This window comes from Battus philenor, unplaced genomic scaffold (genome assembly GCF_028537555.1).
Source record: "Battus philenor isolate CCGP_79_NKW_IND1 unplaced genomic scaffold, ilBatPhil1.0.hap1 SCAF_18, whole genome shotgun sequence".
NCBI classification, from domain to species: Eukaryota; Metazoa; Arthropoda; class Insecta; order Lepidoptera; family Papilionidae; genus Battus; species Battus philenor.
In genome coordinates this window covers 11,009,840-11,081,928 of record NW_027181680.1, presented here as the reverse complement: position 1 = coordinate 11,081,928, position 72,089 = coordinate 11,009,840, and positions in this window count along the sequence as shown.

Below are 72,089 nucleotides of genomic sequence, written 5' to 3'. Positions count from 1 at the left end.
TATGTGCACAAAGCGAGTTCTATAAAATGTGACACGGTTTCTTTTTGGACATTATGCCCATGCGCCGGTGATGTCACCTTTATTGTCCGTGTACAATGTTGCTAACTTACGATTACAAATTTGTTTGGCTTCATATCGCAAGGGTTTGCGAATAGAATGGAGCTGTCTTCTAAATATCTTCACTCGATTCGATTTTGGTATGTGTGTTCTTATGTTTTTATAATTAACATTTATACGGTATAAAAATATGTATTTAAGTCTACGAAAAAAGCATACAATACATACAACAAAATTATGAAACATTTAAGTTACATTTATTTTTATACATAGTTGTTTTAAATATATTACTGTGATCAAAAGATAAGCTGAATTCTTATAAGTCAATTTCAATTCCTTCAAAGTAATCCCCACCTGATAAAACGCACTTGCCAATGCTTGTTCCTGTCCTCGAAATAGTCGGAATAGTCTTTTTCCGATTTATCCTTCAAGGCCTTATTTTATTCGGTTTTTATCTCATTTTAATATTTTAATTTTTCTTCGGTACTTAACTTTTTTTATTGAAGTGTAATCAATTCTATATATTAGATAAAGTGATATAGAGATACCAGACAAAAAGTTATTCTAAAATAAATTTCAGAGTATCTTAACTATGTATAAAATTATATGTGAACACTTACACACTGAAGTTAAAAAAGTATGACATATCTAGAAAATGTCTTTTCAAGTAAAAACGTGCTCCTTTAAAGGTTTTTTGTAAAATATATTAAAAAGCCTTAACATAAAAGCAATTTTAGACATTGATATATCATCGTCGTCGTTTTAACCCATAGAAGCGTACTGTAAGGCATAGTTCTCCCCCAAAGATATCTATGAGGGATATACCATAATCTCCTTGTTCCTTGGTAGCCGGACTGGCGATCACAGTGTGGTATTATGGTATGCAGAGGACGCTGCTGTCCATACTTTAGTAAATGAATTGTGAGCAGTGGTAATCCTATATAATTAATGCATAAAGTGTGAAGAATTGGAACCGAGCAACTGCTATAATTATAGAGTCTAACTTGATACGAGAGGAGAGTCTCGAGTTGGCTTTTTTAAACGGTTTTATTTAGTTCGACCCGTACGGAATTTATTTGGATCAAAATTAGAAATTAAAATTTAAGCACCTTCCCGTTGTCAGATTGATCTGAAATTTGGTAAACACATTTAATTTAAATGACAATACAATATAATAAAATCAATAACATTATAAATTTAAGATGGCCGCCAATACAAAATGGCGAATTACGTATTTTTCCTTAACCCCCTCAATATGGGTATCAAATGAAAGGGCTACACTAGTAAAACACAATGATTATGTCAAAATTTTAAATTCAAGATGGACGCCGTTCCAATATGGCGGACTAGGTACATATTTTTCCACAACCACCACAATATGGTTATCAAAAAACCGTTTAACTTAAAAAAAAATAAATATATTTATTACAAGTTACAACAAATTAATTACCCTATGTAGAATATTTTAAATACGATCATCATACAGTCTAAAATCATACCGTCATTTTGCTAGAATAATTAAAACTTTTATAAGAAATGTTGATAGGCATACTCCACTAGATTCAGTTTAAGATGTGAAAGAACTACATGTTCAATTCAACGGACAAAGCTGGCCGATGCCCCTTATCATTCCGAATGTCATTGCGAGACATAATTGACCATAAATAATTTGGATTACACATGTTTATTTAAACCCCTGCTTTAAAAGGTGACAGGCAAAAGACAATAGTAGTTTTTTTAACAAAAGATTGTTGTATAGGAATACATCTAATATTCGTTGATTTAAAATATAAATAGGTTGTGCTTTTAGATCACTTTTTTACTTCAACATATTAATATCAGTGTAGTATTCTCGGATAGCATACTTTATGATGTTTTTTTTCAATTATAATTTTGTAATATTAATTTTAAGTTTCTCAAGAGGCAGATCTGAAATCGTTTGTGAAATTTTGCTTGTGCCATAAATCCTAGCTTTTATTTTTATGGCTAACATATTTTATAATAATAATATATAACAGAATTATATACGATGTTAATGTGTGGAATTGTACCGCCGCTCTCGCAGAATAAATTGATAAGTTTGAAAATGCAAGTTTTCAGGAGAGACGAAAAACTAAATATTGGTTATATCTCATAAAATTTTGGCTACATAAGAGAAAATATTTATAAGAACATAACTGTATTTATTACAGAACGCCGAATAAGAGTAAAGTTTTAACTTGTATCGTATAATCTTTTTATCTTTGTTTGTACTTTACCTTGTTTATTTAGAGAAAAAGGTAAATTTACCTATCTCCAACATTTTTAGCCAAAATTATGGAAAAAATTATCAAGGTGCAATGGATGATGTAGATTGCAAATATTTAAAAATCCGAACATTACGAAAGTCATAACATCGATTGTCGTTTTATTCGGTGGAGGCGACGAAACGTTGTTGATGCTCATTCAAGAAGCCAATTATTGTCGTTGTAAAACTATATTTGTAAAGAGCAACTGTTGAGTTTCTAGCTGGCTCTTCTTAACGGACTATCTTCCGAGCTGGCTGGCTAGGTAGCTTCCTGTAAAACAGACAATGCTGACATTTTATGTTGCATGACATTTCGAAAGTGCCTGTAAGAGCCTTTTTTAAAAAAGATTTTTTTATTCTGATTTTTATGTTATGTTGTCATTAACTTTGCTGTGAGTATATGTTTAAAATACATCGGAATGCATTGTAACTTCCCAAAAAAATTACTTTAAAAATTGGTTCAGTCATTACATTATAAATAACAGAACTGTACTGTAACTACACTGCTGTACTATAACATTTTATAAATCGCAATTTACGGTTTATGAAATGTGATGCGTTGTTTAAATATATCTCTACTCCAGTTTGAAGCCGATATTTGTAATCTATTGAACTAACAAACCGTGTTGACTTGTATCGAATACAAAACTAATGTTTTGAAGTTGGAAGTTGACTTAAAAATTCTATTAATACATTAATTTTGTTACAAGAAGAACATGTAATTGGTCGTCGGGTTAGTGACCTTTGCGATTTCGCTGTTTTTTATAATTAAATTCGACGAATATATTCTTTATATTGCTATTATAATTTCATGGAACACATTCAATAGAAAGTCACAGAGTACTGGACGTATGGATCAACGTACAAACGAATGCCTCCCCTCTCTTTACTCCGTCGTCCTATTCATTCATTAGGGCTGCGATATCGGGAATAATTAAAAAAATATATACAATCCATATGAAACTAAATTTTGCTATGTGTACTACATAGAGATTGTGATTTTAGATGCTATGACTAATATACTAGACAATTTTCTATATAAACCAGCTGCATTTACAGATTTTGTACTGAAAAAAAAATTAATGTAACAAATTCAAGAATAATTACTTTTTTTAGTGAATGAAATTGAAATAAATAGATAGATTTGGTGATTTATAATAAATGATAGATACAAGTGTTAAAACAAGAATCAATTTGCAGCACATTAACTTTCAAACTCGGGAAGTTCGATGCGAACAGTCAAACGCACAAGGTTTCCAATATTTTCTCAAATTTTTCAAGTACAGCCTCGGTTTTCAATTTTCTGTAACAACCTTCTACGTAGTATTAGGAAACTTATTAAAATATTCTAATTAGACAAGTACCAGATTTATTTTTAAATATATGTATATGTGGCAACTTTATTATAATTGTTATAATGTAAATAAAATAGTATTTTATCATAGATTCACTATCTCTTTTAATTCTCTGAGATAATAAACAGAAAATAAATCAGTTTTAACTGCGATAATATAGAATATGTACCTCGACAAATATAAAGAAGACATTATATGTGATATCGACTTGGTTCTTAATACATTTATTTTTAAATGAGTACATAAAATTTCATACACACAAAAGTGAAGTCTGTTTCGAAATTCGATTTTGGTAAATTGTTACTAATTACCAATTAAAATTCAAACTTGATAAACTGTAATAAATAATGAAAAGGAAATTACCTTTCTCTGACAGTACTAAGGTTTTACCTTTTTAAGTACTGCGTGCATTATTATATTGTATTTAACAGAAACTTCTTTAAGACAATCTGTAACAATAAAGTTCCTATCAATGGTAAAAAAAGAAATAATATTTTTTTTTACTACAATTGTAAAATGGCCCTGATATAATATATAAAAATATTTAATAGGATAATATCGAAAAATATTAGTAGAACAAGTGATTTTTCTCAACCGGTTTTCTCAATAAAAATGTTCGTTATCTTTTATTATAATTGTTTTATTGGCAGCCCTATCTTAAATAACGCCCCCAGTTACCGCGGCGACACCGCGCCAGTCACCCTTTACTTAATAGTGATGTCCATTCACTATCGATACATTTAATTACTTTACAAATTTATTAATTAACTAAATATTTACACCACCCAGCGGTTAGGACTGATACTTGCGTTTGTAGGTCGCTGGTTCCGTTCCCTGATATGATTAAAAATTATAAAGCCCACAATATATGTCCGTGTAGATATCTTTGGCGGAGCCCTAGGCCTCGCAGTGGAAGTCTAAAGATTTTAACGACGATAAAAAATAAGATTAAAAGTAGATATAGTTTACTGTGTTGTTATTGCTTTAGCTACTTTAGCTTCTGTTATTAATCAACTTATATTAATGATCCTATTCAAAATTTCATTATTTATCTCTCAATAAATATTACTTTAAGCTAAGATAATCACTAATCTAACTAAACTTTGAACGAACCTAGAAAAACTTCAATACTTCTATCTTTTTCATATGATTTCGATACTTAAATCCTACAACTATCACAGAAAAGATTTTTTCAGACGATTTTTTGTTGTTATAAGCTCTTCCCAAATCTTGTACATTTAAAAAAAATGCCTGTACAAGAGACATCTAATATATTTTCTACAAAATTGATCTCTTCTGGTTTTCATCTTATGAAAAATGATAAATAAATTTATATTATAAATTTCTAAAATTTTTCGTTTGCTGGTTTGCGAATATGTTGTTAGACGAATGTTAAACCTTGTTAAACTAAGAACTAATCGATTAACTGTATTCTACACGTTTAATTGTAATATGATTATATCTTTAGTAAATATAAAAAAAAATTACAATTCCTTTAAAGTTCATCGAAATTTGAATAAAGAACATACTCGAACTATCAAAAACAATAGACGTGTATTCTTCAATTAAATTTTCAAATACGTCAGCTATGTAAGTGCTGGTTGGTGATTTAAAAAAACTTGAAAAAAAAATCTTTTTCTCATTCTATTTGGCGCCGTAACTTATCATTACCTAACAATCGCCCCACCGATTACCAACATAATGACAGAAAACATGACGTACGATACATTTAACTGCCAACCTAATATTACGAAGGTATGCTAATAATTGCGACGTATGTCAACAATGAAAACCCCTTTTTTAAACTGAAATGCGCAATTAATGCCATTACAGGAAATATCTCCACGTCAAATACCGTGTTAATATCCGCTACTATTTTTTACTTTTTATGATTATTACGAGTACATACTTGCGATTTATATAATTCATATTTCTCCCGCCATTTTATATTGTCTGAACTAATTTATCAGTACAATCTACCTATATTGCTAAATTAGCCAAGAGTACCTATGTAAAATACATCATTTCGTAATTTCTTGTAAACTTATTTACGAAAAGAATATAGATTATAATCTAAATTTAATTTAAAAAATGTGTATGTATATCTTTATCTATATCGTCGTTTCAGTCCATGCCCACTGTAAGGCAGATTAACCCAAAAATATCTATCAAGAGATATACAATAATCGCCACACTTGGCAGACGAATTGACGATCGTAGTTTGATATCATGATAAGCAGAGGACGCTGCTGCCCATCCTCTGGAAACTTATTTGTGAACAATAGCAATCCTGCATAAATAAAGCATAAAATATAAATTTTATTAGATTGTTTACCGGAAATCAAACATGTGAACAAAGATTTCTCAGTTCTCTACCAATAGGTTAACACTGCTCATGTATATATTGTTAATTTATGCTATTATTCAGATAGGGTCATATAAAGTGACCATTTGTGTAATCCATGTACATAATTTAAGAATATCATAGTACTTCTATAGTAATATCTTTCATCTCTAAGCTTGGAGGGTTTCTCGAGGTATATGTATATGTAATACTATGTAGATTACGTATTAGCCCCTGGTTCCTTATTTATATATTTGTCGTATACATAATATCTTACTAACTTAAATCTAAAAAAAATTTTTAGTACCTTCTGTATATTTTCTGATAACAATATTAAAAGTCTTATTCTATAGTATAAATAAATAACAATACTTTTGTGTTTTATGTCATTTTCACTCACAAATTTATATTATTCAAAATAGATTAAGATTACTTAATCTATTTATGATAATGCTAAACTTCGATAGCATTGTTTTGCGTTAATATGCTTCCACTAATATACGATGTATATATTGACAAACTTTTTCTTAAATAAATTATTTATCATATTCATTATTATGCAATTTTACTACGCATTAGTCAATTACAAAAAAATTGTTATTCATTTCTATTTGTTCTTGGCTAATATTTATTTTATCAGACAGAAAACGTTTTTAATTAGTTGTTTATTTAGTTCAATCCCGCGGACAGCGTTTGGGTACAAATTCTTCTATCCTTAAAGAGATTAAATAACGAACCCGATTATACATAGTGTGCTTGCTTAGAATCTTCGTGTTGTTCGACCACATTGAAGGGGGAGCTCGAAAAATCTTGATAAACTTAGAGAAAGAGAGAGCTAAAGACGGTCACTCGCTGGTATGAAGCAGTTACAAAAGTGTGTAACACTCTCGAGGACAATTCAATAACACTTGCAAAAAACCGAATATCCTATAGAAAAATGGTAGCAGAGATTGACATGTTTTACCACGATCCTCAATTATAAGGAAACGACTAAAAAGCATTAGTTCAATACCTAAATTTTAGGATCTTTGTTATATATCACTAGCCGGAAGACACTGCGAGGATACTCTCTCCGATAGATGGACCGAAGATATACTTTAGGTCGCGGAAAGTCGCTGAATTCGAGAAACGCTATACCGGTGTTCGTAGCAATCTTGAAAGGTCTATACTTTACAGTGAGCGTCTATTCGCTTATTTGATGATGATGATGGTGGTGATATGTTTGTTCAAGTACATAGTATGTTAATGTGAATTGAATTTTTTCCACGTACTTATTTAACGTGAAAGTACCGACCGTCGTTCAAAGGTGAAGTCGAAACTAACATTTATCATTTCCGAACACAAAATAAACTTTATTTGCCTTTTTAAAAGTTTCTTTTCAGCCAGTGCATCCGTGGAAAAAAATAGGGAAAAATTTCAAATTACGAAGAAAGTTTCCTGAATAATTAATAAACTGTTTCACATCACTGGCCGAGTGTTGCGATGAGTCATATAGTAGCCGTTACTTTATAAAATATGCTAATATAGACCTTATTTAAACAGATTAAGGTTATATTTCCTCTGACTAAGAAAGTTTTTGTTGCGCAATGTTTTCTACGTACAGCACCTTACATACGGAGTAATTTTCTAGTTAAGTTTGAATTTCTTTGTTATTTTTTTAACATTTATCGCGGTAACCGTTCAGTTGAATTCTTTTATTACTCACCACCACCTTATCGAACAATCTTATCGCTATTACAAAATTTTATTTTTAATGTGGTAGAGACCAAAGAGTTGTTACTTAGAATAATTACAAATTGACGTAATTATTCTGATTCACTTGGCTTTTGTTATCGCAAATTTGATTTTCAAGGAAGAACAAAATTTTATTATTTCCTTCTCAACGCGCCGGTAATATCAAAGTGTGCAATTATTATAATTAGTACTATCTCCAACTAGGATGGCTAGCATTCGCGAAGCTCCGAAACATCTTCTCGTCGAAAATACCGTTACATCTGAAGATGAAGGTTTTTGATCAGTGTGTTACCAGTGATGACATACGGATTTGTAACGAGACTGCAGGTCATCCTGAGTGAAATTTGTAGGGCTATGCTCGAAGTTTCTTTGCAAAGTTGAATCAAAAATGAGACGATCCATAAAAGAAATAAAATCACGGACTTAGTTCGAAGAATTACTCATCTGAAGTGGTTGTCATTGTTCATGCAGTCAACGGCCGTTAGGGATGGAAGGTTCAGGAATATCGACCACGAGCCGGTTGACACGGCTTACGTAATCCACCACTAGATGGACCAAAGACATAATTAAGGTCGCAGGTAATCTTTTCGTGAGTCCTATGCCTTACAATGCGTCCATCGCATGGTTGCACAGACTTATTAAGACTAGGGGCCACTCGTGCAAATCATGAACTGATGGCGGGCCGGCCGCCAGAAGCATAGGTAATTAATTTTTTTTGGTTTTATTCTGAAATAGAATTAAATATTTTTCGAATGTACCAGAGTATTATTTTTGCTGTCGGCGGGCCACCAGTATTCGACCGGCGGGCCGCGGTCTGTGCATCCATGGTCTATCGGCTGAAAATAAAAAGAAAATCCGACAGACATTAGCCTGTTTTAAATATGAATATTCCATTTTAATATCAAAATGAACTTTAAAACGCGCGAAGTTTAAAATAAACCGTCAAACCCGTAAAACTTAAATAAGGTATTCAGTAAACTTATTGTAAAAAGATAAAAGACATATTTTATTTTCTCAAGTAATGGCGTAACCATAGATAAGATGTATAAATATACACATATAAATATATTCACATATACAATTATATTGAAAATAAATGTAAAAGCTCTAAGGGGTGAATGTATTGTTGTTATCGTTTGTCAGCAAAAAGCTTTATAGTTTTTACAGATATATTGAATCGCCTTGTATAAAGTTATCACACTGAAATATGTTACATCCATTTATACTTTCTATTGTAATGCAACAGGCCAATAGCTTCAGGTAGTACAAAATCTGGTAGATAGATAGTGAACAATAATTAATTTTAATATGTAATAATCCGAATTAAAAAAAAATAATACTGTATTTTACGTTTGAAACCATTGATTTTTGAATAGGGTATACTGTACATTAATTGATAGAAAATTAGATATACATTCATTAATTATTTAAGGCTTTTACAGCCATTTATAATCATCCTATAAATAAATAAATAAATGTATATATATATATATATTTATATATATATATATATATATATATATATATATATATATATATATATATATATATACGAGTGTTCCAAACGCACTTTGATCTCTCAGTCCACAACCAACAGACTGGTTTTAGTGATAATTTTTGCAGTATCCTTATTAATAGAGCAATTTATTCAAAATATTCATTACCAATTTAAATTTCTCTGCACTTAACAAAAAGTTTTTGTTTAATGAACTTGTAACAATCATTTAACAACGCATCGTATAAATGGCTGCTACGGACATAAAATTTAAAATATTCTTGCGCATTCGAACTCAAATTCGAACAATGATTTAAATTTGGAAGCCGCCATCAATGCCATCATCGTCTTTGCATTTAAGCTAATTTTCCATCACCCGTTAAACACGTATGAACTTTTTAAATTTATTTCGTGATAATTCAGATACACGCTCTTTAAAAAAATCATACGATGTTGCCCACAAAAAAGTTACAATTTTTTTATACTTCATCGCGTGTCTTGTTGTGATTTTCGAAATGCATTTACCACTCGGATTCAGAAGTGCCTGTAACAGTCACGGCTTGATCAAAGGCTTTTTATTATCAAATAAAGCATATATCATCATGTTAATGACCTATTTGTAAGGTTATTTTACATTTAAAAATTAAACATTAGCAAGAATCATCGACCAGGAAAACATGAAATCATGTTACATGTGAATACTTTAGCTAGTATTAACTTAATGTTCATGATATTTCATTTGTATCCGCATACGTGACGTAGAAAACAGCAATTACAGAGGCACGTCCACCTTCTGACTTGGAGAAGATAAATGATTTTAATTGAAATACCGAGTTCGCGTCCGTTGGACAACACGTCAAGACATTCCCATTCCCCTATACCTATGCTATCCTAGTACATTTCTTACACAGAAGAAAAGAAAAACAAATAATTTGATTGTGTATGTGTAGTTAGTTATGTGATATTTATAGGTTACATACGGAATTATGGATGTAAAAAGGCTTTAAAGGGATGTATGTATAGCTCATTTTTTATCAAGTAATCTGTAGTACACCTTCTCCTTAAATCGATAATATTGATACAATAAATAATATAATGATAATATTGTAAAGAAATGATATTCAAAATTCAGATTTATTTATTACACTCTTTTACACCATAGACAATAAATAGGAAAAAACTAAGATGTGTGTGTGTGTGTGTGTGTGTGTCTACGCGGAAAAAGTGTTACATAAATAACAGATGCTACAAGATATCCTATTTAAGAAGCAAACGAAGTGCTCTTCTACCATTTTTAAATGCTGACAGCGATTTAGCGCATTAAATTGATTCTGGTACCTCATTACATAACCTTACAGAAATCGTCAATCCCTTTAACATTTTAGAAGTTTCTTTCACTTTCCCCATTTCTTTTTCCATCTCTAAGGCTTTTTAAAATGACAATATTGTTCGCCAGGTAAAAGCAACTGATCAAGCCAAGGTTCAGCCCTTTCAGGCGTCCATAAGTCGAAATGCTAAACGAGTATTATCCACGAACTCGGGCTGTTCTCCCCATGGATGGTCTGCCTATGTGTTCTTAAAGCGTTTTTTCATAGAGGTCTAGAGCTTGGCTACCTTAAAATAAATTATAGGATAAGCTGCGTCCTACTCCCTTGTCTACTCGTATCCGTGGAATCTGAAAATCCTTTTTGAACAGTAGTGTAAGCGAATTATATGAGAATAATAAAGCCAGCCAATTTGTATCTTTTCTGTTGTATGGAAGAGTCTTGAGACCATCTTATCTAGTAAAAGATATACATCCACTGTTAATATATTTTTTAGCCAAAATTACAACTGAAGAATTCGGCTTGTAAATAAACATCAAAAGCAATATCTTTATTACCAAATACATACGATCGATGGCTACATATGGACACACCCCAAATTCTAAAAGCTAACTTGCCGAATAAATCACAGAGTTAAACTCGATAAATCAAACGGATAATCTCTACAAAAAACACAAGCACCGTCCACCGCATACTGAAACTAAATAAAAGCCCTTATCGGTCGCAGTCTCAATTCTCTGCCATAATTCTTCGCATTTCTTTTGTTTTATGAGAGGCCAGTAGACAGGTTCGAGGCATCTGTCAGTATTATTGCAAACGACATATTTCCACTGTATCTCCGCTATCTACACGTAATATATTGATACAGTTAGGAGAGAATACATGAACCGTTTTTTTTTAATTTGTATTAAGCTCAACATTATAATATATTTACTGATTTACTGAGAAGAATGCTACACGAGTCCAACTAAAAAAATAGCTTACAGACATTTCATATGAGTAAGAAAAGGAACAATATTTAGACACTTCCGCACATGCAGTGGTAGTCATGCAGCAAACAATACGAATTACACAACTGCCACCCAAACACAGAGTCTAGAGCACTAATCGGTGTAACATAACTCCTGAAGATGCCCTGTGGAGGGGTGAAAAACGTGTTGAGTGATATGACGGTGGCTAAATATTGGTCCTTTTCTTACTTAGGTTGGACTTTTGCAAGGTAACACCTGATTCCATTAAATATTTCATATGAGTGTATTGTATTCCAATACTATATATATACAAAGCAATGTTAGCCTAGCAGTAAAGAGCTGAGACTTGCGATGATCACGAGTTCGATTTCAGGATACAATCTTTTATAATTTACAATTTATGTATTAATTATGTAAGATTGCCACTGCTTACAAAAAATTCTAGAGGATGGACAGCAACGTCTTCTGCGTACCATAATACCACACTGAGATCGTCAACCCGCGTACCAAGCATAAAGATTATGGTATATCTTCACCGTAGATATCTTTGCTGAAGGCCTATACCTTGCAGTAGACATCTATAAGCTTAAACAACGATGACGACCGTACATGTTTTTTTCATTCATGATATCTTGTCAGAGTGGTCGTTGTCATGTCCTGATTAGTTCTGGTGCCACCGCTTCTGGTCTCGATATCCTTCGCCATGTAGCACATGTAGCGCCATATTTTGCTAGATCAAGGCATTCACTTACTAAATTAAAAAAATAAATTTTTAAAGACAGTTTTGATGTGCATCTTGTTGAAAAGCACCATCAAACGTTCCATTGAGTTCCCTTTGCGGGTAACACAAGGAACTTTAGGAATCGTATTTGCACAGTCCATAATAAGTTTTCTTTATATTAATTTTTTTGAGGATTGAAACATTTGTTTGGTCTGTACATAATTACGCATAAAAGAGCTATTAGTTTTATGTAGCTTAAAGATAGGTATGACAAAATAATTTTTATTTTTAGTATTACACTTTGAATACGTATATCGCTAATTTTATTTTAGTCATATTATTTTACATTTATTAATATATCTATTCATATAGACCAGATTGTCATATATGTATCATCTATGCAGCGTCATAATATTAACATTTACATTTCTCTTAGGGTTTCCAGATTTCATATATCATATATATATGATTTATATGTAAAACTTATTTATAGAACGATATTCATTTGTTAATTGGTTCTGTTTTGAAAAACAAAATATCATGTCATTAGTTTTGGTACTAAAGAAAGAAATATTATATTTGACATATATATCAATCAATCTTACTGGGACATCATCAAGCTATTTACATTTTTCTAAGTAAGCTTTTCTGAAATTCTTACGCCGCCCTATGAAAACATAATTTTTATAATGAAGCGAAAGAGTTAAACTCGTATCGGGTCCATTTTCGATCGCCTTCATAACAATCTTATTGCCCACTTGTGGGGAGTGGGTCCTACACTAGGAAAGACTAGTTAAGGGGGATATATATATTACATGCCGCGATGGAAACCTTAATGCAAAATAACGATATTTTGTTTCTACACTACACCGTATATATAGTAAAAATCTATATAGATATATTTTCAGATGATTATGTGAAAGCTATGCTTTCTAAAGCGAAAAAATGACAACCATAATTATTTTTATTTACTTCTCATCAAAGTAATTTTTTTTGAAATGATACCTTTTATATTGTGCTCATCTATATTATGATAATCATTTGAGTCGTCCACAAGTGGACATTGGTCTCCCCCACAGATTTCCAATAGGACTGGTTGGAAGCGTTCCGCTTCCTGCGTTTTCTTTAACAAGGTCTACCTGTCTTGTTAATAGAGGTACTACACTACGCTTGCCTATCCGTGGTCTCCATTTTAAAATCTAAAGGCCTGAAACCATTTGTTCAGCTCGTAATATAGTCTACTCATTCAGATACAGGTAGAAATTAACCGGCTATGTCACTCGTTAACTCTGATAAGGTCTTGCAGGAAAATCACCATAACCTCTCCCATAGATCATTAAACGACATAAATCACAAGAAACACATGTTAACTGTAAACCTTCTTTTTAAGGTACTGAGGGTTATTGAGGAGATATTTCGTAGGTCAGGTAGCCATAAAGAAATATTTGAGTGGTGTCAATTTAAATTTGTAAATTTTCTTATTAGTATTTCGAATTAGTTTTTATCGTATTACGCCAATAAGAAAACATTCGCATTTATAAGGTTAGTCAAGCTATGTATTTATTATGTTAAAAATTTAGTAAGTATTAGATAAATAAATTTTAGTGCAAAGGTATGAAATTGTATAGGAGTGATAGCCCAAAGCTAGAGGATTGAGATTTGCGTGATTTATTGAGTCAATGGTTCGATTCCAGGGAAGCAATCTTACGTAATTCATACTTTGTGCATTAATTACATAAGATTGTCACTGCTCACAAAACAACTTTCGAGAGGATGGGTATCTTCTGTGTACCATGATATCACACTGCGATCGCCAACCCTCCTGCCAAATATGGTGATTATGGTACATGTATAAAAACAACGAATCTATGGTAGAGACCTAGGGTATTGTTATATTTTATAAGTACAAAGAATTGTTACAAAGAATTCAGATGATATCAGGTATCTTTGTGGGAAGGCCTGTGCCTCGTATTGGGCGTCTATTGGCTGTAAAGAACAAGAGAGAGAAAGAGAGAGGTGACGTCATTAATATTAAGTATTGGTTTTCCAAGACAAGTCGAAGGAGGTCAGCTCTTGTTCTGAGTAGGTATACATTGGGAACTAAGTTTTTGTTCGAAGGTTGTCTCCTCAGAATGGTAAGGTGTTTTTGTAATTCTCTCTATTTATGAGCGAATTTTTTGGCCGGAAAAAAGCCAGTCATAACATAAGATATTTATCGTTTATTTTCACGTCACAATCACAGCCGCATCCAATCCCAATTGTTTTTTTTTTTGTCATTTCATCTTCAACTTCAACTTGTATGTTATATTATGTTCCCGCTATTAATATTTTTTATTTATCTTATCGTCGTAGTTTCGTCGGCCGAAGATATCTTTGGGAATATACCATAATTGCAGTGTAGTATGGCGATCACAACGTATTATGGTACACAAAGGAAAATGATGTGACGCAATTTTTGTGCAGTGAAAATACTGTATAATAAATGCACAAAGTGTGATTTATACGACATTGTATCCAGGGAATCGAACAGCTACTACTGCAGTCTTTTATCTATATATTTATTAGGTGACCTTTTTTTTAATATTACGAGATAGTTTTAAGTTGTTGTGTTGGAAGTTGTCAATAAATCTTATTGAAATAAACTTGTGTAAAATGTAGTGTGGATATGAGTTATATGCGCTATTTGGTCTGCCCGCTGCTGAACACTGAACTTGCTTTTATCAACAGGTCTCTTTATACCAAGTTTGATATATTAATATACATTTTCTGTATCCATATCAAATATACATCGTCGATTATAATTCCTATTAAGCTTTGTGATATAGAATAAAAAGTAATAAAAGATATTTCGTTCCATATTCTTAAAATGTTATACGATATAACAGAAATCTCATTCGTTGATTGAGTCCTACCGTTACAATGTCGTCGGACAAAGGTCTCGGATTACTGCATACGCGATCGAGTTATGGCCGACTCTTAACTGCCAGTGGGGTATAGTTAACGGAAATTCAATTATAACTTTTACTCCTTCGCAGGCAAAGACTCAAATGCAGATACGTCATAGCGAGTTTTCTGCCTAACAACGATTGTCGAGTTTTTTTGCGGAACATTAAGAGCCCTCGAAGTTTCGTTTTCAGGACTTCATTATAGTAACGCTCATTTGATTTTAGTTGCAATCAATTTTACTTTTTTATTATACTGCTGTCCAAATGACATTTGCAGATTTTGCGGTTTCGTGGTGGAAGGCTTCTTTATTAAGGGAGCGCACATCGATGGCTCCCGAAGAAGTTTCGGAGTTGAAGAGCTCTTAAGTCGTTTCGGCTGAAGCTGAACTGTAGAGTGACTAGGCTCAATGGTCCATCGTGGTGACCTCGGCTTAGACTGTCACTCGTCGATAACACTCGCTTTGTATTTCAACACAACGGCGTCCAAGAAGGCCACACCTCGATATGGCCGGATTCTATTGCCTGGCTAATAATACTACTAGTATTTCGGAAAGCGTTAACGCTGGGAGAAGAAGTGGCATAGAAAACTCCAGCAACATTTCCATCTGTTGTAGTGTTATCGGGAATTGGCGTCGCATATGATACGATCTAGCCTCACTTCCGTCAAGACAGCAATTGAGTTAAAATTGTATTCTTCAATGTTACTACTCATGGTATACACGAGTAATCACTGCAATTGATCCAAAGTGAAAATTGTATCTATTAATTAATAAATGTGATTATTTTTAAGTCTTCTAATATTTTAAAAAAGAGGGTTCATCAGCCTTTAAAATTATAGCTATATACATAATATACAAACGTCATATTGACCTTAAAATTAACGGGTTTTTTTTGCTTAATTATTTTTTTGCTTTATAATTTTTAGTTTCAGTCCCAGGATAAACCACTTGTTTTGCTAACGACATAGTCGTTTGCCATTTATAGAGTGATGTTATTACATAATTCTTGCAGCCACTTATCAGGAACCGAACTTAAGACCTACCACCGTAATTAAATGTCATGGACTAATTAAGTTACCACTCTTGCTTGATATCCAATAGTCTATGTATAAATACATATTTTAATTTACGATATACAAATGTTTTGACTACTGTAAAGTGTTTAGAAAAGCATATCCGTAGAAATAAATATTTTTTCATTGTTTGAAATGCTTCAAATTTTTTGTAACATATATCTCTTTGACAACTTCAAATCGATAAATTTATATGTAAAATCCATTGTTGTTTTTCAAATCAAACGTCAGTAATATATCTACATGTATCTGATTATTTAACTTGAAAAATCTTGTACAAAAAACAAACATATTTTCATAAACATCATAGTTCTCGCTTTTGAAGAAAAATGTTTACTCATAAAATCTATTTTACATAATTTCGATTCTGCGTTTTATATTCTCTGAATATTGCGCTGTACGGCATACATCGCCCAGTTGACTCATAACCTCAAATACGAGATCGCTTCCAGTTAAGTTTTGCGACGCCGTATCCCCAGACTCCTACGTGTTAACGTGTGGCGCCAGTGTTAAGATAGCGCAGACACGTGATACAACAGTATTTATCTCTTTTCTACCTATTTTTATGCGTATCTCCTCACACAGACTTCGCAAAGTCAAATGTTTGAGCAGTGGTAAGAATCCGGTCAAAGAAAAAATTACTTCGCTAAATTTCATGAGGTAAAATCCTTAAAGCATTTAATCTAGAATCACGGCTTGGGTCATTTATTTCCCTAGATTTAGAAACCACCAAGCTTCTTTAGATATACATTCCATAGCCCGGGGAATTTGCCAGGTCAGGTAGGCTACATAGCGTGCAGAACAGGTGGCTGGTGAGGTCTTAATGTTCTAGAGTGAAAACCATGGATCGGCAAATAAAGCGTTTGAATGCCATAGGTAAAAATAAAACACAATAATTGATTCAAATAAACTTGAATATGAATAAAAAAGTAAAGCAAACACTAAAATAAAGATATAAAATAAATAAAGTAGTACCAAAAATAGTCCAAAAAAGTACAATATAATATGATAATTATAAAGAAATTATGTGTTAAATGTATGAACAATAAATGTAATATTTAAAATAGTAAGGAAACCTAAAAAGTAGTGGTTGAGGATGGATGTATGGCTAATGGAATGAAAGAGAAAGACTGGGAAAGTTGTAGAACGAAAGAAACAGTACGGCAGATAATATGATACATGAAAGAGGAGAATGGTAACAATAAAAAATTATATGAATAAATTATTAGAAATAAAAAGTCCCTTTCCCACACGAGATACAGGGAACGAGAGGTCCCCAATAGCGGACACCATATAGAAAAAAAAAGCGTTTGATGACCCACAAGGTGAACAGATGCATTGTTGGAAGACGCTGAATACAGGCCACTTCCAGCCGGTGCTATTGAAAAGCTTTAGAGAAAGTCTATGTCCAACTAAGAAACTCTAAAAGGAAATAATGATATTAAAGTGGCAAATGAATTGTTTTAACAACAAAAGTATATTTTGAGTATTTTTTCAAACTTATCTCTTAAGAAAAATAACTACATGTCGTTATTCGTTGACTGGACATATTACCGTCGGTTGATTCATGCGTGAACGATCGTAAACGCGGTTTATAATATGCGATTTGATTTTAACACCGACAGTGAATCCTGCTGTTTATAAAAAACACCAAACGCGCCAATAGCCACGTTTTATGGACGACGAGATTATTAACGATCCTAACTTGCAGTTAAATGCGGTGACTCAGATACTAACGCGCATTGCCGCCACCTTGCATATTAACTTATTTCCGGTATTAATACTGCTGATCTGTGACTTTACTATTAAGAATGGATGTTTTAGGGACGACGTTATCCTTTATAAATAAAATAAGTAGTCTTCTTCTTGAAGTGTCTCTCCAACTAGTGGAGGTTGGCTATCAGCTTCCTGCTCTCTTCCTTATTTTTGGTTCTGCGTAATAGCTCAGCAACGCTGGCGATTCCGGTCCACTCTCTAATGTTACGAAGCCACGACTTCTTTCCCTACCAACCTTCCTTTTACCAGCGACCTTTCTCATCATGATAAGTTGAAGGAGATTGTATCGTTGGTGTCGAAGAATGTGTCCCAAGTAAGCGATTTTCCTTCGTTTTACTGTGAGCATTAGTGCGCGTATATGCCCGATTCGTTTCAGAACTTCGACGTTGGTCACCTTCTGAGTCCAGCTTATGGACAGCATGCGTCTATACGTCCACATTTCGAAAGCCTCTATACGCTTACGAAGGTCTTCCTTTATGGTCCAGGCCTCACATCCGTACAGTATAGTAGGCCAGATGTAACAGTGAAGCAAACGGGTTCGCAGCTTGATGTTGATGCTGCGACTACATAGCACTTTCTTCATCGCGTTGAAAGCGCCACGTGCAATTTCAATTCGCGTCTTTATTTCTAAGTCGCTATTCCAATCTTCGTTAAGCCATGTACCCAGATATTTGTACTTTTGAACCATTTCTATTTCATAACATAAGTAGTAAAAACATATAATTAACTGGGTAAATATACATGTACATATTTATGTATATTTGTCTGACAATGTAAATACTTATATATGTACGCATATGAATAGCAGTGGGCGTGGCATATCTCTCTTGAAACCGATGGCCGACGGGTCAGAAAGGTTCTTAAGTGGCGACGACGTTGAGTGGGAAATCTCTGGATGCGGTAAGCGAAGGCAAATGCCTTACAGTCATCGGCTGAAAAAAAGATATATGTATATTAAAAATCCCTGGAGAGACACTTTGTATGTTACTTTTCACTAACAGTGAAGATATGTATAATATATACTTTATTTAATAAAATATACATAAGATGGGCCTATTTGTGAACCATATAATTCGATATATATGGGACATGAATCAAACACCAATGGCTCACATTTTGGATTGTGGCCCGTACTCTAAAAGAAGGCATGTTTAACAGTTTTTAAAACCAATACAATGTGTGTAGGTTTGTATACATGTGTGTGTATGATATTTATGTATATATATGTGATATGACATTCTATCTTTATATTTTAATGTCTGCATGGGGATAGTCAAAGTGGATCTAATCGAACTATTTGCATAATAATCATCGATAAATATAAAACAACTTAAAAGCAGGCTGTTCCACCACCTTTGTTGTTGCAGACAGAATTTCTTACGATGGCTAGATATGTTTGCTCTGGTTTATGAGTTTCCTTGTAAAACTTAAAGAATAACACATTAATTAAAAAAAAAAACATTTTTTACGTTGTAATAATCATCAAAACATTTATATTAGTCCCCATATAATATATACATTTCTGTGTTGGTGAAAGATAGGCTATGCATATTCAATAGACCAATGAAAGTTATATGTTGCTTTCCGTGTGATATTTACAGCTGTTTTCATTCCACTATTGGACATAAGCCTCTGCTAATATCCTTATAGAACCTGCTGTATTATACTGCGCTAGCCTGCCCACTGCAAATCCTTCTCTCAACTCTATTACAGAAGGCATATTATAATTATAACCAATAACAAATTCAAAATTGTGTAACTGTTAACAAACTACCAATATTCATTAATTTGTTAATAACAAGTATTTCTTCCATTTATAAATTACATCATCATGTAAACGAACAAAAAAAAACATAACAAAATACACTTGATATAATTAATTAACACTTGGATTTGTAAACGAAAATATATTTCTATTTCAATTTGTAATAATAGAATACGGGATCCCTGACTCGGGTGTTGTAACTGACAGTTTTTACACTTGCCGCAGTAGTGTAGAGTGTCAATCAAGCGACGGCTTTATAGTAATGCTTTGAACCGAAAGAATCGTCCTCTACTTTCAATTTAGGGATGTTCCAATGAATACAATGTTAAAAAGCGCTTTAAGTGCTTACACACTCGGCTTATTATATTTGATTTAAGTAAGAAATAGTGAATATTTTTTTTTAACGTCAAAGTTAGATAGATAAAGTTCTAGCCTGGAGACGAATGGAGACAACAGTCGCAGTTATTCAACTGTTTGAATCAAAATTCCATCTTGTGAAGGACTCTGGAACGGGTTATCTATATATCGCAGTAATTGTCTCAATGGTGTTTTTAAAACAGGTTTATCATCAGTAAAATGATTTTGGTAACTACTTCGGATTCTCAATATTAGTTTACTTACTAGATAAACCTCACTCGTATACTAGCAATTGGATCATTAGAAAGCGAACAGAGTCCAGTGCCTTCTGACACCATTATCAAGGTCATCTTTTCTTCTCGCCGTCCTACTCTTACAGCATTAACAGCTATTTATTTTACGTGTTGTACCATGTCTACTGCTAAAGACAGTAATATTCAACTAATAGCGTAATAATATTTAGAAAGATTCAAACGCTTGGACGGTTCAACTGTTAATTATTCGTCTATGCATCGTCTTCTTTTCAGCCGATGGACCCCCTATCTGACCCCGCCCCTGATGACTGGACCTGCTCTGCTTGTATTGAGCAACTTCCCGTGACCTTAGCTATATTGACGGTCGCTCGTGGTCGATACTCTAACGAATATCAGCGTCTACCACCTACAATATTTTTTAACAATCAAGTATATATACCTAAAACGAAGAGAGGTGAATCTTGAACAGTCTTTTAAAAGTTTTTTAAGAGTCATTTATATATTTAATATAAATTCTAAGCGCATAAAGCGCTTTAGCGTGGACTTCACTCTTATGCACTTCGCTCGAGATGTAAGGTTCCAAGCGACAAGTGATCGCTAACGAGAGGGATCGCCGGCACGACAACTGTATCTGGGATTAATTTTCGCGCTCCAAATGACACGACATCTGTTCGATTAGCACCGATAAGCTACACTCGAGCGATCAACGACACATCAGTTACATCTACTTGATATTATTCACCAATATAATAATTAAATGTTTACTGTTATATATTTTTCGATTAACATACGTGATAGAACAGGGGAAAGATAGTCGCTGAGTAACTCGAAAGTAAATATGACTAGTTTAATTACTAGAAAGTCAAATTTATGAGTATTAGATGACATTGCTACTGCGCTTTTGAAATCATAGAAAGTGTAAAATCCATCAACGTTGACGTCAGCGATCATGACCGAATGTGATTCATTGGTGTAATACCATAGTAGTATAATAGATTCAGACATTACTTTGCGGAAGTCCATCCTAAGTAAGAAAAGGACTAATGTATAGCTATTACTCCTAAGTAAGAAAAGGACTAATATATAGCGGAAGTAGCTATATATCAAGAGATATATGCGGGAGATCAAAATGTGATTATAAATCTACGTACATTGTTATAATGAAGTTGTCAAATACAAGTGTTTCTTGTTGCAAATACTTTAGATTGTTAACAAATGTATTATTACTATATATCTTCGTCTTAGACACACATGTATTTGTCTGTACATGTCAAAATATATCTTTGTATGAAAAATCGGAAAGTTCTTATTAATCTGTGTTAGATCCACGTACAAAAGGGGCAACCCTCTCTGGTAGAGGAGTGGTAAGTTACAACTCTCTCGCTAAGAGAAATGGTGGAAAAACACTCCTCGGTTTAGAAGAGTGATTCTCCACCATTTCTCCTTTCCTTCAAGATAGAAAGGTAAATTAGAAACTCCTCGCTTAAATCAGTAATAGACTACAATTTTTCCCCTTAGAGAAGCAGTGGATTATGATCGCATCGTTAAGAAATGTGGTGTATTATGACTCTTCAGCTATGAGGAGTGGTGAACTACGACTGTCGCGCTTAGAGACAGTTTATGTACGTATATAATATATATAAATATATATATATATACACACATTCATACATTGGAAGTTTTACCAGATTTTTCATTAGTTGTCAACTTAATATTTATATGTATAGTCTTTTAATCTATTTTATTTCTGACTCTACTCTGCTTCGCGAAGTGTTATAGTTGTGTACAAGAAGCAGGAAGAAACTCCATAACTACACATATTTTAATATTGTCTATTGTCTCATGTGAAGTTTTTGCTGTTAGCCTTGCGGCTTTTACTGCTTCATCGGAAACGAGTTCACGTAACGGATATTTTAATAATTTTTAATAACACATAAATAGACCAATGCCGGGAAACTTGTAAGTATTTTTCCTGCATTATAAAGGGAACTAAAACATGACGGTTATTGAAAATTCACCATAAAAGAGATTTACCTAAGTTAATTAACTGGGTAATAAATAAAAAGAATTTGAAACGTTAAAAAATAATGAACGAGGAAAAAAGATCTAACATTTTTCTTATCTAAATCACTCCTGAAAAAATATCACTTGAAACAGTGAAGCTAGTTACTCGGAACAAAGATCACGAATCCAATATTTGTTCGACAAACAGACGAAAGTATGTATTTTTACGCGGCGACAAGACCTAATTGAGTTTGCTATACGTGTCTCACTGAAAGCACTGCCAATATAGGATATTGTTTGACTATCGTTACAGACTTGTCTGGTTTGTTTACATATCTTTTAAATCTTTTCATTGCATTAACAATGATGAAGGCTAGACTTGATATATGGATACTTTATGAGTAGTTAAACAGGTATTTTATATTTTATAATCAATGATGAGAAACAGAATATCCTAATAAGAATTAATACTGCTGATAACTTTGAATTCTTGCATGCAATTGTACTATTGTTTTATTAAATTTATTATTTTCTTTAAATCATTTATAACAAGCACTTCTGTATGTCAAAAGTAAAATCTAGTATTACTTTTTTGACGTACTAATTATTCTTCTTCGTTCATATTATTGCTTACATAGAATAATGTGGACCTTTAGTGTATATCAAGAAACTTCAGAACAATTTTCGTGGAAGGTTGATACAAGTAAAGTTAGGACTCATTGAAGTTTAGAGAGATCTGGGATTTGGTAGAAAGTGATTGACGGTTTATAAAATTTCAAAGGTCGGACGACGTGATGTATTATCTCTCTTATTCTGATCACAAAATAAGCTACCAAGCCTCAAAATTTACAGTCTGCCTTCGCTTCTATTTGTGTTGCATACGCTGAAAAAGTTTCTGCTACTCCAGTTCACGGACCCTTCCGTTCCATAAACTTTATTCCGAAGAACCTATAAAAGGTCCCAAGGCTATCAGCACTAAATTCATTCGAAATAATATATATTTAAGCTTTTCTAAACATAGAACCTTAATAATAGCAAAGGACATAAAGTTTCTAGTCCCTACAAGACCCACGAGGTCGAGGATCAAGGATGCTAGGTGCAGGCACTTCCAACCGTTCCCAATGAAAATAAGTAGAAGAGGCTTTTGTCCAGCGTTAGACATCGTGCTGAAACTGATGATGACTCAGGGGCTCTTGGACTATTTGCTTTAGAATAATATTTTGACCGCTTTAAATTTGGTCTCATCTGGAGTTGACTTTGCATGTCTATATGTTCATAACTCTATAGTAGGAACAATACATTTAGATACTATCACAGATCTGTGATTATATGCTGTGTATCAATTAAATAAACAGTGTAATACCGAAAGAAGTAAGCGAACCGTGAAAACATTAAATAACATACATTTTACTGTAAATGTATTTTTAATTCAATAATTGTGGCTCTTCTTACAATTTGTCATAATGACGTCTATTTAATTTGATCACATGACAAATGTCGTTATGACAGATGCTGTACGATCAAAACTGGTAATATGAAAAGATGTTTTCCACATTTAAAGTAATTTAAACTTTATGGTCCTAGCTATAAGTGTTGATTTTCAATGTCATCTAAGATAGTAAAGTATTTGAACACAATAGAAGTTGGGGAGGGATGAGTGTATTATTAATTTATTAGTTGATTGCCTCGCAATTAGCTCACGCTTACATAATGACACACGGGCGACCTGTTTAGGTATCAATTACGGATGGAGCATATGCGTTATATGATTGTACTGTTTTTAAATGCTTTAAGATAGTAAATGTAACTATGAACTAACAAACTCTCATTTTCAAATATAGTCAAAGTGTCTGGCGTAAAAATCAGGGAGGAAACCATAGCCTCCCTGATAAGCGAAAAAGAGACCAAAGACGACTTCCTCTCATACTGCAAAGAAATAATAATAAAAGTAATTAACAAAAACAAATGTAAATAGAAAATAAGAATGTTAATGAGATATGTGATATTAATGATAAGCGAAAAAACAATGTAAATAAACAGAAATACAATTACAAAATGTTAATGTGTAACGAGAGAGGAATGAAAGGTCACAGAGCGAAAGAGAATGAAAGAAGAAATGTGAAAGACAACCGAATGAAAGATAGCGGGGGCCAAAAAAAAATACCAAGTTATTACTTAACTTTTTTAACAATATTAACTGGAAGTTAAAAATCAAATTTTAATACTTTACATCCTTTTCTGCACGATGACAAATACAAAAATACTAAAATCATAAATTTAGTCCAGTCTTTCTTAAGTTATAAATGAAACTTTATTCCGTCAATCGATAATTAGAATTCTCATGTTCAAATTTAGTCAAAATTATTATTTAACATTTTTACAGGACTAGACTGAAGTTATGGCTTATTTTTTAACTGATGTTTTTTCATTAATGAATATCGTATTTTAATACGTACCATCCCATATTTCGCACGACGATAAACCCAAAAATATTAAAATCATGAAATTAATTCTGCAGTTCCTGGTAGAGTTAATTATCACGTCGTGTACCTGACGGATGTTGGGGTCAAAAGTTTCTCTAGTGACGAACACGAGCTGGAATACATCAAGTGGACCGAAGATATAGTTAAGATCGCGAGAAATCGCTGGAAGCTGGCAGACCGTTCATCGTAGCGATGTTTGAGGAGGCATATGTCTTGTAGTAGGCCTCCATCGAGTGAATAGAATAAGAATAAGACGACATAAAGCTCTTATTGTTATATCCAAAGGGAACTTATTACGACACATCGTCAAAAAGACATGAAAGGTCTAGATTTACCAGAAATTAATGTAACATGAACCATATAGATAGGCTTTGATTATATAATATTCATTTTATAATCACATTTTGTTTTTACTTTCATCACTTGTTTCTTATTATCATAAACGTGTAGTCTAACCAAAACGTCTTATCTATACATCATTTCGTCCCATCATTTCTGTTAGCATTGAATAAGTTACGTATTGTACCTTCAATCAAACCTATGGTCTGCAGTCATGTACCTCGATTTGTTAGTACTGAGCCATTGTTGCTTTTTTATGGCCCCCAGTTTTTGGTTATCTCTCGTTCCTCCTACTCTGTGTGAGGTAGGGACGTTAAAATATCGAGATAAATAATTATTTCAGTATTTATATTTTTCATTTATCATTCTCCTTTCATTCTTCAAAATTTCATCATATTTTAATCACATCACATCACCTTATTTCACTCATCTATATTTCTTGTTAAATTTGGTTTTTGTTAACAATTTATTTTACAAATTTTTATTTCTAATGCCATGGACACTTATGGCTACCGCTGTCGTCGACATAATTAAATGAAAACTGGATATCGCGTGACCAAAAATGAAAACGAATAGCTCTGATGAAGCACAAATGGCTAAATAACTGGCTCGTGTTATTGCAATATTACTGATGAGTAATTGTACCGCCGGTGATGGGGGGATGCGAGTACATAGGTTTAATTTGTTGCAACTCGACTTTGTTTTCAAACGCAAGTACGTATTAAATGAATACTCGGACATAATGCATCTGTTATACATGATGATTGATTATAGGTGCAAAAGCTTTATTGATAATTATTTACTTTTTCGCTGTCAATTAATATATAGTATATCCTATCCACAAATCAATTATTTTCATAATTAATATAATTATATATAATTACATACATATTAAAATTTATTATAGTTTACTATCTAACCACGTAGACTTGGTGCTGATAAGTTGGCCCGTCGCATTGAAGTAGAAATAATTATTAAATACATTTCTAAGTGATCACTTTATACAGGGTGTTTATAAATAGAAGTAAAAGCTTGAAAGCTTTTTGGCTGGTAAATGCAAAACATTCGTCTAGAACAATAATTAATATATATTATTAATAATTAGTCAGTTTGATGTTTTACTTGTTACTGTGTTTATAAAAATTATTAGACTGTATATGTAAGTATACATGTATGTTTTGAAAGGTTAACTAACCATTATTTACACTTCTACTGTTTCCATACTATGGTTATCTGTAAGAAATTGACTCCTGTTATAAAACCGCTAATTGTACTTTTTTCTTTACTATTATAAAACTATATATATATATATATTCTAGCGTGTACAATAATGAGTATTGAATTAAATAATTTTATATTGTGTGGAAGTAGCTATAATTACTGGTATTTGTAATTATTATTTTTGCTATTTATAATTTAATTTATGAATAAATGAAAAAATATTTATCTTCATATATTTAATACTTGTATTTACGCATTGTATAAGGTATTTACAAATAAGCCTTTACACTTATGAATTAATTAATCAGAGAAGTAAACCAGGATTAAACCTTTACTAATGACATCGCGCCGTCTACTCGGACAACGTGGGGGCAAATTATATGACCTTAAATGCAACGATGAACCGACAGGAGCTGATTTTCTTTGGCACAAGTCAATAGCGTAAACCATAAACATACTCAAAATAAACATGACATAAAAGTCTTATGTAACTTTACCATTTAATTGTAATCAGTTTAAAAGCTCAAAGTTTTTGACATACAAAATTGGAATAAAATTTTCTGTTTCGTTTTGTTAATATGAATATTACTTATATTATTATACATTGAAGTAAACGATAACTAAGTTATTATTTTACGCGAGAAACTTTTTTATGAAACTTAGTAACAGGTTGTTTTTTTTTTTGTTAATTCATCGCATTGATATAAAATAATCGAATTAGGAATTAGGACATTTGCTTATGATCGCTGGGAATTCAGAATTCTGGAGTTAAGACCACAGACCACGTAGCCAGAAGACTTTGTAATGGTAAGCGCTTCATGTCGGCCGCTTCGAACTGGTCTTATTCGAAATCTTACGTAAATTTTAAATGTGATTTATATATATTTAGTAATGAACGTCTTTCAGCTGAAATAATGGTGATACAAAACCTACTGTATAACGAAAAATGACAATGTAATTACAAATATTTAAAGACTCTTTTTCCTGCCCAAATGGCATTTACAGATTCTGCGGGTATGAGGTGGCAGGGTATAGATTGCGCCTAGCCTAAGACCTCTTTTATAGTCGTTTCCGAGGAAGCCTCAGTTTGGGCTGCTATGTATTACAATAATGTCGTCTGTTTACAAAAATCGATATGAAATAAAAAATATATGCAGAAATTTAAAAATAAAACGCAAATCTCTGATGATATAATGTAAATGTATATCAAATCGCTTCAACTGTTAATTTGGACCATGTCCTTAATGTTTATAGCTCAAGCGAAGAGAGAAAAGCACTTAGTTTAATTAGATCGCGAACCGGCTGGCACTGTCGCTTGTGACCAGTAACGAACAGGTTGGTTATACAGCGGGAGATTAAATTAAAAGAATTATTGATAATAAGAATCTATTACATTAATTACTCTTATAAAATTATTTAATATGACCATTTGTACGTGTTACGAAAAGAATGCCTAATAAGTCTGATATGATAGGAATAGAAATGTTCTAGATAGGCAACCATGAGTCGGCGACGTAGTTAGTCACGGAGGTGGATGCATACAGGCAGCACAGGACCTGTCATGGTTTCTGATCTTTGGGGGAAGCATATACTTTGCAGAAGGCGTCCATCGGCTGAAAAAAAGAATCGAATTGAGCTCTCTTGTAATGATACCGTTTAACTTAAATTTATAAAGTTTCCGGACTAATTAAAAAAGCCATCAACGTACACAATTTTTTTATTGTCACTTACAATAACCTTCGTAGTAAGTAATTCATTGACAATTTTAATTTTTACTTAAAAATCCTTTATTTTTAATAAACTTTCTAAATTTATGACACAATAATTAAAAGATATAGGAGTGTATTGTAGTGCATATTTACCGGCAATTTCGTACAACTTTTATGTCGGATTATGGATATCACACAAGATTGAAACATTACGAAAACATCGCATACTAACCTAATAGGACTTTTACGGGATAATAGAACGAATTATAATTCACTATAATGGCCTATAGCAGATTGATACATTTTAAATTTTTGGTCCTAGAATTTGCCTATTTTATCTTTATTTTTCACCAGAGATATCAACAGAAGTTAGCTCTGTATTGTCTTCTTCTATTGCAATGATCGCAAGTCTTTTTGGGCATGTCTACTTTGGCAAAATCGAAACAATTTTTTATGTACTCATCATATAAGTAAAGAGGATAAATAAATCATACGGATATATATACGGATTATAACTTATGTAAATAAATTACCTGTAAAAAACCATAAAAATAGCAAATTATAATTATAAAAGTAAAACAAGGTATTTAAATGTTTGCAGTATGTGTATTTGGTACGCATTATTATTGCACATGACATCAGATTTCAGAAGTAAATTATCAAATCATATAAAAGTAATAATACTATTATAATTAACTTACAAATCTGTTAGGTATGGAGCAAAATATATGAATTATGAAATTTTATTCCTAGAATTGCGTCCTATCAAAATTTAGCTGGTATGTCTGCACAAATATAAAGTTTAATATCACGACTGCAAAGAGAACCAACTGTGGCGGCTCTCCACAATCTGCTACGAGCTGATACTGGGCTACTTCGACCACACAGTTCGGAGGCAACCAGAGAACCTCGATAAGGTAGTTGTCGTAGGAAAATTAAAGGGAAAGAGACCAAGAAGAAGATCACCAACCCGATGAGTGGAATCTTCCGGAAGTACACAGAGAAGCAGGTCTAAAGGTATACAGCATTAAAGATAAGCAATCAAAAAGAAACAAACATATTCTAACATTTATTTCTTGACGTTCTCACTGTATGAAGCAATAAACGTTGATCGACATTTCATCTCGTGCAAATGAGACCTGTTGTAAAATACATGTCATTAAAAATTCAAATTGTTCGCTGTAATAAAATTTGCTGTAAACTGAAAACAATACGAGTATGTTATATTAATTTTCACAAAATATACAATGACAAATATTTTATAAAGGTTTCAACAAACACGCCCGGTAAAATGCGAAATAGAATCGGATGATATTGCCGGAACATTTTAGTAACTAGTTAATTAAACGCCAGCTTAGTTTCGAGCGTTTCTGTTTGTTCTGCTCGACACACGTTACGTGGGTTCCGACGAAATAAATAATTGGATAACGTTACTCCGGAACAGTGCTCCGGGAGTGGAAATTTATTTTCAATTTGAAATATATTTTCAATGTCTGCGAAAATGTTTGTCTAACTTTGAAATATATTTTCTCAGCTTTAACATGTGGTTGTTTATACACAAAACTTCGTTAAGAAAATGCAAAGTTACATTTATACTAAATGTCTGATGTAAGCAAACACTTAAATGGTTTCCCCTTTTTTTTATATCATCATCATCTGCCGTTACAGAAGAGGCCAGGCAGCTACGACCACTAAGATATTCTTTTCGGACCCAATTGCCTCCTAGCGTTTAGTAAAAAAAAAATATTTTCGACAGGGTGCTCACACAGGCTATCACGAAACAAGGCCGTTTTGCTACATAAATTTAAAAGTAAAGACATCCCGGCGTTTGTATGTGAAATGGCGGTGAGCCAAAGAATAAAACATATAATACCCGCCTATCTTTCGTACAATAGAATAAGGAAAGGAGGAAAGGAAAGGGAGTATATATTATAAAAAAATATGTTAATACTCAGCTAAAAGATCGATTAAATCAAACAAATAAGTAATTTGAAGTAAGCTATAACATATATGTTATACTTATATATACTACATACCTAGGATCATGATGGTTTTTACTAATAAATATTTGATATAACAGCTGATCTAGGTTTTGCAAGCTAGTTCTGTAATCAAATTTTCAATAACAGTTTTTGTATCCAGCGATATGTCTGGCCAGCAACACCAAAAAAAAATTAAATACCGTCATCATAGTTTTAGCCGTACGACATCCACAGCTGGACAAAGGTCTACCCTTTAGATTTCCAGAAGACCAGTTGGAGTAACCTCAATCCACCTTCTGGTTCTGTGGTTCCTACGCTGCTCTACCCCCTGTTGAGAAGGCCTGAGCAGCTTTCTTAACAATCCATTAGGCTATGTACTTTCGTTCGTCTACGAGTAATATATCCTTTTCACGTAGTACATTATAATGGAAAGCCTTATAGAATGTTTATATGTTGAATAGATAAATACATTTTCTGGACGTTAAATATTACTATAAATATTAATATAAAGTTGAAACGCGTACAGTTCGAAATTCTGCCAAATTCGAAATTTTAATTACTGTTACATTTTCTGAAATCTTCAAGGTTTATTTTTTTACATGAGAACTTTAAACAAAGTTTTTGGAAATTTTATAAAAGAAGGTGAATGAAATCAGTAAAGACGTTAGTTTACAAAAAAATTCATTGATATACATTTATACATACATAATTTTGACAATGTACTTTACTATTTTCTCTACTTAAAAATGTATACAGTTGTCTATGTATATATATATATATCTAAATAAGTTAGGAGTATTATTAAGCAGCAGTTTTCAAAGTATTAAATAAAATATATAACATTTTTTATGTAATAGCTATATCGTATTTTATTTCCGAACATAACACACCGAGTAAATGCTACTAAAACAATCGAACACACTTGTAATGTTCGTTAATTTCAGCGCACCCTGTATCGAAACCATTTCATCACTGTCCCTCGGGTGGTATTATCGTGTGCAGCGCCGATCCGCCATTTTTTTCCGTAAATCTAATTTATTTGAATTAGTTAATGACTTGTGCGCGTCTACCGGACGCTAGCGGGCTAACTCTTTCGTGTATCCTTTTAGATCGACCTATACGTCTTGATACTTTATATAAGTTTATTCATAAATACATTTCAATATTTAATCTAAATTAGTAAAACGATATTTAACTGTCTTATCTAAATCAACATGTTAAATAACAAAACAAAATTAAGAGGAGTTGATCAAGTATTTAATGGAATCAAGCGTTACCTCGCGGAAGTCCATCCTAAGTAAGAAAAAGACCAATATTTAGCCACTTCCGCACTTGCAGTGGTAGTCGTGCAAATAAAATGCACCGCCCGCCAGCCCGCTGATAAATGCGTATGCGGCAAACAATGCGAATCACACAACCGCCACCGCCAAATTACTCAACACGTGTTTCACCCCTCCATGGGGCATCTTCAGGAGTTCTCAACAACTAAATATTGGTCCTTTTCTTACTGAGTTGATCAAGGTAACTAAAAACTATCGATGGTCACCCCTGTTTTTGTGACCATTTTTTTCTTATAACTATTTTCTTAGTGGTATATACCTCATTGTTTTACAAAAAGGTTGGCTATCTGTACCAGTCACCTAAATTTATTATTATTTTTTTTTATTTTTGGTAATAATCATAGTAGATAAACACTCTGAAAATAAAATACAGTTACATCTTCGCAGTAACAATTTTAGAGATTTGCTTAAATCTCCTTTAAACTCATTTATCATTTGTGCTCTAATTATTAGATATATGCCGAGTGCAATAATATTGACACAACAATTACACAACATCAACATTAATTTTACAATTAATAAGATAAATTAAAATTTTATCTAAGTATCAAAATTATGCCGTTGTCGTATAAACAACGGTGACGGGCAGAGCGTGTTGCGGACCAATTATTTTAAGTTTTGTTCCGTGTCCGGACATTTCGCGGTTTGCCCGATGTCCATTAAACAAATACCACGAAGAGTTTGCACCCATTTCGAGTTTTAAAAGCTATTAAACTGATAGAGGATTTATTCGCATTGGAATCTCGGCGAAAGAGGTTTTATTTGTCGATAAAAGGTTGGTCATTAATAAAAAGCATACTACCGTTTAATCTTTTAACTAAAATTAAAAATAAAACGAGCACAAATGAATTTGGCTCGAAAATTTAAATTTCGAATTTTTATTTTCGGTTTTATATATCCTTTACGTGTATTTAAATATTGTGATGTTTTATAAAACTTGATTTAATACTTAAGTATTATAGTAACAGATTTGTTTTATCATTGGTCGTCTAGTGGAATATACCACAGGGATACATATATCTATACCGTAAATTTTAGTGACGAAACTTTGTTCATGTAACTATGCAACTACTATTTCGCGGCAGAGTGTAAGTAGCAGCCTGTAATAATATCCAATCTCTAGTCATTAGCAATAAGTCTTTATCTATTTAATTACCTACTTTTATTCAATAATTACTTTAAAAAAACAACATATATTGATTAACATATTACGTGGCAGGGTTGAAACAAATTGCAACATGCTTTTAAAACTTATAACAATGATTCAAAAGGCCCTCCAGGCGACATGTGGCTGTTTAAGTGGCGGTGACAATACTGCAAATAGAGTTACGCTTAAAGAATCAAATTCATTCAAAATTTTTATATTATACTATCACGGGTGAGAAATGGACTTTATTAACCAATATATGCTGTTAAAAAATAAACTTTACCGCTAACAACTTAGAGTATAAATTAGTTTGAAACAGTGAGTAAGTACTAGATTTAAGTCAATTGAAGTGAAACCATATTCAAATATCAAAAGGGTGGCTGTGGGTTAAAACGTATGTAATTATTGGATCGTGTTAGGGGCGACTTTGGAATAAGCGATGCGTGCTGAGTTTAATGAATTTCGGCGAACGGAGAGAATAATCGTCAGAGGAGCGCGGTTGAACCTTTTATCCCTACTCTATTTAACAAATAAAGAACCTAATAAGCTTCCATTTCTTTTCTGACCTTTGTTTTATTTAAAATTACCTTTGATTTAACTAACTACATTGTTTTTGGCCCTATCGCTCTTATGCTACCAGATAACATCAACAAACTATTCGTTGTAGAGAAGGTGGATGGTAAATAGAGACGTGCGTCATCTATCCGCTGGTCTGGTAGAGTCAAATCAATAACCGGACGTTTTGTTACTACTGCCCCGAAGAATTCAGCTGATGGGATTATATATGAACAGCTCGAAAAGGCGTTTCAAGACGATTTAAGGCAGCAAGGACCTTCAGACACGAAGGTACTACTGAAAAGAACTCGTGTGGACTCCGAATGCTAGTTAGGCATTAAGGTTAACGAGGACTCAATGGCCTCGCTTATCACGGAAGAAGAGACGCGTCCTGAATTCCATAGGTTTTGTAAGAGAATTGCTGCAAATATAATAAATATGAATAAAAGTTAAAAGTAAGAAAATTGTAGATAAAATTAAAATAAATGTAAGAAATAAAAATATGTACATAAATTAAATAAAGTAAAATAAAATCAAAATTGTGAAATCTAAGCAACGACGTGACGGGTGAAAGGTATTGGAAATGAGGTAAAATGGAATGGAAGAGTAAGACAGACGGAATGTAGAAAGCAAGGAAAGCAAAGAATGAAAGATATTGAGGTGCATGGAAGAAGAGCGCAGAAATAAAATTATTTGTGAAAAAATTAATAAAAATAAAATAAAATTCCCTTACCCATAAATCAGTTAGGGGTAAGAGAGGTCCCTAATAGCCTTTTGAAAAAAAAACCTGAAAAAAAACTACAAAAGTAATTGATTAATACAATGCGAGCTTATAAACAACGGATTAAGTTCGCACTATACTAATTGAGGATTTATATTAGCGTCTACTGCATACCATTATACAACACCGCGATCGCCAACCCGCCTACCAAGCGTGGCGACCATGGTATATCCCCCATAGATAACTTATATATATCCCCATAGATATATCTGGGCTGAAACCAAGATATTTGAAATTCTTTGTATTTGTAGAAGTTGTACAAGCAGTATAGGATACCAGCGCTGTGAATCTTTGAAAATAAATGTGTAATCATTAGATTCTGTGATAACTATTACGCAAGTATTTTTGTTTAATTAGTTATTTGTTGCGTAACTTTGGTATAGTATATAAATAAATCGAGAAACAAGAGAGAAACAAAAGCATTACTTAATTAAAAATATTGAACACAGAATGGGATAAGTAAATGTATGATTGATTTTTTTTCTACTCTACAACTATTTTTGTAGAGACAACAACATCAAAGAACATATCAATTTTTAATATTATTGCGTACCTAATGTTATAATAGAGAATGTTGGACTACATTTGTAAATCTAAACGGCGGACAATATTATTTTCTTTTGACTATTAAACTTTGCCAAGTCAAAGGTAAACGGCAAACGCATATTATTGTAATTGACCGTAGTTAGGTGACAAAGCGTCTTAGTCCAGACATCATTTCAGTAAATAAGTTCTGATTTAAGTTATTATATCTTACTTATTTTACATGCTATGAATAAATAAAATAATAACTCAGAAATATGTTACATTAATTAAAATTGGTATTAGTAGGGGCATAACTTCATAATCATCATCATATTATCAGTCTATAGACACCGACTGCAAGGCCAATAATGGCCTCGACTGAGTGACCGGTTTTGCGCTGCTCGCATGCAGCGTCTTTCCCAGGCCTTAACCATGCCGTCGATACACCTAGTGGTGGGCATACCCACGCCGTATCTATCATCTCGTGGTCGCTACTCGAGAACCTTTCGTCTCCAACGGCTGTCAATTCACGAGCTATGTGCCCCGCCCACTGCCACTCCAGACTTCGAGATACATCTGTGATCATGATTCTTTTGAGAATTTCCTCATTTTCTTAATAACTTCTAGAAATACATAATCCCTTAAAACAGCTAGTGCAGCAATAAAAATCAGATAAGATATTTATTAATAATATAAATAAAAAAATAACTACTTACTACACAATTTAATTATCATTTTTAATTTATTTCATTTTATCAGAAATCATTAATAAAAAATTTTAAATTTAAGAAAAAAAGAAAGTTTGCTCTTATTAAAATCATAATTTCAATACGTAAGTTGAAAATAACCATTCACCACATTTACTTAGATAAACAACAATATACATACAAACTCGAGCACCACTGCTGCTCAACGGTATAGAACTGAAACCTGCGATCATAGGACAAGGGTTAGATTCCCGGGATATAATCTTATACAATTCACATTTTGTGCATTATTTATATAGGATTGCCATTGCTCTCAAACAAATTTCTAATGGATAGGCAGCAGTGTCCTTTGCGTACCATAATACCAAACAGCCTGTTGAGGGTGGTGTTTACAGTATATTCCCTTATACATACCTTACACTGGACGTCCATGGGCAGAAACGAGGGTAAAATAAAGTAATCTTAGTGCCGATTTATAAAAGTAAAGCCTGGGTTAGTCTAGTGCTGGAATATATTATATTTCTTATAATTTCAATTTTGAAAGTTAATGTTTAATTGATTTTAAAACAATTGTAATATATCAAAATAATACTTCTTTCATTATACTGATATAAATTTACCAGATCAGAAGTCACCAACAAACTATATCTTTAAAATGAATTTTTCTTTACGTAAAATAAATGTTTTGATGATTATTACGTTTATTTCGAATTTACATAATGTTTCTTTTGGTACATTGATTGACGTAATAAATTAATAGAAAATTGTTAGCAATAGGATAATCGTAAACATATTAAAGGAATCCCCACAGCACCGCGCATGTTCTCATGTGACTGGCGACATAAAGGATCGTTATAATGTAAATTTGACATCTATCAAAACTCCGACACACTCCCGCCAACCCATACAACAGCAGATAACACAACAAAATAAAACAGTAAAAAAAATAACAACAAAAAAACTTGTCACTCGCAAATCAAACGTCGCGCTGCTCGCACACAGCGGCGGGTGGCAAGTGTGCGAGTAAATTGTATAAAAACAATTGCACGCACTCTCCACTGTTTTACGATGCCTTTGACGAAATCAGAATCGAATCAAACGTACGTAAATGGAAGATGTAGAAGTGCTGACATCGACGTGAATGGAGTCGCAAAATTATATTCACACTAATTTTTTTTTGGCAAACAAGCAGATTGTTTGCTTTATTTCCTGTAGGTATCGATTTGACGTTATATTTAACGATAATTATATCTATAGAATAGACATATATACATATAGAATAGTCATACAAAAAAAAACAAAAATGTAGACAACGAAACCATTCAGCTATTATGTCAATCCTTTAATATAGCTACCAAGTTACAATACCATTTATTACTGTACTATCATGTTATATCAAAACTTTATTAAGTAGAAATATTGTTTGTTGTTTTTAGTGTGTCATTGTCCGAAAACATGTACATATAGATATAACTTAATATTTTATGCCATATGTATGTTACAAAATATATGGGGATTAACAATAAGTCCAACTATTGAGTTTTCTTTTCGTTTGGTTCATCTTAAAATATGTTTATAACACCAAATAAAAGGTAAATAATAAATAAGAAATCGACTCCACAGTTTTGTTTGTAGATGGGCGCTGCGTCAATTTTCCGGTGCCCATCCGCGTCACCCACGTGGCGGTCACGTGGCGCGTTCCATCGCGTGCGAGCCCCCGCATCCTTTGTTCTACACGCCCCACACCCCACGCCCCACCCTGGGCCGTCTGTACTGGTGACTAGTATCTCAAACATTTTTAAATCTTTTAATTCTCAATTATTATATTTATCGGAGAAATAGCTTCAACGGTGACTTTAAAAATTAGTCGATGGCAACTTTGTTGACATCATTGATTTTGATTTATTTATACTTATACATTTATTTATACTTGATATATTTTTGATTTATTTATACCGAAGTCATTTAAAACTGACACCCATACATACTAGAATCGAAATATTAATTAATACACTACGCACATTATAAAGTACACATCATTATTAATTATAACTAAATTACGCAAGTAGACTTAAAAGAAAAAAAAGGAAACAGGATAGTGTATATATACACTATAATTTTTGGGACCAATTTCCCTCTGCATCTCAAATGGCATTTGAAGATACCGTTGGTTTGAATGCAGAGGGCGCTAGGGTCGGCAGCGGCCTCTATATACTGTATATCACCGGATTGGGAGGCCGTCGAGCTCTTAGAAGGCTTCGACGGACACTTCATGAAATTACTTCGCTCAAGGGTAACAGATATGAGACCACAGCTTGGACTGACGCTCGTCGATAATTTCCGATAAATATATCTACAATTGAGCGCTTGAGAAGGACCAAACGTCTACTTGGTTGCTATTGCCTGACCAAAATCACTACAATTTTGGAAAACAGCGCTAGAAGAAGTAGCGGAAACAACTCCAGCAACGCTTCTATTCAGTCTAATCGGGAATACTGTATTGTATGTGTGCAAAGTGCTTGTAGAGTATGTATTTTTAGTGATACCATTATAGTTATGTATAGTATAAAAATATAGAATATAGTTTCTATTACATAGTAGATATTTACAAAGATACCACCTATACAAAACTACCTAATATCAACACATTTTCGATTCAACACTTTTTTATATTTTCTTTTTTTGACTAATAGAGTATCGACGTCTTTTGACCAAAGATACAACTCTCTTCCTTTGTACCGCTTAAAAGTCGTTATTTAACATATGGTGTAAAAGTTAAATGAAGCCAAGAAGACTTAGAAGTATTCTTCCATTTTCATTTATTACTTTTTAACAATAAGTTACTTATAAAATATGTGTCAGCTCTTCAATAATAAAATTTCCTGAATTACACGATTTTATTACGTCTCACGCCGACATCGGGATTAATGTTTAAAATATATTGAACTAAAATATAAAAAAACATTGCATTGATTTTAAATAGCTAAACGGTGAACTATTTAAATATAGTAACATTTAAAAAACTCGTATAACATTTAAGTCTGTTGTCCTTATCATCAAGAAAATATTTACAGATACGACGCCTGTCAAACTGCTTACAATATTTCATATGTTACATAATACAAGAATATATTATGATTACATTGAGTTTTCTCTACTATCTAAATTGGGCCTAGCCTGTGTCTAAGTCCAGAACAAACAGGATGTTTGATTATAAACATACAAGCTTTCAGGAATGAATGTATAAGTCTTTTGCTGTTAATTAACGTGTCCGGAAATCCAAGATATATAATAAATTCCGTAATGGCAATAGAGTAAAAGAAATCGTTTTTAAAATTACGGTTACTAAATATTAAACTCAATTAATGTTTACTGTCTGTCTTGCAGGCTATATTGCCCGAGGTTATTGTAAAAGAAGGTTAAATATTTAAAGCTTTTCTACCAGCAAATAAGCTATATATTAACCCTTTTGACGCTTTTACAATTATAACCAATCACCCTGTATGTTAAAATTTATATGAAGTAGAGACGAGGTAGTGATCGCACGAAACGCAATCTTAAAAACTGGACATTGTTAGGGCGTTGAGAATTTGTTTTAAAGTTTAAAGTACTTTTGAGCTTTAAGTGAGTTAAGTTTAAGTTAGGAAGTATAGTCTGGTATCTTCTTAAAGTTTAAGAAGATACTAACCAAGCTTAGTGAGCAAAAATAAATTCATACAGTATTCGACATCTATGACACAAGCTTCCTGTATCTATATAAAAACAAACTTTTTTATTGTGACGAGATAAACGTGTAGGATTGTGCTTCACCGAATTACATCACGTCGCGCCCCGGGCACATCTCACAGCACCAGCTCTCCCATGACTAATGGAATAACAATGAAGGGTATGTGAATACAGAAATATCTTTTCAATATAATTTAATAAGGGTTCCGTTTATACGAAGATAAAAATTTTACCGACAATAGTTAGTATCGGAAAAAAAATTCTTCTGATCAAGTCTTCATGATCACCTCTTCAGTCATAGAACGTCCAAAGCTGGACATGGGCAGGCTTGGTAAAAGCTGTAAATTCTGAATTCAAGTCCTACTCTGCGCATGTGGGTTCGTTGTCTGAAGCACTGCACTGCAGAACCTTACGATCTACAGCTATCTATTCATGTTCATTCCTAACTCAACCTCACAGAGAAATTCCAAACTTAGCACCATGGCTCATTGAATGACTGTTATCTTGCCAATAAAGCACAGAGTGAGAGGTTACTTTTCAACGCCCACCTAATCACAATAAAACAAACCAAAAATAAATAAACAGATTAAAAAAATGTAAATGTAGGATATTGCAGAGAAGTATGTAAGTGAGGCGATGTACGAAAGGAAAAGTTAGAAAAGGAGTAATAGATATTGTGAAGAAAAAAAGAGAAATTAACAGAAGATATTAAAAGTATAAGAGAGGGACATGACAATAATAATATATAGTGAAAAATATTGTTTGCATAAATAGCTATAATATCCTGCTTTACCATGGTACGAAAGAAAGAGAAGTCCTCAAAAACAGAGGCCATAAAAAAGTCATCACTGTTAACTTTCATTGGTATATTCGTTGTATCAGCTCTTGGAAATCTACTGCAAGGCCTCCCCCAATATCTATGAGGGGTTATACCATAAGAGGGATCGCAGTGTGGTATTATGGTACACAGAAGACGCTGCTGCCCATCCTCTGGAAACTTGTTTATGAGTAGTAGCAATCCTACGCAATTAATGCACATAATTTGAATTATAGGATTCTATTGGTGGAATCGAAACCGCGATCTGCGATCGCAAATCCCACTATTCCAAACCAGAGCTGCCACTACTCAAATTCACTGATATATTATATACATTGTGATTTATAATTTGGGTTTTTCGTAATATTAATAAAAATAAGAGAACCCTAACATTAATGTTTAATTCATAGCCCAGTTTAAATTGTTATTGTTGAATAGTTTTTTGTTTAAAAACGCCCGCGGCGCTCGCGTGCCGGCGTGTTTAACAAAATACAAGAGTCAATGTTTGGAAATTGGCACAATTGGGTGACCCCAAACGAACTTAATCATGGGAATTATTACCGATTGGGTTTTCGAATGTGTTAAAGTGTTTCCATTAACAAATGCATATATTTATTAGCAGGCTATAATAATTATTACTAATTTATTTTCATATTAATATAAGTATTTTTAACAAAGCTAGTTAAAATATAATACAAGTAATTAATAAAGATGTTTAATTTTTTTAAAACTTAAAATAATTATTTATTATCGTGTGGACGACCTTGAAAATCATCTATAAAGATAAAATTAATTTATTAAACATTGGAACTTTCTTTCTTCTTGTTTGTATTGATAGTCAACTTTTTTAAATCTATTTTATTCTACTCTACTCTGCTTCGCAAGGTGTTATAATTTTAAACGATATATATTTTAATAGTTTAACAACACAGATTAATATATATACACTTTATTAGATACAATCCAAAACTAATTAATATAACCAAGCCACATTACTGCTAAGTAATACATATCATTTAAATATTCATTTATTGAATCAATCATTTTGAGAATGTATATGTTATGTGCGGTTAATTAATATATGGTATTCTAACCAAAAATCAATATTTTCAGAAATAATAAATGATGTATAGATAATAAAGTTAAAAAAATGTTTATTGTCTGTCCATGTAAACTTTGTACTGCCAGAAGTAATAGATCTGTCGTCTTCCAAAAGAAAAAAAAAGAAATAAATGTAATATATTTTACATATGATGGGAAATAGGTGTAAAATCTTTAATGCATTTGTATTATAAATGACATGGAATACCTATAAACAATATCGGCCTATATAATAAGAGAAACAAAAAAATTAATCGCCCTTTAATTTATAAATTTGTAAACTGAAAATACTTCAAGAAATATTAATTAAATAACTAACCAATAATCTGTTCAAAGAATTCCAATTTTTAAATTTAAATAAATGACTGGCCATCGACACGAAGAAGCACTTCTACGGTCATCCCACGCAGACGAATGCGATCAACCCCCTAATGAGCGATCGACCGATGGTCCCCTGGACATCAAAACAAACACACGCCACGTGACTATTCAGAAATCATTCGACAAATTGCCGACGAAGTACGAAATATGTCAATTATAATTAATAGGGAGAGATTATTGGTATCGTATTGTATGAATTCATGTCTAGTGGACGATAACAAGTAGGCGGCCGCTGTGTTCCTGTTGTGAGATCACTTAGTCGGAAATATTCCGTGCACGACTTAATATCATGAACTAGGTACAAATTTCTGTATTAGTTTTATTTGGACATACAATAATAAAGTCATGAAAGAATCAACTAAATAAAATTACTAAACAGAATTCATAAGCGCAGTATAAAACGTACACTTACACAGTAGACAGCAGACCTGGTGGCGGTGGTGGTGACCTGCAGGCCGCTTCCAACCGGTCCTATTGGGATTCTCTGGGTGTAGATGTCCAGTAGTGCTGCACATCTTACGGTTAAAATGAAGACGATTAAATAAAATTTATGACATTTATACACCACATAAAAATTTCGGCATTCCCATGTCTTCGCTAAGACCTTTTATTCTCGCGATTTCTATGAGCTTTAATTATAAAGAAGAAATCGATCGTTCGAATTGTCAGTTACTCTATTTATTCACATAAAAATCAACATTCCATTTTTAAAAATGATATGTTTTTCTCCGCTTGTATTGTATGTATCGAACCGTGTTAAAAAATCAATAAAGCAGCCGATATCATTCTAAAATTTAAAACGATATCTAACATTATACTGCGGACATTTAATTGACAGACTTAAGATAAATTTGAGAAAAAAGTCTAAAACGGCATTTTGAAAACATATTATAAATTTTTTTAACATTTACGAAAGTTTTAAAATATAATAGGTATATATGGTGATAGGTTATTGAAGTAAAATCTTTAACCGAATGAATATTTACCTCATTTACTGTCATATAATGCATTGCATTAAATAACTTAATAATATAGTAAGAATTTTTTTTTTTTAATTTGAGCTACTACATTTTAAAGTTAATTTTTCTTCACGATCTGTTCCTCGAGACTGTACTGCTAGAAGTTATTAATATTCGGATAGCAATATAAATTAATCTAAAATATTTTAGAGATTCATCGATCTTGCGAATACGGCAAGCTCCACACGGATACTGGCGCACAACCTGAGGATGGCAATATGGAGTAGGCATGAGGAAGTGATCGCTAGTAAAGTTAAAAACTAAACATCGTTAGAGCGTCGTGAAAAACAAACTAGGCATTAAAAATTTAAGAAATTTAGATTTAAGTAGGAAATATTTTAAGAGACTTATTAAACACTGTAATATACAGTAACGCAAGTAAAAAACTAATTTTAAAAACAAAGATACAGTCGCAGATGTTAATGGTATAGTAAACATAATATCATTCTTTTTTCAAGGTAACTGGAAGAATGCTTTTAGATCTCTAAACAATCAACCTGTATATTGATTTTTTAAAAACAATATTATATGTAAATACTTATTCTTTAATTTTTTTCAATAATATTCCATCATAATGGATTAAAACTAATGCTATCTAATATCTATTATGTCGTAATGTAAGTAAAATTTCGCTTAAAATCTTAGATGTTTCTGTATAAGTTAAACTAAATGTCATACAATAAAGTTATTATAAAAGAATGATATAAGCAACTCGTTATTAAATTTAGTACGGTCGCACCGTATTGACATAATGGAGCAGTCGACGTCACCAAACACTCGGCGCTTAAACAGTCAAGTCAGTGTAGTGGGTCCTCAAAGACAATATTTGCCGAGGACACGCCCTTCCCTCTTCAAGCGTCACAAAGGTCCCAACACGTGTCTAATTGCTCGTGGGAAACGTTCTGAAATGTGATAATTTGTGGACACAACGGTATACGTGTGCAATCATTGGAATATCTTGACTTGTCAATTGTTATAATGTATTTTGAATTTTTATCGATTTAAGCATTTGATTGTGTTTTTTCTTCTTCAATAGTGTTATAATTCTATTGTTCGCAAATGCTTCGCATGCATTTAGTGACAAACACATGAAGTGCGGGCGGCAAGAGGCTATTTAAAGTCAGTGATGGGGAAAAGGTTAGAAAAATGGGTTGCAGGAAATCATCTCCAATGAAAGACTCACATCACAGCTTTTCGGCCAGTAACGGTGGTACCAGGTACCCTGCCGGAACTAAGGCGCCGCCCGCTTCCAGATTGTCAGGCCCCGCAGATTATCTTTATATTATATAAATATGAAAGATAAAAATAATATAACATAAATATAATAGAAATTAGTAGATAACATAATGTCAATTTTATACAAAATAGTGCTTAAATCAATTAGTTCTAAAGTAATAAGATATATATAAGTAAAAACAAAATGTCCCATTATGTTAAATGCGTAATTATGTTATTATAATTAAAATTCATATAAAACATTGATAAGAGCTAGAGTTAAGTAATATGATATAGTAAGTACGAAATTAAGTTAAAAAAAAAGTGTAAGCGATGTAGTACAAGTTCTTTACCATTTTAAGATAGAGGTATATTCCAACTATCGATAAAAAAGTGCTAAACACACTGTATATATTATTAACAGCCAGCTGAGTGTACGAATTTCAATACAGCATCTATATAAAAGTTGATTCTGAAAATGCAGTAATAAAGTGAGAAACGACACAATTAAAATTGTCGAAAGTCGCTGTATGCAGATCGCTTCTAAACGAGTTTATTGGAAATCTCTAGAGAAAGGCTATTGCTGCAATGGTTGTTTCATGTCTAAAATGATATATGATGATGTTGTTTTGACAAATCATAGACGAAAAATAAAATTTTAAAATATAAAGGCTTTTATTTCATTGCAGATTACAAAGAGATACAACTTAAACACTATTTTTACAAATTCTTTGCCAGTAATTTAAGTTAACTAAAGGTTTTTTATTAAGTTTAAGTAACAAAGTATTTATAAATTCCATGATGAATGTATTGTTTAAATTTGTTATTTACTAGAACACGTCAGTAAGAAAAGATCTTCTCAGAAGATAAACAGTCGTCTCTAGACTGGGCTATTGGAATCGAAATGGTGTTAGCTGCCTTTTTCTGTTCATATTCAAAACAGGCCACGTTGCCGGTTCATTTCTATTTTAGTATTCTAGCACTAACTACGCTTTCCTGCAAACAGTGGTAGCTTAGCGGTAGAGAATTGAGATTTGGGAATGTACGTCATAGGTCACAATTACACTTTGTGTTTTAATTATTGGATTGCCATTAGTCACTAACAAGTTTCCAGGGTACGGGATACAGCGTCCTCTGCGTACCAAAATACCGCACTGAGATAACTCAACCACCAAGCGTGGCTATTATGGTATATCCACCATAGAAGCCTATGCTTTCTCTAAAGATATCCTTGGATTTTTTAACGTTTATCATTTTGCTCTCTATTTATAATTAAAACGAACTATACGTGACGTAGTACATTTTTTCCATTTTATTAATATTTACGATATTTTTTGGTTTTAATTATAAACAAACATAAACTAAATTATGTGGTTTAATCAAAACTTGACAGGGGCCTATTGATTGATAGTGTTTAAAGGCAGCGGTGTTAGATTTAAATCGAATAAGTTACAAAGTTATGAAATAGCATATCGGCCAAATATTTTTCTATGTCTGAACTTAAACATGTTTGTAACATTAGCTTACAAACGTTAGCTATACCTGATGTTGATAGTTACAGTCAAGCGAAGCCTATTCCTTTAGACGATAGTCATCGTGAATCCGATACGCAGATGATCAGTGAAGACGCCATGTTTGTTTGCCTGTCTGCGATGCCATTGATTGAACACAAACCAACGCACACCTTATTAGCAACTCCTCGTCCCCGCAAACGGTAGCCCTCGGGCACTGGCGCTGATCTCACAGATACTAATCCGGGCTGATGCGTTTATGCAAATAAACCAATAGATATATAGAATCTGGAAGTGTCTTAACAACTATCTATACCAATATATTCCAATTCTTATACGAAATTGTTTTTTATTCAATTTTAAATTTAGAAATAATAGAAAATACTTATTTTATAGTTATTTGATCATTCATATTGAAACTAAGCGAATTAAGTAATAAAAGGACCAATATTTAGCCACTTCCGCACATGCAGTGACAAAGCTCAGAGTAACTCTGTGTTTGGCACTAATCGGTGTAACATAACTCCTGAAGAGGCCCCTTGGAGAGGTGAAACATGTGTTGAGTGATTAGTCTGTGGCAGCTGTGTAATTCGCATTGTTTGCCGCATACGCATTTATCAGCGGACTGGCGGACGGTGCACTTTGTTGCACAACTACCACTGCATGTGCGGAAGTGGCTAAATATTGGTCCATTTCTTACTTAGGATAGATTTACGCAAGGTAACATCTGATTCGATTAAATATTTAAGCAAATTAATACTGACAGTTGAAGTAACTACGATAATGAACGACTGATCTATTTAAAATTTAAAATAACATTATCTTGGCTTTATTACTTGGCCTATTCATAGAGTAATAATAATGATAAAAAATAAATATATTTAGAATGTTAAAAAATCACCTAGTCAGTTTTGAGGACACAGTTTGTTGAAAGGATCTTCTCATTTAGCCTGAAGTTGTAAAAAATCCTGTCATAGCCACCAGGATTTTAAATAATGATATAGCTTGAGATGTAATTGCTCTATTATTGTATTAAGAATACTGTTAAAGTAACCATGAAATATAAAAAATATATAACTTAGTTGCAGACTGTCTATATCACAACGCAATTGTAACTCACGCAGCTTTAAGTTAAGTAATGTCAATGTAAGGGAGCTCAATCTGATTGTAGTTACTATCAAATTAGTTTCTTTTGGTATTCTTCGTATCACTTAGATTTGTAGTCACAATGGCAACGAGATTTCCAAGCGCATCCTATCTGAGAAGATTATAAAACTCTAACAGATTTATGGTTACTTTGTATAACTTAATCTTTTACAATGTGAATTTTAACGTGTAATTATTAGTATTATAGTGCAAACATAGAATAAGTAAAGATTGTAAATAGTAATATACATTAAGAACTTCACAGAGGAACTGTGTTATAGATATAAATAGTAAATAAGTTTACATATAAGGAATAGGATAGAATACCAAAAATAAAATGTAAATAACGAAAAGATTAGTATTGATAATTAGCAGTGTATATATAGCACTTGATAATTATCAAAAAAAACAGCAATAAATTTATCGATCGCGTTGGTCGCACATATAAACATAAATAAGAATAATTAATACGGACTTTAATTGTAAAATAATAGCCAAATAAAAAAATAATTTACCCTATATAAAAGTTATCTGATATTTAGCGGCATAAGATTTCACATGACCTGATAAAATAACGATTTATTAAAAAAAAAAAACTTTTTTTTTTAAATTATTCACATGCATTACTAGTGAGTCTATTAAAAAAATCATACACTGTTGCCAACAAGATAATTACTAAGTTTATGGAACCTAAAAAAGGTATAACAATGTTGTCTTTATTACTACAGCTTTTTTCACGCCTTAACACCTCTGCCTTCAACTTACAGAGAAATTTTATAATATAGTGATAATATTTTTTTTTCAGTTTGCTTTTGTTTACATTCTCACTTATTCTTTTTAATATTTTTCTTATCAGTTCTTGTCTCTACTGTAATTCCTTTACATTAATGTCTTAGTCTATTCTAGTCTAAAGTTTAAATTAAGTATTTATGAACCTATCTTTATTTTATACCGTTCTTCTTGTTGCCTGCTCTCCATACTACTGTGGAAAGCCTTGCGACTGTTATGTCAACTTTACCATATACTAATCTTATACAATACTGTTCTATGTCTATCTATCTTTATACAATACTGTTTATTTATTATATTATTGTTTTAAATTCCCTTTATTTACATCGTTGTTTTAATTATATATTCCTTCAACTATGACATATTTACTATTTATATGTATTATATTGTAGCTTGTAACTCTTTTACTAATGTAATTTATATTAATTTATAGTAATAAATACTTTAACCACATCCAGTAAATACAATTCGTATCTATGTTAATTACTGAACAGATCGGGTCAATTTCAATGCGAAGTTATCTCTAATATTGAGGGGCTTATCAGTTCGCTTTAAGACTTGAAATGTACGCAAGGGATTCGTAAATACTATAGTGCTATACAACCTGCAATTACAACCTACCTTATTATAAATGTTTATATTGTTATAGACCTGTAGTTTTGATGAATAAATTCATTGTGAAGAAACCAGTATCAACTGGTATAATAATTCCAAAAATCATTTGATTTGATTCTTAAAATGTTCTACTGAATATGGTATTAATTAAAAGTGAGCCATACATTCACTCCTATAAAGTTTTCACATATAAAAGCAATCACCCCTTATACCTTTGTAATTATATAATATTACAATACTTTAAGACTGCTCCATAGACTCGTTGTTTCAGCCCATAGAGACCCAATACATCCATTCAAAGGCGATACAGAGAGAAAGAGAAAGATAGTGAAATTGTGGAAAGAAAGAAATGAACGAGAGATAATATGAAGTATTAAAGAAAAGAAAATAAAAAAAATAAAAATGTATGTAAAAAAATAAAATAAATGAAAACAAAAAGTCCTTGTCCCACACCAGATAGGGGGTACGGAGGCTCCCAATAACGGGAGCCATAAATAAAAAACATAATTCATCTACGAGGAGATATACCATAACTGCCATGTTTGACCGGCGTGTTGGCGATTGCAGTGTGGTATTAGGGTATGCAGAGGACACTGCTGCCCATCCTCTGGAAACTTATCTGTGCAAAACGTAAGTTACATAAAATTGTATCCCGAGAATGGAACCTGCGACCAACGTTCGCACGTCTCAATCCTCTACTGCTCTACAGCCACTGCTCATATATGACCGAAAATTATTTTTTATTTACACGTAATTTTCACGTGATATTTATCTATAATCAAATTAAATGCTTAATTCCATTTAGACTAATAAACTCTGTCTAAGTTACAAGTATTAATAATCGGACAACAACAACGTTTTATTTATTTTGAGTTCAAAATTAGAACAAATATTATATAAAATAACTAAATCATTTGTAAGCAACTGCGCACGATATCACAGTTTACTCCTATTTCATGTCTCTGAAATGTAATACTTTAATGAAGTTTATTAAACGAAAGCTTTTCAAAAATGTTATAACAGCTTGACGGAAAACTTTAACTTGTGTATTAAGATTATTATTAAAGTGACCACGAATATAACCAGTTTAAGTTATGTATCGCGGATACATAACTTAAACTTCGTAGATGCAATTTGAATTTGATTTTGTATACTTTGGCTCAATCTGATTTTAGGTTCTTTCAAATTGGGATTATTTATGATTCTTTTTATGACGCACACGCATGGTTACTGTCAATAATCGTGAATAAATAAAAATATGATATTTAAAAGTAAATTTTAAAAAATAAACGGATTAAAAGCTGTCTAGTTTTTTTTGTATTGGAAGTTTTCAATGATAAATATTTCCAGCCCGTACATTTCCATTCCGCATATTTCCAACTCAATATTTTCTGAATCACAAAAGAGATCGAATATCTCCCGTTCGTTTTTCAAACATCCAACCCTTCCCCACGTACCGGTAATTGTGACCGGGTGTTGTAAAAATTTACAACATCTCTTCCGCAAATATACCGTCTGCCATCATTGTGATGTTGATACATACGGTAGTAAAGTCTGACGCATTCGCCAGCGGTTCTCAAAGTTATGTGAAATAGTGTACGACTTTATTTGTGAACATGTTTTAACTCTAGTTTTTGTACGCATGAAATTTCCTTAATATTTTAATTTGGTTAATTTATCGATTTATTCATTAATTTTATACTTGGTATAACAAGGTGGATTTTTTAATAATAGTTTTTTTTTATCCGCTCATTTTGCAATCGAGCATTGATATTTAAAACTAAATCTCTGGAAATTAAAAGAAAATTATTTTAAATGCAGAGAATTTAACGAACCTACGTACACAAATAAATCTCGCGTCGGCTCCAAATCTTCTTTAACAACTGTGTTCGACGTGTTCTCGATATATACTGGCCTGAGAAAGTCTCCAACGTTGATCTCTGGAAACGCTGCGGTGAGATGCCGATCGACCAGCAGATCAAACGCCGCAAGTGGAACTGGATAGACCACACGCTCCAAAGGGACCCTGATCACATGAAGCCCCAGAATAGAATCCTCAAGGAAAGCGAAGATATAGCCGCCCAAAGCAAACTTGGCGGCGGACGACCACTGCAGAAGTGAAGGCAGTTGGAATGACGTGGAGCGAAGTAAATCGCGAGGCTCAAGACCGCTAGGGATAACGACGTACTATGGATGCCCTCTGCCCCATATTGGGGATATGGGAATAAATGATGATGTATACCAAGTTTAATGAATTTGAAGCAATAGAAGGCTAAGACCTACGATTGTTGCTCACGGGCTCTCTTCCCGGGATACAGTCTTATATAATTCATTCTTTATGCATTAATTATACAGGACTACAACTGCTTACAAATAAGCTTCCTGAGAATTGGTAGCAGCTCATCTGCGTACCATAATACCACATTGCGATCGCAAAACCGCCTGCCAAGCGTGGCGATTATGTTATATCGCTACACAGATATCCCACACCTCGCAGAGTGCTTTTATGGGCTAAAACGTTACTAAAATTTAACCTTCATGAAATTATTATAGATCTCTTTAGATATGAGTGTTAAAAATCCCAGGAGTAACTATTTAATAGCTAAACGCACCATTAAATTCGATCAAATCGGAACAACGTGCAATATTCGTAAGGCTTTATTGTTCGACGGCGATCAAAAAGTTTAGAACTATTAAAACCAGTTGTAACTTATGCCAGGTTGGTGAACGTTTACTGTCGTTTTAATATGAGATAGATTTGCATATCGTTTATACTAATTTTAATTTAACCGCTGAACACCTTTAATTGACGTAAAAATAAATGCGTTAGAATTACTGCGATAAGCGACATAATTCAGTAGAATTATAAGAATAATAAAATTATAATCATGCTTAAAGATGATGGATGTATTAAGAAATGCTTTGAGTGTTATATAAACATAATTGTAGGTGATACTGTCTTTATATGGACAGTATTTATTAAATAAATAATGTATTATTATTATATAGATATGTACATACTTATAGTCGATCTGACCCGTTCACTGCCACTTTAGACGAGAAATTCTTCAAACTAAATCAGTGACTGGTTCTTCTGCGGATCTCATTAAGTAATGATTAAATTTATGAATTTATACTTAGTTATTTTATTGATGACGTCGAGAAAACATGGTGTATACAATTAAAAATTAAATAAATTCTACTCTTTGGTTTACATTAAATAAACAAAAAATAAAAGGACCTTTTATTTCTAGAAAGAAATTAAATATTACATATACACAGTAAAAAAAAGTGGTAACTTAAAAAAATAAAATAAGAAAGATAAAAAAATTATAAAATCAAAAAGTGTCTACGGTATGATTCTTTATAAGGTATATTCTGCTAGAACCTCTTTGCAGGTGAAGACTTCTTCCAAGTATGCCCAATCTTCTCTAGATATGGCTTTATGGAACCAACCTGCACCGGCAACTTTAATTACTTCGTCTTCTCATCCTACGCAGGATCTTGCTCTCTTTCTTTTACCAAGTGGGACTTTCCATGCTGTAACTTTTTTGGTCCATCTCTGATCCTTCATACGTGTTACCTGACTGACCCATTTCTATTTAAAAGTCAAAGCTTGTACTAGCCCATCTTTGGCGTTTGTAGTTCCTCTAATTTTTGTGTGTCGTATTATTTTGATTTTTAGCATACTACACTCCGTTGAGATTTGACATGTTACTATTTTGCTTTCAACTTTTGTCGTAAATTTCCATGTTTGGCAGACGTATAACAAGCATGACAATAGGCAATACTTCATGGCCTTTACTTTGATGTTAATTGGTAAATTGCCTTTGAATATTTCCTTTAATTGCCAGAACTTGTTTCATGTTGTGTTCTTCGTTCAGCCTCTCGTTCTTTGTTTACAAATACTGTTCTGTGAATATAATGGGCTCTTTTTCGTTTAATTTACATTAGGGTAGAAAATTTCATAAGTAAATATATAAATGTAAGCAAACATTTTTTTACAAACTTCAAGATACTCTTTCGGTTTGTATATATCTACATACTTAAACATATATACGCGAAACGCATCCCGAACACACGACAGCAGAACCCGTTCGCAAACACATCCGGAAGTCGATCGGCGATATCGTAAAACTTTACGAGTGACTTCCTTCAAATTAATGCCGAGGAGACAGCGTTGACATATTATCACGAATATACGACCGTATGTTTTAGCGGAATACAATTTATCTTTTTAGTTGCGTAACAATTCAATAACATACTGGAATTTTAAGGTGTTTGTATTTACAAAAATGTATTACAAAGTAATACCCAAAGGCTCAAAACTCGAAAACAACAATTTTTATATTCATTCAAATTAAAAAATTCTGAGCATTTAAACTTGTACCGCAGGAACTGTAGGGTTCCGTAAAAATTACTTAGAGGTTCCGCAAACGTTGCGAGATTTTTTATAACATTCAAAGAAATAACATATAAGAAGTATTAAAAACTTGACGGCTCAACCATCCTTTCTCCAATCCCATTAATTATTGTGGATAGTCAATAAAAATGCGAAAGTCCGAGATCGCGAATTGTATGGCGCTGACTAGATATTTTTTTGGTATTTAAAAACAGCCGCCCTAGTATAATCACAGTAATAATTCCCGAATATCCAAGCATAATAGTAGCCAATGTCACTTGATGCCGAACCTGACATACGATTTCTGTTTCCATCAATTAAGTCTAATTTTAATTCTAGCTGTACCCGCGATTTCTTTTTTTTACAGAAATTTAACAGAAAAAATAATTACTTTATTTCGTATTTTTTTTCTTTAAGAATTCTTCTAAAATAAAAGTAAATACACCTTATTTCATCAGCTATCTACCAATATAAGTCCTGTCAAAATTGGTCCAGCCATTGCAGAGATTTGCCGGAACAAACAGACATATAGACAAAAATTTTAAAACGTGTAATATTGATATATTTACCTTATATACTGTAGTAAAAAGCGGTTATTTTAACATTACAAACAGACAATTCAATCTTATTTATTTGCATAAATAACAAAAGATAATATTACTCATCCCATTAAAATTTAAAAGTATTTTAAATGCAAATTTAAGTAGTTTTAAGAATTTTCGAATCAATGTTAAATTATTTTTTTAAGACAATAAATACTTTTTTGAAACAAACCAACGGTTCCACCACAAAACTAACTAGTAGTTAAAAAGGGTTCCACTTATCAAAAATATTGAGAAACGTTGATCTATGCAATCTGTAAACCACAAAGATCAGGTCCAGTTGCATTTGTCACGCACCCTCTCTAAATAGACGAATCCATGGAAACATACCCATTGTAATGCTGTAATAACTTTTCTATACTGGCATTAAAAAAAAGAATTCTGATTTTTAACACATACTTAAAATTACAAATACAAAAATAAATACTAGACCTTATTGCGTTCGCAAAAGAGCTATGTGTACATTTTTGTATGTAAATATAAATTAGTTTAGATTGTAAAGTGGGTGGCGATACAATAAATTTTGAATCCATTAGTTTTTGTAAGCAAGTACACATGCTCCGGGTCCCGATCGCACTCCATTTAACATTACGAGATTTAAATTTGGTAAAATGTTACCTCTCAGCGTTTGGGACGCGCGCTGCCTCCCCGTGCCCATGTTTTGATAATTGATTTTCTCAAATTTGTACTTGATTTAACGCAATTAAATTTCTGCAACTAATTTAAGCACTATCTTATGTTGCTTTATCGGTTAAACTAAAGTACGAAACATAAATTTTCACCGTAATATTTAAGTTTTTTTATGCGCTGTCTGTTCATTTTAAAATCGATCATTGATTTACGAAAAAAAAAGAAAAACCTTTCAAATATAGATAAATTAAGTAACATACAAACAGATGTACCTAAATATACCAAAAATTTAGGAAATCGCGGTAAATGACAGACTCGCGATCATAGGTCGCGAGTTCGATTCTCGGGATCTTATATAATTAACATTTTGTAAATTAATTATATATGATTGCAACTGCTCACAAACAAGTTTCCAGAGGATGGGCAGCGGCTTCCCATGTGTACCATAATACCACACCGCAATCGCCAACCTGCTTGCAAATCGTGGTAATTATAGTATATCCTCCCATAGATATACTTGGGGAAGACATAAGCCCTGCAGTGGAAGTTCATGGGCTAAACATCTTGCGAAGGAATATAGAAAGAACACTTACGTTTAAGCTGAATAATAAATATTTAAAAACACAAATGCAATATTCCTTATAAAATAGTCATGTTAATCAGTAAATCTAATAAATTGTGCAATCAAAATCAATACGTGTGTCAATAACACATACTCTATAACTGGCATGCATTTTCTCTGTAGATTTTGTTACTGCTAGCCTAAGGCTTTTACAGCTTCATCTGAACTGAGTTGATGAAACGGAAGGGTCTATAATTGGCAGCACAACTGACCTTAGGTAATCATAGTAGCGCCTTTTAAAAAAAATTAAAAACACAAATAACCTCGTATAAAAAAGTGTAATCTGAATACGATACTAAACCAGATAACTTTACAACGAAGAACAAATTATAAATAACATGATCCAGAGTAAACAATTTTTTCGCCGAAATATCTAATATAGATTATATACATACAATAACTCTTTACCGGACTGCAATGTTATTAAAAATAAAAAGTAGGAATACTCCTATTGAAATATTAAATAAAAAACAGAACAAAAATGTTTCTAAAAAATCCTCTTTCCTTTCTGCCAGTAAATCCAGTAAACAGATTTAACGGTAACTCCATAACTCTGTTATTCCCTCCGGTCACTCCAATTCGCTTAATACCCTCAAAACTCGATTTATAAAAAAAGGAAACTTTCTACGCCACCCCTTCGCGTAATCGTTGGAGCATTGAAAGCATTAATGTCACTGGCACCCTGAATAACCCCTTATAGCACTCCAATAATACCATCGAACACACATTTGTCTTCTTTCACCAATTGTCACGTTATAAAATTACATTTTTTTTATTCGACTCGTAATATTTATTGTGATTGCTATTAAACATTTTGTTTCTGATTCACTGTGGCCGGGTGATGTGTTCAAGTAATGTTCCACCGTAAAGTTTTTTTTTTTAAATAAAAACCACACCCCTTGTATTCTGATAGCATTAATCATTTGATTCAAACCTTTGTAGAGTACAATATGGCGGTGTATAAACATTCCATTCTTAAAATCATTGTTTGAAATTATCTACCGCAAAAGCAATTTATAAAAACTGCCGCCATTTTTTTTTCTATCTCAACCAAAGTCTATTATGCTAATTACATCTCACTGGTTTCATTACGGTTAAAATATTTAATCGTTAGATTTTTATAAGTAATCAGAGATTGAAAATTTGGTAATAATTACCCAAAGTCATTTGAATTTATGGCAGCGACTTCAATGAAGTACTTATAGGTAAATAACCAAAGAGAGTTATTTTCGCAGTATCTACCTACGCATTTATAAGTTCTGTTTGTGCTCTAAGACACATTAGTTATAGTTTTCTATATCGACTACTGTCAAGATTTAGAATCAAAAGCGCTCTCCATGTTAAGACAACACATCACTGATATACTCGTATATATGCATCTGAATATCTAATCTCTACGTTTCGTTGTATCAAAATTATATTTAGGATGTCGGAAGGCTGTCATCGCACACTCGAATTAAAACAATAACTTTTATCATTATTTCTTCTCTCTATCTTTTTAAAAATACAACTGAGGCTTTATTTCCGAGGTATATAACAAAATTATTTCAATATGTACCTAAATATTCATGCAAACCACACTATTCATCGGTTAAAAGCTACCTATGTAGTATTTTTAAAATGTTTAATATAACATTACTCTAAATCAGTTATGGCATACGGACATAAATCTACATTTCGTATGGAAAGAGAGAACGGTTCCGCATTGACCCCTTGTTAGAGGCAGTGGAACTAATTTTATCACTTTTATTGAAGTCTAAAGGAAAACGTACTTAAAAGTACATTGTCCGTGAATGTTTGGGTCATTTAGTCCCGGACACACCTAATTATATTGTAGCGAAAGAATTTCCAATACGCGGACAGGCCATATATTATATCTAGTGTGGATACCCTAATATACGCTTCTCTTGGCTGAAAATAAAACTGTATTTTGACCCGATGTTGTCAAATAAACACTCTCATTTAAACAAACATCAATGCATTTTAATAATTCTTTTCGTATTATAAAGATACAATGAATAAAAATTATTTTTACTTAGAACTAATGATTTTTGTTTCGATTATTTTTTCAGTATTTGTTTTTACTATCACTCTCTTCTATCATTCTTTACATTCATTTTATTATATCTTCCTTTATTCTTTAAATCTTCTTGTATATCCTTTTATTTCATTCTCAAGCTTTGCACACTTCGCCTTTCTTCCTTTGTAACATTTTTTGGTATCACAATTTTTTATTTCAAACTCTATTTCTATTTTTCGTATTTAATTTTAATTTCTAATTATTACCCCCTTTTTAATTTCATAGCAATATTTTTAAAAATGTGGTGACGTTGTTTATTTTCTATTAGGGAGGCAATGCTTCTTACTCCCATCGGGCACCTTAAGGCTTTACAAGTACAGTATTGGACGTCCTCTCACAAGGTTGAAAGAAACTTGTCAAGTTCGTCGGAAGATGCTGTAAAAATCACTAGTATAAAGAATTTTTAGGTAAAGCATAAAAATAAATTTTTCTACTACTGTATTAAGGATATTGTGGATATAAATACAATAATATTATCTGAGTTTGTTATGTTTTTGTAGGCTTAAATTGAATTTAACTAATTTGACTTTGATATTAATTTCGACTTTGATTTCGACTTTCAACGACATTCTAACATCTATTATTTCTGGAAGCTCAAGTTAAATTTAATCGTGTATTTTAAAATTTTGGAACTCTTTTGCCACATAATGCTAAAGGAATACACTGCGATGGAGAAACTTGATGTCAAATTCAGGTTGCTCTTTTTGTAACTCTTGTAGGTTTAAATTGAAGATTGCTGTCCTAAGGAAAGTAAATCTGATTTTCGTTTCTATCAATTTGAGCTCGTCTTGCTCTCTCATGAATTACAAAAGTCGTCAAAAACAAATTAAAGTAATTTTTAAGCGGTTAAAAATCCATATAGTTATAGACAACATATTGGAAACTTAAATAGTTTATTCTTAGCTTCTAATTTTATAATTGAGTCATTTAAATACCTCGTAAATACGTAACTATGATTATAAAAATGACAAACGATATAAATTAAAAACTCAATTTATATCGCGTGCAAACCACCCTTTAGCATAGTTAAAGGGTTAAACTAATTAAAAGTAATAAGTTAATTAATACGATTTAATCTTAGAATCCTCTGCTCCAATTAGAGGACGTTTACATGACGTTTTTGATACGATGTGGGTTTTACGTTCAATTATTGCTAATGATACTTTATAATTAATGTCAAATTAATTGATGTAGCTATGATATCATTACAGTTACTTTACCAACAAGCTATCTACCCTAAGTATAATAAAAAATAACAAAAAAATTCTTCAACAATAAAATCATGACAATAATGGGGTTCTAACGCAAGGGGTATCTATATGTAACCAGACGCGAATACTCCTAAATGGGAGCCTCAAATCGCAGCCTATAGTAAATATAAAAAAGTTTAACTTAAAAAATTAAGTTTCAAATGCAGCATTCAACAAATATTTATGACATTGTATGGCTGGCACTTTTAAATATAAACGATTCTATTAGGTCGTAAACGTACGGTAAATAAAAGAAAGTGTAGAAGATGGTAGGTTAAATGTAGAATTTTTAATAGGATCAATGTTTAGCTCATTTGCTGTCAACCTATACAAAAATATCAATTTTACAAATATTAAATTACGTAATTATGATATTATAAGAAAAACCGTCTTCAAAATTCTGCTTACTATATATTAAAATTATTGTGTGCCACATGTATTGTAGACTCAATGTAAAAGTTATTGGTCTGTCGATATCAAATAAAAATAATAAATTAATGTTTCATATATCAGAATCGTCACTTTCTACAAAGTGATTTGAAATCGTAGGAAAAACTTTCAAGGTTCTTACTGACAAATTAACTATTAATTTCCCTCTTATAGCTTTTACACCTTAACTAATTACCATTTAAATTAAAATTCACTTGTCATATAGTAAATAAAAATATACATATATGTATGCATAACATTTCTTTTTTATTTAAATACGAGTATGTCATACGTTTAAATCAATTTGACGAGTTTAATACTCTCCATATTGAATTATTAAGCCAAAATACTCCATAACTTTTAAATAAAAAGTTACTTTATTTTTAAATATTTTTTTAAGTATATATAAAAAATTTGTGGTTTAACAATAAAATTATGTCGTTAGTAAATATTATTTATGTGTTTTGTTTTTTTTTCTAAATTAGGTGTGTATTTACATTTCGTATTATTCAATGTATAAAATATTTATATTCATATTATATATAAATATTATATATTGATTGTCCCATGTCCCAGTAGTTAAGAGTTTCATGAATAAATGGATTGAATTACTAATTCAGTCCGTTACGGTAAATTCAGTTAGCCTTGCGTATTTCGGCTAACTTGTAACAGCTTTTATAAATGATATAATGGTAATATAGTAAGTAAAAGCGTTTTTAAAATTCGAATAACTAAACATAAGATTTAGAAGACAGAAGTTATTGGCCAGTTGCATTGCAATAGAAAAAAAATCAACGTAGCAAAATAGGTGTAAAAAGGCTTTACCGCAACTAATGACTTACACATATATTCCTTATGTCGTACTGTATGATTCTAATAATATAATAATATACGAAAGTTACATGGCTAAGCACGTTTTTATAGTTTTAGTTGACAAAATTTTAAATTGCTTACATGTTCAAACATAAATTTGATTGTACCATTTCTTATTGAGCAAGCACGAAATCATTTTCTTTTTAAATGTGCCTAATATTCAAAATTCGAACAGAAAAAATCACAACGAACACATCATGAGAATTTAATGCAACAAAAGCAATCGCTTTAAAACGCAAATGAATATAAAAGCTCTCTATTAAATACAATGCACATCGTAAAGATCACGTCAAGGGTATAATGCGTATGTCAGTAGCAGTCAATCGATCGATTGGCAACTGTCAAATGTTTGCGAAATGAAAACTTAATGGTCTGTCAAAACATATAGCTTAATGACCGCGGATCGGACGCAGCTATCGAGGGCGACTGTACTTGATAAATTGTGCGATGAAAACTTTTTGCAGATTCACATGGATTACTTTATAATACTTACGAACCAATCTTTGACGACGAATATTTGAACGGCTAGGAAATCATTTGTGAACATAAATAAAAATATAATATTAAAATAAATAAAAAGTTACTGATTTCTTCATTTTAGGCTTCCAATAGAACAGCGCATACAGTGGAAGACCAGTCCTCGTGGCGATCTTTGGGGGAGACCTATACCTTTCAGTTGGCGTCTATCGGCTGAAAATGAGAAGCAAATGTATACATTTAAAAATTAAGTTGTATGTACATATACAACCGCTGTTTAATACTTTTCGTAAAGAAATACATAATGTATGTGTTGAAATACATGTGTATGTGGTGAAGTTATATTTTTAAAAGTAAGAATAGAAACAAAAAATAAGATGTAATATTAAGTATTTTTATACCCTTTACTGATACGTTATTGTTTTATGTTACGAAGGGTGATCAGTACACGAGAGAATGCGGAAATACATCCATAGATTAGAAATCTAATGCTGGAAAATGATGTTGCAGTTTCCATTTACTTTGAATTTACTACTTTGACTTTGAAATTGGCTTTGACTTTGATATTGATGTTGATGTTGTTATTTTATCTTTCAACTACACTCTAACATCTATATACCCTGAAAGCTCAAGTTAAATGCAATTACTTACTTTCAAATTTTGGAATTATTTTGCCACATTATGTAAGAAGAAGACACCGTTATGCAGAAACTTAATGTAGAGTGAATGGCTCGAGATACGATTGCCGAAAATATGCTACCAAGAACACATGACCAGAAAAATAAAACCCTTTGCTGATGCTCTTTACAAAGAATAATAGCTGCACAAGCTATACGGTGTTTATAAATATATTTTTTTAATTTTAAAAGTAAATATTGCATAACAAAGGATGCGTAGCAGTAACCCGGATTCAAAATGTTTCGACAAATATATTTATATGTAATTGTTATTTGTCTTATATATATCTCACATACTTTGACGTAATTTTATTCAATTAAATAGACAATGTTTACAGCCGCAATAAAAATCCGCAAGCAATATCGAGGCGGAAAACTGGAACGTAAAAATTTAAGGAGTTTGGACTCACTCAAAAGTATGACTACACCGATCGTAAAAGTGGGTAAATAATACAAAATACAATAAGTGGCAATATTGAAGACGGGGAAATGCCCGCGGATGATAAGCTGGGTGCACACCGGGAACTAGATATAGAAAATTTTGAAGAAATATTATTTTAATAATAAAAAAAACGAATCATTAACGTAGGAAGGCGTGGCTACATTTTTTATAAACTACATATTTTGAAATAATTAAGGGTTTACAAGCATAAGTTGCGTGTTACTCGGTACAAATAATAACGCATCGCTGTTACAAAAGTGAGTTACCACTAGAATTGTCCTTGCGTTCGGATTTTCTATATTGTTACGCTGCCACAGTATCCCAAAATGACCTCTTTATCCACAGCCCAGAGGTCTATTATACTTACAAAGCTAATCTCAGTTCCTTGCAACAGTTCTTAATATTGCCTATACGATTTTTTAACCTTCTTGTGTCCTTTTAATGTAACACACGAATACACACATAGACGAATAGCATTCCTTTGGGATTAATTAAGTAATGCTTTTTATGTGTGTCTATTTAATATTAGTATATTTTTTTGTTTTTGTGTGTGTACTTTCTAAGTTGAATGACTGTAATTAGTGTATGCACTAAGTATATATTATTATTAAATCCTTCATGACATGTGGAATGCCGGAATACCGGCTAAAACGTTTGAAATTTTTTTGACACTTTTTGCTAACACTATGGGATCGCTTTAACATACCACTATTGTTTCAACTTTTGATCTAGTACTTTTTTTTTTGATGGCCCCCGCTATTGGGAGCCTCTCGTACCATCTGGTGTAGGACAGGGACTTTTTGTTTTAATTTCTTTAGTTTTTCACAATCTTTTTTATTTTCTTACTCTTCATTTATACATCTTAAGAGCTTTCATTCGGTTTTCTTCCACATTTCTTCTTTCATTTTCTGATCTAGTACTTGTGTGATTTGATTAGAGTCTGAGCTTCCAAAGAGTTCTAATTGTAGCTTAATTATTTTTTTATTAAAATCAACTTGGCGTCCAATTGCAAGGTTAGAACATAAATGCGGCTCATCAATCAGAATCAATCTCCAAGGCCATATTATGAATTCAAGAATGGTGTAGTATAAATTCTTCTAACACCCTGGCCTTCAGTTGTAAATTAAAAGCAATTTTTTTTTATTGATCAAGTTGTTATTCATTTTACGTGTTCAATTATAGTCAAATGTTGAGTTAATAATTCTTCATTTCAATAGAGATTTAGCTCTTATTAGCTCTAAACTCTATTGTAATCGCTCAGTGTGTCGCTGACCTAAAGGCCCGTTGACACTGGGCGTCAGGAGGACGCGTTCGCGCCGCGGCTAGTCGCGCTCGTAAACATTTACGACTGCCGAGGGATTAAGCGCGACGTGTTCCCCAATAGTCAGTTTTATTAAAAAATAACTGCGCGACTGTATCTATTTTTCGACAATAGAAATAAACAATTATTTATTAATCATATTAAAAATTTGTAAATGTTTTCTAGGCAACTGTACGTTATTACAATACACTTTTTAGATTTTACGTCACAAATAGACGATTAATAAATATGAAAAAATATATAAAATAAGCATTATAACTATTAAGTTTCTTGCCGGGTTCTTCGCCTCTATTTATAAATAGATATATAAATTTTCTAATATCAACTTCTTAAAAATTATTAGCATAGCCTATTTGACTTAAATTTTTATTTCATACTTTCATTGTTTGGTTTCAGTCTTGTAATTAACTTTTAACTTGAGGCATGTTTAAGTGATATTAATGCTAAGGAATTTTTGCTCAAAAGAATTGTGTGAACTTATTGTGGTCTCTTATCAGTTCAGAACGCGTTTGGAACTCTCGTGTCTCTAGTTTCTATTAAATTGGGCTCTTCCACCTTTTTTCTCATGACGTACCAAAGGGTCACTTTAATACAGTTAATAAACTAAAACAATCTATACTATGAAAATAGTCCAGATAAAACATTTTACTTTTCTCAATATCTACTTTTATATAAATAACAAGTCGATAAGATCATCAAAGAATGTAGCGTTAAAAATGCCGACTCATTCTACATTATACACTTAAAACTTTTCACATACCGCCTGTTCAATTGTTGTTCAAAGTTACTACATCAAATGCAATAATACATCATACTTGCAGAAAAGAACGAGATGTATAACGAAACCCAATTAAATACAACTGGAAATTTAATGCGGATGCTCTCTGACCTACAGCTAATGCAAGATCATTAGTCAGGTATCATCAACTATTGTAAATCCAAGGTTCTGCAGTGAAGACCACGGATCGGCAATGGAATAACCCAAGAAGGACCAACGACCCTGTGAAGGTCCTCGAAAGGTGCTGGATAAAGGACACTTCCAACCAATCCTAATGTAATTCTATAGATGAGGCCTATGCCCAACGATGGACGTTATATGACTCACATTATAATAATGATAGACGGCATGCAAACAGCTGCAAGAGATTTCGTAAATAATATCCTACATATATAAAGATTTACAGTACACATCATTAGTTATAATTACTTAAGCATTTATATAAACAAAGTTATATATATTTACTACAAAATTTTACAACCAAATAACAGATTACAAATTCGTTAAGACTAAGTATTTTGTATCTGTTTGTTCTTAAGGTCGTCTCAAGACGTAGACCGCTTACTACTCCTATTTGAAATCTATATAAAAGGCTTATGTCCAGGAGTGAAAGTCTTTCTGCTATAATGTAATCCTGAAATTTATTAATTTGAGTTATAAGCAAATTAATTACAAAAATAACTTACACTTATTTAAATAACCAGCGGTAGAAGATTGAGACTAGCGGTCGTAGATCGCTGGCTTGATTCCGGAACACAGTTTTATATGTTGTTCACACTTTGTGAATTAATTATTTGGGATTGCCATTGCTCACAAAGTAGCTTTCTGAAGATGTACATTAGCGTCTTCTGAGTACCATAATACCACATTGCAATCGCCAAACTATCTGCCAAGTGTGGCGATTATGGTATATACCCATAGATATCTTCAGGGAATGCCTATGTCTTGCAATGTAGCTGAAACAAATTATATAAAGTGTATTTCGAAATCCAGTTATTATATTTTAACAACTAACCTCCTTGTATCCAATTTATGGTCCGTCTGAGAGTTTCGTTGTCGATATATTGCGGGATCTAAAGGAATGAGTTATCCAATAACTGACCAGTGGTCGCTAATCGGATTCCGTCCGCCGTGCCGTATCCGTGCGAAGGATAATGAATTTATTGGATTTGGTGAGAATATGTATTACATTCGTTTCTCACAAATGACGAAACGAAATACAAAATCTAGAGTTAAATGTATTTGTTGTTATGTGTAGAAAAAGTTATGTTATTAATGTATTTAATTCCTCGCGGTTTTATTTGGTTATTGTACGTATACCTTAAAAAAAGAATTACCTGGATTTATATTAACATAAAATTACTATAGGGGAACTTATCACACGAGGCAATTACTTACAGACATCTATGGTATGGAAACAGAAGAAAGTGAATTTGCATTGCGAGTATAAGTTGACGTGTACATTTTACGAGTTAGTGCTAGTTGCTTAATATATAGTAAATATATAAATAAATACATAAAGAATTAGTAAGAAAAGGACCAATATTTAGCCACTTCCGCACATGCAGTGGTAGTCGTGCAACAAAGTGCACCGCCCGCCAGCCCGCTGATAAATGCGTATGCGGCAAACAGTGCGAATTACACAACCGCCACCGCCAAATTACTCAACACGTGTTTCGCCCCTCCATGGGGCATCTTCAGGAGTTCTGTTACACCGACTAGTGCCAAACACAGAGTGACTAAGAGTCGCACTCTGCTCTGCTAAATATTGGTCCTTTTCTTACTTAGGATGGGGTTCCGCAAGGTAACACCTGATTCCATTAAATATGCATAAAGACTTTAAAGGATTATACATAACTGATTTGTTAACAACAATGTATGATACACATTTAAAAGTTGCATCGCGACTTATATTTTTCAAACACATTAGCGAGGTCAAAGAAAATATATATAAACAGACTTAACTATTTTCCAAGAATAAATAATATATGAAAAATCTATTTTTTTTTTCATTGGTTCCAGATCAAAACTGTCTAATAAGCATCAAAGAGATTGACGTTACCAAACTAACCGTAAAGTGTAACATTCTATAACCCTATAGAAAACTGACCAGCGGTCAGCTATAAGCCGATAAATTGACGTGTGAATAGTGTAAAATCCCATATATAGCAAGCAATGTATTGTACGTGTGAATGGAGAAATCCAATTTCCCTTATACAGGCTGATTATAGGTGTAAAAGGCTTAAAGGGGTGAATGTATAGCTCATGCTGCTAATTAATATATGGTACACCATATCCAAAGATCAATGGTTTCAGAAATAATAAATAACTTAATGTTAATATATAACGAAAAAGGGTTTGTAAAGTTTACATGTGTAGTGTATTAAATTTATTTGTTCATTCATGCCTAAGGACGTAAGTAAACGAAAGCTGAGTGAGACGTGATAATGTCCCTTAGGTTATGTGTACAGGCAAAAAGTATTTTAATCTGTATTTTGTACCTTCTATCTCCCTGAAAATTAGTGACTATTTTAATGGCTACTATGTGAATTTTAAAATACACTTTCATGCAATGTCACTGATTATTAATAAACTAAATAAATTAGTTGAACAAAAACTTATTTAAAATCTCATTAATAATTTACTCAACCAGTTTTGTATATATTTGCAAATATGATAAAATTAAATCTTCTGAATTTGTTATGTGTAGATGAGTGTGGTTTACCTCTGATCAGGTAGCGTTTTCAACCTTTGTTGGTTACGAAACTATAAGTTTGAGGATGCCATTAAAGGAGATATCAATTTAAATATAGTTTATCAAATCACCGATTTCAGGCAATCCATATAGATTTACAATATAACTTGTAGGAAACCGTTAGCATCCAAAGTGTTTCAACAACCTTAACAAGGTTGATCTCAAGGTAGAAGTAGCAAGGAGAGTAGAAGAGAATAGCATCGCAACCCTCGTAGACGACGTTTAATGTCGCCCTGCATTACTTAAGTTCTGCAAGGTAGTGGCGCAACCGGTAATCAATAAAAACAAAACTAAGGTTTAAAATAAGGCATCGGATAAGACTACAAGAAGCAAAAAGTTAAATGTAATAAAAGAGTAAAGTCAACTTTCGATAATTATGGTAAAAAAATTAGATACAAAATATAGACAAATACGCTGTAATATAAGAATCAAAAATCAAGAATGCAGACGAAAGAAACAAAGCAATATGTGAAAGAAGATCAGATCGTGAACAATGAAAGATTTTGTAAAACATGAGAAGAAAGAGAAAAAGAATTTGTAAGAAAAAAAAGGAACAACATTAAAAAAGAGTCTGAATAATTATTTATACCTGAAATGTAACGTTCCTCCTGTTCCATGTCTGTGTTCCATGTCCTGTTCCTGAGATGGTAGAGAAATTTAATTAAAAAAAGAAAACCTAGACAAGGTCACCTAATGATTGGAGTTCTTTTGCTGTCGGTTGATGGTCTCTATTTCAGAACCTTGAAGCTCCGATGGCCATCAGTTCTACGCACTATGTAGCCTTATAACTGCCACTTCAGGGCATTTACTTATATCAAGGGATCCTAACGTTCCTGACACGATCTCAGAGAAATTTTGGGCCTAAACCTCTTGATTGAGCGACCATGTTTTAGTGCCGTAAGTCATTAGTGGAAACACATTTTGATCTTAGACTATTATGCCATAAGCATTGAGGGATATTGACCGTATGCTACCCAACAGACTTTGATTCGATTATTGATTTGCTTATAAGTTTATTAGAACAAATATAACATCCAAATGACAAGAATTGAAATTTCGAATAGTTAAAAATTATTTCAATCAACAGCGTACACGTAACAAAAAGAAAGTCTTTATAAATTATATGGGATTTAATTTCATGTGTGTGTGTATAAAACATTATAGTACTAACAAGTACAGATATAATCCCCATAAGAAGAAATCACTCAGCGGCACCCGCACTCATCACAAAGAGACACTCACGTACTAAAATGGCGTGTGTTTATTTCATTGCGAACAGAGCGTCTCCTAAATAATTCGTAGATAAGCGTAGCTCGGATATCGGCGACAATAACGCTTGCGAACTGCGATAAAACCAGAAGGTGGAAGCTTTAAGTTGGGAGTGCGACGTAAGGATACTATGGATAATACCCTCTATAATAAGCACTTTTAATCGTACTGATACATTCTGTAGTTTTTCGACTTAAATCCCTTTTTTAATTTTTATACTAGTTTCAGTTACTTTATAGAGATGTGTCAAGACCTCAGATGGCAATATTTTTGTATCCTACAGGCGTTGTTACACCTATCAATAACTTGGAAGAGTAAACAGACATCTTCTAGGCAAACATGTACCATATACCTAGTAATCGCTTTACATCAGGCGAAACAAAGTTCATACGCTTTATCTATAACCAAAAAAAATCATTTAAAAATTAATGAAAGGTTTTCCTATATAAAATTAAGTACAAGGTTTTTTTATTAGCTTTTGGCAAATTCTCATTTAGATGCCTTCATGTTAAGTTACCTGATTTCAGTTTGGCGTTAATTTATTGGACACTGTGTACGTTAAATGTTTTTGGCCGCACATACTTTCTCTGTCTTAGATACACAGGGATATTATGACAATAATATTTTCTTCACAGATTTCTATTACTTACATCATCATCTTTCTTCCATCTTAATGTCAATTATTCTTTGTTGTTTTATTCCTCACATATTCTTTTATTCTTTGTCCCGTTCTTACCTCACTTCACTTTCGTCGCCTTCCCTCACCAAATTTTAAAGCTATTACATTTCCTTTATTACTTTATTTTTGTCTTTTACTTCTTACTTACTTGATACTTATTAAGAAAATGAATTTATTTTATAAAGGTATCATAAAATAAAATGAGGTATGTCCATATAAATATCGTCTATTCACAACCTAAAAGGAAAACCTTCATCGAAATTCTAAGAAAATATTGGATAGAGATTAGGCAATATAGTTTTATTGGGTTTTCCACTATATTTATTTAACGTTCTTTCACATGATTGCGACGGAAGCTCGGGAACTTATCAGGCACTTGAAAATAAATCTTTCTGTTTGTTAACACACTTTTTTCGGCAATATTTGGGGGATGAAATAATAGAAGAGATTTTTACAGATTCCTGTAAAAGAATTGTGTATATGCTATTTTGTTTTCTTTCCTCTCGGTTAATTTTTTATTCTTCTCGCGGAAATGACATTGTTTTCATCATCATCAACATCATTTTAATCATCAGACAGACGCTGCTGGACATACTGCCCCCCACATAAACTTCCAAAGAAACCGGTATATACCAAACTTTCTTAATCATCTTCCGATAACCTTAGCATTATCGCCTGTTCATCTCGCAAGTGTGCGTACATTGTACTTGCCGGTCCCTGTTCTACCCTCCAGAACTTTAAAACCTCTGCCCTCCGTGTAACCAGCCTTCTGCTATCTCAACTTGCTTGTTCAAGGGGCAACGGACAATTACTTACGTCTAGGAATATCCTTTATCCTAATTACTAAAAACATGAATAATAGGTTTTCATGGGATATCTCAGACCTTCCTTTTCCTATATTTTTATGCTAAAATTAAATGTATATTATTAAATACTTCTTATTACAGCCTTCAAGAGTAAAAAATGTTTTAGTTAGTCTAAATGCGTGAAGTTAGCTGACTGATATGCTGGGTTGATATTGTGAAGCACGGATCAAATGTTTATTTATTTATTTAATATTCTTTATTGTACACGATAAGATACATAATATACAGATACAATAATATACAGAAAAGTACAATGGGCGGTCTTATCACACAAGGCAATCTCTTACAGACAACCATAGTAAGGAAAAGATAAAAGTACTTATAAAGGGTAGTTCACGTGTACAAAATAATACATATTCACAAACAAATGAACATAAATATACATAAACATACATAGACATACATACATACGTATATAACATATATACTTATAATAAAAAAGGTTTAACACATATTATAAATATGTATTAAACCTTTTTTATATACATTATTATACACAAATGTTGTTAAATTTCATTAAAAAAAGCAACTGTTAAGTGCCTATTGGTTTTTTTACAGCAGATCAGCATTCCGAGCTTACTACTAACTATAGCATATAAGTGGTAAATGATCCGCAATTTTGGAACATTTAAAGTGTTAATTTTACCACGCCAATAGAATATTCTATAAGGGCAACAAAAAATTTGAGCAGTTTGATTAACATTTTTGAACTTAAATTTAAAATCGAAGACGATCAAGTTATTTTATTGGGTCACCTCAAAAACAACTTTATATTGTCTAAGTACATAATACAGTAGATGTCCGACATCGACCCCAAACGGAAGTCGGACCGCGGCCGCAGTGTGCTTGTGTCCTCGTAAAATTTTATGATAACGCACCACGCACGTGCACCGCCGCTCCCCTAGAGGTGGCTCGTCATATTTACGATCCTGAACACTTTATATTCGCCTTTCGATTTGGAAGCTTTTACGCTCGTTTATAATTGACGATACGCGTCATTGGACTGAATCGCAGTACTTGAGTTATTAAACTCCATATAGGCAATAGATACACGCAGTTACATCCTTCGAAGCCATTGTAGGCTTTTATGGTACCCTTAGAACTTTTCCGTTTTCAGAAAAAAACCGCTGTGGCCTAAAATAGAGAATTCCACGAACAATCAAGAAGAAAACTAATAAAATGGATAAACAACTTTATTAAGGTCGTCAGAAGATTCCTAATGCCGTTCCCAAACGAACAATCAAGAAGAAAACTAACAAAGTGGATAAACAACTTTATTAAAGTCGTCAGAAGAATTCTGATGAAAGCCGTTCCCAACAGGTTCTATTGGAAATCTTTAGCTAAGTCATATGTGCTGCGAAAAACATGAAACTGAAATAGTGATGATTACACAAACACGTGACTCTTTAAAAATCACTTTTTGGAAGAATTTTCTCTTCCATATCTTCTTTCATTTTTAAATCGTCGATTATTTTAACATTATATGCGGTAAGCTAGCTACGACTCGAAATGCTGATCTGTCACAAATTCAACAATTGCTCTTTTTATATGAAATTTAATGAAATAACATTTGATGTATATATTTAGATTTTAGATTAGATTATAATATCAGTTATGTAAATAAGTCAACAAGCCAAGTTCCTTACATTTCGATCAAATAAAAACTATTAAATGTAATGTATATTTATAACATACTTTTAATTTTAGAATTTAAAATAAGAAAATAGAGGTCCAATATAACTTGTGGAACGTATCATCTATGTGTACATTTAGATTTAGATTAAAAAGGTGGTTGTGTTGTATATTCTCTCCGAACAAGCTTGTGAAATAATAAAAACATCACAAGACTTAAAAAATACATAACAATTTAAGTGTTTTCTCATTCGTTCACCCCTATCTTGAGAGTAATAGGGTTTTTTTACAATTCAATAATTTCTTCACTTCTGTTTATACTCTTTTACTCTCCTTTCTTCTGTCAGAACCTCAATCATACATTATTCTGTTTTTCTAAACAATATCTTTACATTCCTCTGGCTTATATTCTTCTATACATCACCTTTCTTGCTTCTCCTTCGCTCTCAAAATATCAAAACAATATTATTCATGTCTTTGGTTATATATCTCCTTTTTTGTGTCTAATTACCTTCTCATACTATTTTTCTAATTTTTATTTAGGAATATACACTGGACTTTTACTGTTTTTTTTTTATTTTTCTCTATTACAACCTGTACTACCTCTTTGCCGAATTTTAGGAACGAAAGGTGACTTCTATTCATCTCCACAATTTAAGTGTTACATAGCAACGCTACCAAAGATATATTCGCTCCATCCGACCCCAAGCAAGAGCGACAATCGAAGCTCTAAACGCATCACTCATTATTTATAGCTAATAAATATGAAAAGACTCCACGAAATTAATCTGGGAGTGTGTGCGCATTGAATAACATATTTTTATGTCTCTATTGTTATCTACGTTGTCAATTCATAGAACGCTTGTTTTTTTTTTATTCTAGATTTTGGCTATAGAACATTTATCTATGGCCAGTGGTAAGGTATGAAACATTATGTTTTACATTATATTTATCGTGATCATTTGTTTAGTAGTAGAAGAGAATACCGTAAGAGCCTTATTTGAAAAAAATCCTTAACAAAAAACTTATAAATTCTATTTACATACCTCCTTCAACTTAAATAAAGTTATGAGAATCCAGAACGCGTTCTGAGATTCCATAATAAAATTTTCACTTTCAATACCTTGATTGAAGAATGAAATTTATGACGAACAAATAATATTTTACTCCTTTGTCCTTCACACATCTTTGACCTAGTTCAATCTTCTTTTAAATTAAAATTATGATTAACTCTTCCTCGGACAAGAGAATCAGCTAACCGTTGTTTTAAAAGAAGATTCGAGATCTGTTGGCTGTAAAATCGACGTAACTTCAATCTAATGTATAAGTACGGTAAATATACAAGAATTGCATTTTTTTTTCGTCTGTCTGTTAGTTTGATCCGGCTAATTTCTGAAATGGCTCGACCGATTTTATTTATATGGGGCTTATACTGGCAATAAGGTGATGTAATAAGGATGTATAGTTCACGAACACTTCCGTTCCTTGAACTCATGTCAGATGAAACTGTAAAACCCTTATGGCTAACAGAACTAACTTCTTCACTAAATAATGCACGTAATAAGGAGTAAAATAAGCAAGTGTTATTAAAAAAAATATAATGAAAAAACACTATTTTTTTTTTAATTTTGTTAATTTCCACGCGGACGAAATAACGGGCACAGTTTAAGTAATATATTTGTATGTGTAATTTTGGTGATTGATTATATATAATAAGTAAACAATATTTAAGTTTTATATATAATAATTCTAACTTTGGAAACGCTTTTTCTCACTTTATTATCATTACGATATTTAATATTTCTGAAACATTTCATTTTTGGTTTCGAGTGCTTTTTGTTATCATTAATAGCCAGTGGGCGATACATTTATCCCTTAGCTTTTACATCTAACCAATCATCCTGTGAATCATACGACGATCTATTCTTATATTAATTAGTTTTATTTTAATAAATATTAGAATAATTCTGATAATTTACCGAACATTTCTCAATAAACAAAGTAAATTCGTTGCACCATATGGTCTAATGCTCGCAGATAACACGCGTAAATTAACTTGCAGGTTAGACATGGCATTTTGTGTAACCATTTATCAATAAAACACCATAGGTAATGCAATTTAAAATGCATTAGAAACAACAAATTGATTACATATTAAATATAGTTTTTCTAATACGGTTTTAAAATTAAAATGACTCAATACAATAGTGAAATATATTTATATAAGTATGTGTGTATATATGTATGTCTGTATAATAATTTATATGCAGACCCTTAACTGCCCTCTCTTTCATGTCTCTACATCCAAAGGTTGTCTGGTAGAGATCGCCTCGAGCGATGAGACCATCTCTTACACCTCTGTAAATTGTTTCTTTTTTAGTTATTATCTATAGCTTACATTAAAGTGTAAATAAAATGAAATTAATCATCAGAATCTGTTTTTATTTTTTAAAAATGATTAACAAAACCCTTTATCACGTCACATGTTTTATGTATATTATATAATTTTGTGTTGAAATACGTAGTAATTGAAGATTATAATTGGAACTATAAACAATGTAGCCGAGCGTGCCAAAACACCGCGTTCCGTCCTTTGTGAATATGGAACCATGGAGGTACTGTAATAAGTTCTGAAATAATTAAATTAAAAAAACTTCCAGTGCCTTTATTATATTATATATTTACTGTCAATTATTGTATGATACATTCTATACAAAAATCAATAGCTTCAGAA